This window comes from Euprymna scolopes, chromosome 2 (genome assembly GCF_053919585.1).
Source record: "Euprymna scolopes isolate OS-2025 chromosome 2, ASM5391958v1, whole genome shotgun sequence".
Lineage (NCBI taxonomy): Eukaryota > Metazoa > Mollusca > Cephalopoda > Sepiida > Sepiolidae > Euprymna > Euprymna scolopes.
In genome coordinates, this window is record NC_136483.1 from 4,125,274 (window position 1) to 4,197,362 (window position 72,089).

At 32.1% G+C, this 72,089-nt stretch overlaps 1 protein-coding gene and 1 pseudogene across 1 annotated transcript; one reads left to right on the forward strand and one right to left on the reverse strand.

Annotated features, from left to right (window-relative positions):
- Positions 1-38,544: 38,544 nt before the first annotated feature.
- LOC145288295 (ATP-dependent DNA helicase Pif1-like) lies at positions 38,545-52,230 on the reverse strand. Its single transcript, XM_080136319.1, has 2 exons — positions 51,157-52,230; positions 38,545-48,953 (listed from the first exon to the last, which is right to left on the reverse strand). Exon 2 carries the CDS (start codon positions 40,928-40,930, stop codon positions 39,503-39,505), a length of 1,428 nt encoding a protein of 475 aa, XP_079992445.1. The 5' UTR covers positions 40,931-48,953; positions 51,157-52,230; the 3' UTR covers positions 38,545-39,502.
- Positions 52,231-59,055: 6,825 nt separating this feature from the next.
- LOC145242779 (U2 spliceosomal RNA) lies at positions 59,056-59,189 on the forward strand (annotated as a pseudogene).
- The last annotated feature ends 12,900 nt before the right edge of the window (positions 59,190-72,089 follow it).

Sequence of the window (72,089 nt, forward strand, 5' to 3'; positions counted from 1 at the left end):
AGAGAAAGTTGTTCCATCCTCTTTCCCCAATTTGAATACTGTGCACGTTTGAACTCTCATGGTCGAGTTGATGCTCGAGTTGCCTATTGGCCTTGATAAGTGCTAATATAGAGAGAAGAGAAACAGGGTGAGAGAGAGAAGATAAAGAGTGTGAGAGAGAGAAAGAAGAGAAAGTTGTTCCATCCTCTTTCCCGAATTTGAATACTGTGCACGTTTGAACTCTCATCGTCGAGTTGATGCTCGAGTTGCCTATTGGCCTTGATAAGTACTAATATAGAGAGAAGAGAAACAGGGTGAGAGAGAGAGAGAAGATAAAGAGTGTGAGAGAGAGGCAGAAGAGAAAGTTGTTCCATCCTCTTTCCCAAATTTGAATACTGTGCACGTTTGAACTCTCATCGTCGAGTTGATGCTCGAGTTGCCTATTGGCCTTGATAAGTGCTAATATAGAGAGAAGAGAAACAGGGCGAGAGAGGGAGAAGATAAAGAGTGTGAGAGAGAAGCAGAAGAGAAAGTTGTTCCATCCTCTTTCCCAAATTTGAATACTGTGCACGTTTGAACTCTCATCGTCGAGTTGATGCTCGAGTTGCCTATTGGCCTTGATAAGTGCTAATATAGAGAGAAGAGAAACAGGGTGAGAGAGAGAGAGAAGATAAAGAGTGTGAGAGAGAGGCAGAAGAGAAAGTTGTTCCATCCTCTTTCCCAAATTTGAATACTGTGCACGTTTGAACTCTCATCGTCGAGTTGATGCTCGAGTTGCCTATTGGCCTTGATAAGTGCTAATATAGAGAGAAGAGAAACAGGGTGAGAGAGAGAGAGAAGAGAGTGAGAGAGAGAGAGAAATATGGTGATAGAGAGAGAGTTAGGAAAGAGGACACAAGCGGTTCTAATAAAATGTGCATCTATAGGAGATAATGCCTGGGAATGGGTGCACTGTTTTTGTTGGTTTTGAAGCTGCCTCTCCCCCCCCCACAGTTTAACAGTGGTGTGACGTCAAGAGAAAGAGGGGTGAGAGAGAGGGAAGAGTAAGTGGGTTAGAGAGAGAGAGAGAAAAAAGAGAAAGGCGGTGTTGGTTTTGTGAAAAACGTTGTTATTTACAATTGTTCGCCATTAGTGGATGTTGACGTCACGTCACGTGACATGACTAAGCGTTTTTTTTTTACGTATGAATAACATTTTTTGTTTTAATTATAAAGTCTACACTTAATTTTATAGAAAATAATGTATATACAATAGAAAAAAAAATTTACTGGTTTTGTTGGATTCAAGTGGATCCCCCCCTCCAGTTTAAGAGGTAGGAGGTCACGTGGTAATATACAAAATGGCTAGTGTAAATATAAAGATCGGTTTTATTATCGACGAATATATTGAAAGCTGAATTTTTTTATTCCTGTACATTTTTTTCTGACATTTTTCGTTAAAACTCTTGTATAAATACTTTTTTTAACCAGTTAATCACGTTGGAGACATTGTCATGAAGTTTAATAATATATAGAACGAAGGAGAAGAGAAATTACAAAAGTATCGGTAAAAGAAAGTTGTTATTTACATTTGTTCGCCATTACTGGATGTTGACGTCACGTCACGTGACATGACTAAGCGTTTTTGGATCATTCAAGAATTACGTAATAACAACATTAAAATGACAGGTTTTTTGAGGGCCCCCCTGGGAGAAAAACGATAAGTTCACCCCTTTCTACTGGTCCGTTTGACGTGAAATTTCGATATTTGTCATCCGGGATATGGGGCTTCGATATGATACCAAATTTATCAAGTCTGGTTGTGTCTGTCAAAAGTTTTAGCGTTACATACAAACATACAAACTCACAGATTTTTGCCTTTTATATATATAGAAGACTAGCAGGGCTACCCGGCGTTGCTCGGGACCGTATAAACAATGAAAAAACAAAAGCAGATATTGAACATATGTTTTATTCTTAGGGGAGAGGAATCTTTCATCTCTATGTATTATTTGTTTTATCTACCCCCGGACTGGTATTGTTCATGTTTTATCCCTAGCATAGGTAATTTACAGCATGTATATGAAATTGTTTTACCTTAGGGAGAAGAGAACAGGTAATATACAACATAATGTGTCTATATTACATCCCTGGCAACGCCTAGAAACCAGCTAGAACATGTATTTCAGTCAATGTTTATTACATCCTGGGCTATGCCGGGAAACCAGCTAATCTCTATTTAGTGACTTGACCACCAAAATACCTTCCTAAGTGTGTCCTTTCTTTTGAACTTATTAGATATAGGTATCTAGAAATGTGTGTGAAATTTTGTTGAATGCATTGTTCACTATGATTTTCTTATTGTTCTACACAATATCAACTGCAGCGAAATAAAACAGTAAACTTAGTGTAGTGTTAGAATAAAGAGCAAAGGAAAAAATTAGAATCATATTCTGTAATTGCAAATCTAAATTTGCTAGCGTGTACCAGTATTTGCCAGGTTGTGGAAATTTGGAATTTATAACGTATGTAGTGGCCTTTTCCTAGATACCTATTGCTAAAAATTATACTTTCATTTTGTTAGAAAAATCTCTCTTCGGATGCCCTGCATCATCCAAAATAAAAACAAATATTTTTATAATTGTTTCAGTACATTGCTACACATTGTGAAATTTGTTGACGTTTGTAAAAAAAAATCATGAATGTGCTTATATTCCAAAAAAGAAAATATCAGTGCACAGTATTGAAAGTGTTCGAGATTCAAAAGTCTGTAACATTTCTACTAACTTCATAAGATGTCATGTGAGAAACTGAATTGAATATCAAGACATTATCTGAAGCGTTTTTATTTTGGTATAACGTATGTGTTTACAGTGAACCGTAACTTTTAATAAACAGCTTGGTATGCAATGACATAGGCTAAGAATCTTAGACAAAATATATATAAATTGGAAAAATGTGTGAACAAATGAAAAAAAAAAATGATCCGCTCCACTTGATGACATCAAGCACAGTAATATTTTAGTGAAGAAAATATGAAATTGATGTTCAGTGATTAGTTTGGATGAATGAGAAAATGTAATTGTTTGATGCATAAAAAATAACTCATTTGCTGTATTTGATATTAAGCAGCAAAATATAGTGATTTGAATATTAAGGACAACATCAAATCAGATTATGTAAAAAAAAAAGATGAAATTAGAAAATATATATTTTCTGTTTATGAGTTTTGCCAATCAAAATTTTGTGGCAGAAATTGGGTGATTACCATGCAATTTTATTTTGATAAAATTCTTAAATTATTTCAATGTTTATTATAATTTCTTGGTAGTGACTTGTTATCATCAAAATCCGCCCCAAAGAGTGTCCTTTCTTTTATTAGGTATCAGAATAGGTATCCAGATTTCTACTTCTATACAAATGTGATATTTCGGATCTGTAGATAAACAATTTGTTGCATATATAAGCTGAGAATTGTTCTCTCTCATTCTCTCTCTCACACACCCACACATTCTCACTTTTATAGATATAATAGATAAATTATGCTAGATATATTTCCATATGTCTGAATAATCTATATACAAATTTTCAAATCTGTAGATAAAAAATTTGTTGAGTATATAGGTTGAGAATTGTTCTCTCTCTCTCTCTCTCCTCTCACACATGCTCACTTTTATAGATATAATAGATAGATTATGCTAGATATATTTCCATATGTCTGAATACACTATATAAAAATTTTCTAATCTGTAGATAAAAATTTGTTGAATATAAAGGGTGAGAATTGTTCTTACTCTCTCTCTCTCTCTCACACACAGACATATTCTCACTTTTATAGACATAATAGATAGATTATGCTAGATATATTTCCATATGTCTGAATACCTTATATACCAATTTTCAAATCTGTAGATAAAAAATTTGTTGAATATATAGGTTGAGAATTGTTCTCTCGCTCTGTCTCTCTCTCTCTTGCTACCTCACACACACACACACGCAAACATTCTCACTTTTATAGATATAATAGATAGATTATGCTAGATATATTTCCATATGTCTGAATACCCTATATACAAATTATCTAATCTGTAGATAAAAAATTTGTTGAGTATATAGGTTGAGAATTGCTCTCTCTCTCACAGACACACACATTTTCACTTTTGTAGATATAATAGATTATGCTAGATATATTTCCATATGTATGAATACCCTTTATAACAAATTTAAAATCTGTAGATAAAAAATTTGTTGAATATATAGGTTAAGAATTGTTCTCTCTCTCTCTCTCTCTACCTCACACACACCCACACACACAAACATTCTGACTTTTATAGATATAATAGATAGATTATGCTAGATATATTCCATATGTCTGGATACCCTATATACAAATTTTCTAATCTGTAGATAAAAAATTTGTTGAATATTTTCAACCCTTATCCTCGAGTTGCGTCTGGGCCTTGATAAGTAGTAATGCGTATTTAGCAAAATATAAATATATATATATATAACAAATTTACTGAATTTCCATTACTAACGATTACTGTATTGTCCAATTGACTACTGCGCTTTTCAACCCTTATCCTCGAGTGGCCTCTGGGCCTTGAGAAGTAGTAATTACTAACGATTACTATATTGACCAATTGACTACTGCACTTTTTAACCCTTATCCTCGGGTGGCCTCTGGGCCTTATTGTCCAATTGACTACTGTGGACTTTTTAACTCTTATGCTCGAGTGGCCTCTGGGCCTTGATAAGTGGAAATGACTAAGTAACAAAAAATAGGTATATAACAAATTTACTGAATTTCCATTACTAACGATTACTATATTGTCCAATTGACTACTGTGCACTTTTCAATCCTTATCCTCGAGTGGCCTCTGGGCCTTGATAAATGGTAATGCGTATGTAACAAAATATACATATATATAACAAATTTACTGAATTTCCATTACTAACGATTACTATATTGTCCAATTGACTACTGCACTTTTAAACGCTTATCCTCGAGTGGCCTCTGGGCCTTGATAAGTGGTAATACCATCGAGTGGCCTCTGGGCCTTAATAAGTGGTTGTGCCTAAGTAACAAAAAATAGGTATATTACAAATATCCCGCATTTCCATTACAACCGACTACTACGGTGCACTTTTCAATCCTTATCCTCGAGTGGCCTGTGGGCTTTGATAAGTGGTAATGCGTATTTAACAAAATATTAATATATATATAACAAATTTACTGAATTTCCATTACTAACAATTACTATATTTTGTCCAATTGACTACTGCACTTTTCAACACTTATCCTCTAGTGGCCTCTGGGCCTTGATAAGTGGTAATGCCTATATAAACAAAATATAAATATATATATAACAAATTTCCCGACTTTCCATTACTAAGTATTACTATGTTGTCCAATTAACTACTACCATTTTCAACCCTTATCCTCGGGTGGCCTCTGGGCCTTATTGTCCAATTGACTACTGTGCACATTTAACTCTTATCCTCGAGATGTATCTGGGCCTTGATAAGTGGAAATGCCTAAGTAACAAAAAATAGATATATAACAAATTTCCCGAATTTGACTACTGTGCACTTTTCAACTCTTATCCTCGAGTGGCCTCTGGGCCTTGATAAGTGGTCATATATATTTTTTACAAAATAACAAAATAGGTTGGAGTCGCTGAATAACTCATCCTCCCGTTAAAGCGGTTCCATCCTCTTTCCCCAATTTGACTACTGTGCACTTTTCAACTCTCGTCCTCGAGTGGACTATGGGCCTTGATAAGTGGTAATACATATTTTATGAAAAATATATCTATATATATATATATATATATATATATATATATATATATATATATAACAAAATAGGTTGGAGTTGCTGAATAACTCATCCTCCTGTTAAAGCGGTTCCATCCTCTTTCCCAAATTTGACTACTGTGGACTTTTTAACTCTCATCCTCGAGTGGCCTATGGGCCTTGATAAGTGGTAATACATATTTTTTTATAAATATATATATATATATACCAAAACAGGTGTGAGTCGCTGAATAATTCATCCTCCTATTAAAGCGATTAAATCCTCTTTCCCAAATTTGACTACTGTGCACTTTTAAACTCTCATCCTCGTGTGGCCTCTGGGCCTTGATAAGTGGTAATATATAGTTTGTACAAAAAAATATATATATATATATATATATATATATATATATATATATAACAAAATAGGTTGGAGTGGCTGAATAACTCATCCTCCCGTTAAAGAGGTTCCATCCTCTTTCCCGAATTTGACTACTGTCCACTTTTCAACTCTCATCCTCGAGTAGCCTATGGGCCTTGATAAGTGGTAATATATATTTTTTAGTAAATATAGATATAAATATATATATAACAAAATAGGTTGGAGTCGCTGAATAACTCATCCTCCCGTTAAAACTGTTCCATCCTCTTTCCCGAATTTGATTACTGTGCACTTTTCAACTCTTATCCTCGAGTAGCCTATGGGCCTTGATAAGTGGTAATATATTTTTGTTATAAATATAGATATATATATATATATAAAAAAAATAGGTTGGAGTCGCTGAATAACTCATCCTCCCGTTAAAGCGGTTCCATCCTCTTTCCCGAATTTTACTACTATGCACTTTTCAACTCTCATCCTCGAGTGGCCTATTGTCCTTGATAAGTGGTAATATATATTTTTTAATAAAAGTATATATATATATATATATAACAAAATAGGTTGGAGTCGCTGAATAACTCATCCTCTCGTTAAAGCGGTTCCATCCTCTTTACCGTATTTTTTATACAGTGCACTATTCAACTCTCATCCTCGAGTGGCCTATTGTCCTTGATAAGTGGTAATATATATTTTTTAATAAATATAGATATAAATATATATATAAAAAAATAGGTTGGAGTCGCTGAATAACTCATCCTCCCGTGAAAGCGGTTCCATCCTCTTTCCCGAATTTGACTACTGTGCACTTTTCAACTCTAATCCTCGAGTGTCCTATGGGCCTTGATAAGTAGTAATATATATTTTTTACAAAATATATACATACATATATGTAACAAAATAGGTTGGAGTCACTGAATAATTCATCCTCCTCTTAAAGCGGTTCCATCATCTTTGCCGAATTTGACTACTGTGCATTTTTAAACTCTCATCCTCGAGTGGCCTATAGGCCTTGATAAGTGGTAATATATAGTTTGTACAATATATATATATATATATATATATATATATATATATATATTACAAAATAGGTTGGTGTCGCTGAATAACTCATGCTCCCGTTAAAGTTGTTCCATCCTCTTTCCCAAATTTGACTACTGTGACCTTTTGAACTGTCATCCTCGAGTTGCCTATTGGCCTTGATAAGTGCTAATATAGAGAGAAGAGAAACGGGGTGAGAGAGAGAGAAGATAAAGAGGGCGAGAGAGAGACAGAAGAGAATGAGGGGAGAGAGAGAGAGAAGAGAAAGACGGTGTGAGAGAGAGAAGAGAAAGGGGGTGAGAGAGAGAGAAGAGAAAGAGGTAGACAGGGAGAGAGAAGAGGGTAAGAGTGAGTTGAGAATGAGGGTGAAAGAGAGAGAGAGAAGAGAAAGAGGGTGAGAGAGAGAGAAAAGAAAGACGGCGAGAGAGAGAGAAAAGAGAAGAGAAGAGAAAGAGGGTAAGAGAGAGAGAAGAGGGTGAGAGAGAGAAGAGAAAGAGGTAGAGAGAGAAGAGGGTGAGAGAGAGCAGAGAAGAGGGTGAGAGAGAGCAGAGAAAGAGGGTGAGAGAGAAAGAGGGTGAGAGAAGTGAAAGAGGTAGAGAGAGAAGAGGGTAAGAGAGAAAGAGGGTGAGAGAGAGAAGAGGGTGAGAGAGAGAGAGGTAGTGAGAGAGAGAGATAAGAGAAAGAGGTAGAGAGAGAGAGAAGAGGGTAAGACAGAGAGAGAGAGAGGGGTAGTGAGAGAGAGAGATAAGAGAAAGAGGTAGAGAGAGAGAGAGAGAGAGAAGAGGGTGAGGGAGAAAGAAGAGGGTGAGAGAGAGCAGAGGGAGAGAGAGAGAGAAGAGAAATAGGTAGAGAGAGAGAGATGAAGGTGAGAGAGAGCAGGGAAAGAGGGTGATAGAGAAGAGAAAGAGGTAGAGAGAGAGAGAGAGAGAGAGAAGGGTGAGAGAGAGCAGAAAAAGAGGGTGAGAGAGAGAGAAAGAGGGTCAGAGAGAGAGAGAAGAGAAAAAGGTGTACACAGAGAGTGAGAGAGAGAAGAGGGTAAGAGAGAGAGAGAGAAGAGGTTGAGAGAGAGAGAGAGATAAGAGAAAGAGGTAGAGAGAGAGAAGCCGGTGAGAGAGAGAGAAGAGGGTGCGAGAGAGAAGAGAAAGAGGTAGAGAGAGAGAAGCGGGTGAGAGAGAGAGAAGAGGGTGCGAGAGAGAAGAGAAAAAGGTAGAGAGAGAGAAGAGGGTGAGAGAGAGAGAAAGAGGATGAGAGAGAGAAGAGAAAGAGAGAGAGAGAAGAGGGTGATAGAGAAAGAGAGTGAGAGAGAGAAGAGAAAGAGAGAGAGAGAGAAAGAGGGTGAGAGAAGAGGGTAAATGTGCATCTTTTTTTATAGTAGGTAATGCTTGGGAGACTGTGCACATTGCCTCCTCCCCCCTCCCCCCTACAAAAGCGGTTCCATTCATAAGAAAACAAACTCGTATAAAAGTAATTTTCGTGTATTTAAGCGGCCTCATACTGATAGCCACCCCCCCTTCCAGAGAGAGAGAAATATGGTGATAGAGAGAGTTAGGAAAGGTGTAGAGATAGAAGAGAGTGAGAGAGAGAGAGAAAGACGGCGAGAGAGAGAGAGAAAGACGGCGAGAGAGAGAGAGAAAGACGGCGAGAGAGAGAGAGAGAGAGAGAGAGAAGGGAAAGAGGGTGAGAGAGAGAGTAGATAAAGAGGGTGAGAGAGAGAAAGAGAAGAGAAAAAGGTCTAGAGAGAGAGAGAGAAGAGAGTGAGAGAGAGAAATATGGTGAGTCGAGTTGATCCTCTCTCTCTCACTCTCTTCTCTCTCTCTCTCTCTCTCTAGACCTTTTTCTCTTCTCTTTCTCTCTCTCACCCTCTTTATCTACTCTCTCTCTCACCCTCTTTCCCTTCTCTCTCTCTCTCTCTCTCGCCGTCTTTAGAGAGAAGAGAAACAGGGCGAGAGAGAGAGAGAAGATAAGAGAAGGGAAAGAGGGTGAGAGAGAGAGTAGATAAAGAGGGTGAGAGTGAGAAAGAGAAGAGAAAGAGGTCTAGAGAGAGAGAGAGAGAAGAGAGTGAGAGAGAGAGAGAAATATGGTGATAGAGAGTTAGGAAAGGTGTAGAGATAGAAGAGAGTGAGAGAGAGAGAGAAAGACGGCGAGAGAGAGAGAGAAAGACGGCGAGAGAGAGAGAGAGAGAGAGAGAGAGAGAAAGACGGCGAAAGAGAGAGAGAGAGAGAGAGAAAGACGGCGAGAGAGAGAGAGAGAAAGTGGAAAATGTGCAAGCGACCTAATTTTCGTTTACATAAGCGGCCTGATACTGATACCCCCCCTCCCCCTTCAAGTTAACAGAGTTAGAATGTATAAACAAAATGGCTAATCTTTGTTTACATGTAAATTACAAAGAGCAAAGTCATCTTCGCCGGCAAAAAACTTCGAGCAAAAATAAAAACATTTTCCCTACGTCAATTTTCGTGTAATTTTGGTTTTTTTTTTATTTTTGGAGTGCGATAATTACGTTGGTAATAACGGTTCGAGTCGAAAACTAATATTTAACTGTGTTATAGTATCAATTTCTCCTCCGAAGGCAGTTTTAACGTACCTCAGCTGCAGCCGACATTTTACTGAGCTGACGTCACGTCACGTGACACTTAATGAATAACGTTATAATGACAGGATTTTTGGGGCCCCCCCTGGGAGAAAAATGATAAGTTCACCCCCTTGTAATTGTCCGTTTGACGTGAAATTTTGATATTTGTCATGCGGGTGATCAAGGTGCAATATGATACATAATTTGTCAACTTTGGTTGTGTCTGTCAAAAGTTTGAGCTGACGTCACGTCATGTGACACGTATTGAATAACATTGGATCATTCAAGAATTACGTAATAAAAAGCATTACAATGACAGTTTTTTTTGGGCCCCCCTTGGAGATAACTGATACGTTTACCCCTTTCTCCTCGTCCGTTTGACGTGAAATTTCGATATTTGTCATCCGGGATAGGGGGCTTCGATATGATACCAAATTTATCAAGTCTAGTTGTGTCTTTCAAAAGTTTTAGCGTTACAAACAAACATACAAACTCACAGACGTTTGCCTTTTATATATATAGAAGACTAGCAGGGCTACCCGGCGTTGCTCGGGACCGTATAAACAATGAAAAAACAAAAGCAGATATTGAATATATGTTTTATTCTTAGGGGAGAGGAATCTTTCATCTCTATGTATTATTTGTTTTATCTACCCTAGGACTGGTATTGTTCATGTTTTATCCCTAGTGTAGGTAATTTACAGCATGTACATGAAATTGTTTTACCTTAGGGAGAAGAGAACAGGTAATATACAACATAATGTGTCTATATTACATCCCTGGCAACGCCTAGAAACCAGCTAGAACATGTATTTCAGTCAATCTTTATTACATCTTGGGCTATGCCGGGAAACCAGCTAATCTCTATTTAGTGACTTGACCACCAAAATACCTCCCTAAGTGTGTCCTTTCTTTTGAACTTATTAGATATAGGTATCTAGAAATGTGTGTGAAATTTTGTTGAATGCATTGTTCACTATGATTTTCTTATTGTTCTACACAATATCAACTGTAGCGAAATAAAACAGTAAACTTAGTGTAGTGTTAGAATAAAGAGCAAAGGAAAAAATTAGAATCATATTCTGTAATTACAAATCTAAATTTGCTAGCGTGTACCAGTATTTGCCAGGTTGTGGAAATTTGGAATTTATAACATATGTAGTGGCCTTTTCCTAGATACCTATTTTTATAATTGTTTCAGTACATTGCTACAAAATGTGACATTTGTTGGCGTTTGTAAAAAAAATCATGAATGTGCTTATATTCCAAAAAAGAAAATATCAGTGCACAGTATTGAAAGTGTTTGAGATTCAAAAGTCTGTAACATTTCTACTAACTTCATAAGATGTCATGTGAGAAACTTAATTGAATATCAAGACATTATCTGAAGCGTTTTTATTTTGGTGTAACGTATGTGTTTACAGTGAACCTTAACTTTTAATAAACAGATTGGTATGCAATGACATAGGCTAGGAATCTTAGACAAAATATATATAAATTGGAAAAATGTGTGAACAAATGAAAAAAAAATGATCCGCTCTACTTGATGACATCAAGCACAGTAATATTTTAGTGAAGAAAATATGAAATTGATGTTCAGTGATTAGTTTGGATGAATGAGAAAATGTAATTGTTTGATGCATAAAAAATAACTCATTTGCTGTATTTGATATTAAGCAGCAAAAAAATAGTGATTTGAATATTTAGGAAAACATCAAATCAGATTATGTAAAAAAAAAAGATGAAATTAGAAAATATATATTTTCTGTTTATGAGTTTTGCCAATCAAAATTTTGTGGCAGAAATTGGGTGATTACCATGCAATTTTATTTTGGTAAAATTCTTAAATTATTTCAATGTTTATTATAATTTCTTATTAGTGACTTGTTATCATCAAAATCCGCCCCAAAGAGTGTCCTTTCTTTTATTAGGTATCAGAATAGGTATCCAGATTTCTACTTCTATACAAATATGATATTGTAGTACAGTAAATGTCAAATTGTTTTTCAAGTATTAGTTTGTAACGTTTGTACTGACTTCATCAGATGTCATGTAAGAAACTGAATTCTATGTAAGAAGACTTTATCTGAAGTGTTTTTATTTTGGTATATCATGTGTGATTACACTGTAGTAATTGCGCTGAAAGCATGTTAATTACAAATGACAAAAGTTAAATCAATTTCTGATTCAGCTACACAATATAAACTAAAGGAAATCAAATTTGCAAAATAAAAGCAATATGTAGTTATGGGTTAGTTTGGAGTTAGAATAAAAAGCCAACAAAACAGTTAGTTTGTATTGTGTAGATTGGTCATTTCTGATAGTATTGAGAGTTGTCAATGAAAATCTTAATTTCCGACAAAATACTGAATGTTTCTTGGATACCCATTCGTAAAAAGTACCTTTTTTGGAAAAAAAAAACAAAAAAAACTCCCCGGATCACCTTCACCACCTTAAAAAAAAAAAACTTTATTCTTCAAAAAATGTGCACATTGTTAGTGTAAAAAACAGATTCGCACCACTTGATGAAATCAAGCATAGTAATATTTTAGTAAAGAAAATATGAAATTGATTTTCAATAATTAGTTTGAATGAATATCAGAAAATGTAATTGTTTGATGCATAAGAAAGAACTCATCTGCTGAATTTGATATTAAGCAGCAAAATATTTCAAAACATAAAAATGTGAAACATAACATGAATACTCTCCGTTGTCACTTGAAAACATTGACCTTGGTAGGAAGTTTATTAGATACTGAAATTGTGGTCTTGGTATGGTGTGCTTAATATTATTGTATGCAAAATTTAAAAACACAAAAGAGGGTACAATCAATATTGAAAAAGTAACATCTGTCACAGAAAATAGTAATTTATAAATGTCAAAAGAAATATTATTCTGTACTTAAAATGTTAAACTTACTGTTAACAATAATTTAAAATGGTGATCAGGATGAGTCCAACAACTTAGTCCTTGAGCTTTCTTATTGGTCATAGTAAAAAGAAATTGTAGTCTTTCAAGTTTGTTGGTCGCATTGGGATTCTTGGAATGTATCAACAGATTCCTGCATATGAATCTTTGTTAATTCCACACAATACAAAATATATATACAAAACAAAGTAAAGCAAAGTATAGGGTTAGTTGTGTCCTCTAATTATCAACCAAGTATATGTATTGATAAAAAGATAAAAGCAATGGAAATGTTTATTACAATGTATCAATATTAAATTTTTATCATGAACAACAAATCGAAATAATGATAGATATTTTGTGCTTATACGAAACTGGAATCAAGGATTGTCACCTGTGATTTTATATATGTCAATAGTGCATGCCACTACAAATGATATTAGCCAAATTAAGTTTTGTTTATTTCACCCATTATAAAATATATACACAAAATGCAGTAAACAAAGTTTAGGTTTAGTTAATGATAAGTTTAGGTTCGAGAAATAAGCAAAGAAAAGAAAAAAAGATACATTTGTTTATAGTGTGTAAATTGTAAGTTTGTAAATATTTAAAACTATCCACACTGGTATGTGGAAATTCTAGATACCTATTGTTATAAAGTTCCAATTCATGTTTGATATATCACTCTACATGTTCCCTGTTGCACCCCAAAGATGTAAATGATTATCGAGAAAGTGAAATGAAACAGTATTTGAAATAAAATAGAAACAAATGCTGATGTTTACTATATAAAACACTGTGTTCAATGGAATTGAGCCTTATACAATATTGGTGGAATAAAAAAATCCATTTTTTTAATTCAATTTAAGAAATGAGCAAAAAATTGATATTTAAAATATTTGGCATGAAGAAAAAGAAATATAAGATAAAAGGTGATAAAGCAGTAAGAATCATATGCTGAATTCAATTAAAAACAAATATGATTGTCAAAGAAATATCATGAAAATTTTGTAAGTGAAAAAAATTATTTTTTGATATATTTGGTTTCGAAGTATTAAGAAACATGTACAACTTCATTTTAAAGACAAAACGAAAACTGTACTAATGATAATGACAATGGTGAAAGGAAATTGGAAAAAAATGTATCAGAGGTAAAATGTTGGTCACATATACGTTTGTGTGGTATGCATGAAACACGTGTAGAAAATTATATTTTCTGATGCTGAAAGTAAGAAGAGAAACATTGTTAAAAAATGATCTAAAAGGCAATAGTAAAATCCTCATTTTTAGTGTGGGATATGTTGTTTGTTTCAATTGAGAAAGGAAACTTTAATTTATACAATTTGATGTTATAGATCACAAGTTTTATTACAATAAACATTGTGTTCTTTAATTATCAACCAAGTATATTTATTGATAAAAAGAGAATGTAATGGACATGTTTATTATAATTTATCAATATTAAATTGTTATCATGAAAAACCAATGGAAAGCGTGAATGTTATTTGGTGTTTTTAAAAAACAGCTACCAATGATTGTAACCAGTGATATTTGTGTATGCTAACAGTGCAAATGTGGTGGTGAAATGAATTTTTGTTTATTCTTCACAATATAAAATATATACACAAAACTAAAACATAATTTACGGTTAGTTAATGATAAGTTTAGGTTAGAGAATTAAGCAAAATTATAGATACCTATTGTTATAAAGCACCAATTCATGTTTGGTATATCAATCTACATGTTCCTTGTAGCACCCCAGAGGGGTAAATGAGTGTCAACAAAATGAAATAAAACATAGTATTTGAAATAAAATGAAAAAGTGCTTGAAAAGTGAAATATGCTGATGTTTACTATCTAAAACATTGCGTTCAATGCAATTGAAACTTATACTATATTGGTGGACTAAGAATTAAAGAAATAAAATTTAAGAAATTAGCAAAAAATTGATATATAAAATATTTGGCATGAAGAAAAACAAATATAAGACAAAAGGGGAAAAAGCAGTAACAATCATGTGCTGAAGTTCATTGAAAATAAATCGTTTGTGAAAGAAATATAATGAAAATTCTCAGAGTGAAAAAAAAAATGGGATTTTTACAAATCTGGTTTCCAAGTAATAGGAAACATGTACAGCTTCATTTTAACGACAAAATGTAAACTGTAGTAATGGTAATGAGAATGTTGAAGGAAATTGGCAAAAAATTGTTAGTCAAATGTTGATCAAATATTATAAGTTTGTGTGATATGCATGAAACGTTTAGAATATGATCTGCTCTCATGCTGAAAGCAAGTAGAGAAACATTGTGAAAAAATGATGTAAAGCTAAGCTAAGCAAACGACCAGTGAATGGAAATGTTTATTATAATGTATCAAGATGAACATATTATCATGAAAAAGCAAATCGAAATAGTGATAGTTATTTGGTGCTTATACGAAACAGGTATCAAGTATTGTCACCAGTGATTTTATTGATGTTAACAGTGCATGTCACTAAAAATAATGATGGTAGCGAAATTAAGTTTTGTTAATTCTACCCAATATAAAATATATACGCAAAACAAAGTAAACAAAGTTACGGGTTAGTTAATGATAAGTTTAGGTTCGAGAAATAAGCAAAGGAAAAGAAAAAAAAGGTACATGTGTTTATATTGTGTAAAATGTTAGTCTGTAAATATTTCAAACTATCAACACTGGTATGTGTAAATCCTAGATACCTATTGTCATAAAGTACCACTTCTTGTTTGATATATCACTCTACATGTTCCCTGCAGCATCCCAGAGAGTTAAATGAGTGTCCACAAAATGAAATAAAACATAGTACTGGAAATAAAATAAAATAAGAATATGTCTGAAAAGAAATAAATGCTGTTTACTATATAAAAAGTTGTTTTCAAGTGTCAAATGGAATTGAATCTTATACAATGTTGGTGGATTATGAAATTGCATGAATGAAATAACATTGGAGAAATAAGAAAAAAGTTTATATATACAATATTTACAAATGTAAGATAAAAGGTGAAGAAGGGCCAAATCCGAGATCTATAAATCGTAAATTTTCAAAGTGAAAACAGATATTTTTTTTTTTTTTTAGATCTGCTTTCCAAGTAATAGTAACCATGTACAGCTTCATTTTAAATGAAAACTGTACTAATGATAATGTTCATGGTGAAAGGAAATTGGAAAAAAATTAAAAATGTCAGAGGTAAAATGTTTGTGTGGTATGCATGAAACACGTGTAGAAAATGATCTCATGCTGAAAGTAAGAGAAACATAGCTAAAAAATTATGTAAACGCAATAGTAAAATCCTCATTTTTAGGAACATAGTGTGGGGTATGTTGTTTGTTTCAATTGAGAAAGGAAAGTTTAATTTTTAGAATTGGATGTTATAGATCACAAGTTTTATTACAATAAACATTGTGTTCTCTAATTATCAACCAAGTATATTTATTGATAAAAAAAGAAAAGTAATGGACATGTTTATTATAATTTATCAATATTAAATTGTTATCATGAAAAACCAATGGAAAGCGTGTTGGTTATTTCGTGTTCATAAGAAAAAACATCATGGGTTGTCACCAGTGATTTTATGTATGCTAACATTTCGCTGCAAATGTGGTAGCTAAATGTCTTTTTGGTTATTCTACACAAAATAAAATATATACACAAAACAAAGTAAAAGAAATGTCAGGGTTAGTTAATGATAAGCTTAGTACCAAGAAATAAGCACAGAATAAGGAAAAGAAAGATACATTTGTTGATATTGTGTCGATTGGTGAATTTGTTGGTTCATTTTGTTTTATGACATATCAACACTATATCATGCCCAATCTAGTGACATTTTTTTTTCCTAGAATATATTTGTTTATTTAATGTTGGTTTCTATTTAACTCATAATTGGGACCCTAACAGGTACTACTACTCCAGATCAGAGTGGACCTGGTAGCAATAGCAATTAAATGGTGGCTTCACACTTCACAAAGCCCCATGTTTGGATACAGTTTATGGTCATATCCAGGACCTGGTGAATTTGTAAATAATTGAAACGATCAACACTGGCGAGTTAGAATTCTACATACCTATTGTTATAAAGTACCAATTTATGTTTTACATATCACTCCACAACGTTGCTGCAGAATCCAGACAGTTGAAAGAGTCTCAAGAAACTGAAAAGCTATTTAGTACTCTTAAATAAAATAACATGCATAAAGAAATCCTAATATAAGACAATAGATGAAAAAGCAATAAAAATTTTGTGTGGAATCAAGTGAAAACAGTTTCTTTGTCAAAGAAATTGCATGAAGATTCTCAGAGACTTTTCCTTCCTCGTTCCCTTCCCTTTTGGTGGAAGGAAACTTTCACAGTGGCTCAGAAGGTGGGCTGAGCACACTTCCTACAAAGGTGGGATGGGTAAATTTCTTTTTCATTTGGTTGCCTGGAGGACAGGCTTAGGCCCCCCCCCCAAAAAAAAAAACGTTGGAGCCAGGGAACTTCTCCTCCCAGAAGGGGGAGGGGGGCCCGGGAAGGCTTCTCTTCCCATATTTTTTGTTTTGTGTAAGGTTGATCTCTTTCCAAAGGGAGTAAGAGGATATCCCTCTCTTAGGAGGAGAGCGAAGGCTCCCTGGGCCTCCCATCCTCCTTCTGAGAGAAGTTCCCCGGCTTCCACATTCATTGCTCAGCCCGCCGTCCAGGCAATCAGAGTCTGATTGTCTGCCGTATATAAAAAGGCGATTTTAGCTTGTCAGGCGGTATGCTCTGCGTAGACCATTTTTCTTCCACCTGTTGACCTTCCCTCCCTGTCATACAATACGCTTAAACAGGATATTTTAATTTATGCAGATTCCATATAGACTTTTAGTTTCCCAGGGTGTATACCCTCCGTTGACCATTTATGTTTAAGAGTTTTCCTTGCCCCTTCTCTGCCCCAGAATGGGAAGGGAGCTCTTTCCCACTGTATGGGGGGGGGGCGGCTTTCTTTTATGGTTATGTGGGGAGCCTTACCTTTACCCCCCTTAAGGTGGTAGGTTTTTTTTGTAAAATTGTTAGTCAAATGTTGATCAAATATTATAAGTTTTTGTGATATGCATGAAACATGTGCAGAATATGATCTGCTCTCATGCTGAAAGCAAGTAGAGAAACATTGTGAAAAAATGATGTAAACCTAAGCTAAGCAAACGACCAGTCAATGGAAATGTTTATTATAATGTATCAACAATAACACATTATCATAGTTATTTGGTGCTTATACGAAACAGGTATCAGGGATTGTCACCAGTGATTTTATTTATGTTAACAGTGCATGTCACTACAAATAATGATGGTAGCGAAATTAAGTTTTGTTTATTCTACCTAATATAAAGTATATACACAAAACAAAGTAAACATCTGCTGAATTTGATATTAAGCAGCAAAATATTTCAAAACATAAAAATGTGAAACATAACATGAATACTCTCCATTGTCACTTGAAAACATTGGTCTTGGTAGGCAGTTTATTAGATGCTCAAATAGTGTTCTTGGTATGGTGTGCTTAATATTATTGTATGCAAAATGTAAAAACACAAAAGAGGGTACAATCAATATTGAAAAAGTAACATCTGTCACAGAAAATAGTAATTTATAAATATCAAAAGGAATATTATTCTGTACTTAAAATGTTAAACTTACTGTTAACAATAATTTAAAATGGTGATCAGGATGAGTCCAACAACTTAGTCCTTGAGCTTTCTTATTGGTCATAGTAAAAAGAAATTGTAGTCTTTCAAGTTTGTTGGTCGCATTGGGATTCTTGGAATGTATCAACAGATTCCTGCATATGAATCTTTGTTAATTTCACACAATACAAAATATATATACAAAACAAAGTAAAGCATAGTATAGGGTTAGTTGTGTCCTCTAATTATCAACCAACTATTGCTAAAAAGAGAAAAGCACTGGAAATGTTTCTTATAATGTATCAATATTGAATTGTTCTCATGAAACACAAATCGAAATAGTGATAGTTATTTGGCGCTTATAAGAAACAGGTATCAGGGATTTTGGTGTATCAGATGTTTTTACAGTGAACTTAACTTTCAAGAAACAAATTGGTATGCAATGACATACGCTAAGAATCTTAGACAAAATATATTCAAATGAAAAAAAATGTTGAACACTTATAACTTTGTATGGACTCTCAAAAACATTTGTAAAAAATGTGTAAACAAATGTAAAAAAAAATGATCCGCTCTACTTGATGACATCAAGCACAGTAATATTTTAGTGAAGACAATATGAAATTGATGTTCAGTGATTAGTTTGGATGAATGAGAAAATGTAATTGTTTGATGCATAAAAATAACTCATTTGCTGTATTTAATATTAAGCAGCAAAATATAGTGATTTGAATATTTAGGAAAACATCAAACCAGATTATGTAAAAAAAAAAAGATGAAATTAGAAAATATATATTTTATGCTTATGAGTTTTGCCAAATAAAATTTTGTGGCAGAAATTGGGTGATTACCAAGTAATTTTATTTTGGTAAAATTCTTAAATTATTTCAATGTTTATTATAATTTCTAATTAGTGACTTGTTATCATCAAAATCCGCCCCAAAGAGTGTCCTTTCTTTTATTAGGTATCAGAATAGGTATCCAGATTTCTACTTCTATACAAATGTGATATTGTAGTACAGTAAATGTCAAATTGTTTTTCAAGTATTAGTTTGTAACGTTTGTACTGACTTCATCAGATGTCATGTAAGGAACTGAATTCTATTTAAGACTTTATCTGAAGTGTTTTTATTTTGGTAGATCATGTGTGATTACACTGTAGTAATTGCGCTGATAGCATGTTAACTACAAATGACAAAAGATAAATCAATTTCTGATTCAGCTACACAATATAAACTAAAGGAAATCAAATTTGCAAAATAAAAGAAAAATGTAGTTATGGGTTAGTTTGGAGTTAGAATAAAAAGCCAACAAAACAGTTAGTTTATATTGTGTAGACTGTTTAATTAACTTTGTTCATTTCTGATAGTATTGAGAGTGGTCAATGAAAATCTTAATTTCTGACAAAATACTGTAATTTTCTTGGATACCCATTCGTAAAAAGTACCTTTTTTGTGAAAAAAAAAAACACTCCCCAGATCACCTTCACCACCTAAAACACAAAAACAAAAATATCTTTATTCTTCAAATATTGTGGTTGACTGGAGGACGGGCTGAGCACTCCCAAAAAGGTAGGAGCCGGGGAACTTCTCCTCCCAGAAAGGGGGCCCGGGAAGGCTTCCCTGTCCCCATATTTTTTTTTTTTTTTGTGTAAGGTTGATCTCTTTCGGAATGGAGTAAGCAGAACCGACAGGGGGGGGGGGTCAATCAACCATACAAAAGGATATCTATCTCTTAGTTGAAAGAGGGAAGGTCTCCCTGTCCTCCCATACCCCTTCTGAGAGAAGTTTCCCCAGCTCTCAGCTTTGGGGGGGGGGGTAGGAGGGCTTAGCCCGCCCTCAAGGCAAATAGTCTGACTGTCTGCCTTATATAAAAAGGCGATTTTAGCTGGTCAGGTGGTATGACCTGCATTGACTATTTTTCCTCCACCTGTTGACCTTCCTTAATATTTATTTTTAATAATAAACACATTTTATTTTAATATTAATATTTATTTGTAATAATAAACACATTATATTATTTTAAATATTAATATTTATTTTTAATAATAAACACATATTATTTTAAATATTAATATTTATTTATAATAATAAACACATTTTATTCTACTTTAAATATTAATATTTATTTTTAATAATAAAAACAATTTTATTTGAATATTAATATGTATTTTTAATAATAAACTCATTTTTATTTTAATAATTATTTTTAATACTAACTCATTTTATTATTGTAAATGTTAATATTTATTTTTAATAATTATTGTTATTTAATAATAATATCTTCTATTTTTTTACTGTTTATGTCTAACTTTTATCGACTTTTTCTTTTTTAATAGCATATTCTTTAAATGAATAGAAAAATATAGAAAAATAATTTCCCAAATTTTAGACCCCGGTTATTTGGCTGATAGTCGATAAAAATGATTAAAAGAGAGATTCATGAACATTAACGTTGTCATATAAAAAGAAAATGCTAATAAGAAGTGTTTTTAATCAATGTAACATATTTATTCAACTCTGTCATATTCATATATTTGTTTGATGACAACTTTTTCGAATCTGTGTACAGTAAAAACGATATACTTACATAGGATTTTGAAAGCATTTAAACTGTCGAAGAGTTTTATTATAAATAAAAGAGTTTAGTTTGTTGAACTTAATGGACTTTTTTGTTGTATCTATTAACTGTTTATTCTTTTTATCAAACAAAAAGAGAATTTTTATATTGACATGTGATGGACTGTTTTTCTAACATCGAAATTTTAAAATTAGTTTTATTTAAAAAAAAAAAAAAACTCGCCATTAGTGGACGGTCAAAAGACAAATATATAACAAATAAATGTTAGGAAAGGCAAGATAAGTTACTTTTCTATCCAACTGGATATATTTTTTGTGTTTTTAATCACTGTAACATATTTATTCAGCTCGAAAAACATACAGTGTTTACCGATGTATTCGAAAAATGCCACCAGTTGTTTACATAGCCATTTGCCGGAAGTGACGGTTTTTTTTTATATAAGTTTTATTCAAACAGGCTTTAAGTTCAAATTAATGGACTTTTTTTTATACTTCCAAAATAAACTATTACAGTCGTTTAAAACATAATAGAAGTATTATTTTTTATTTTTTAAAAACAATGTTTACAAAATGTCTATGCGCGTTTCTTCCGGCCGGCTGCGAATAGCATAAATAAATAACTGTTGCCAGAATTTATCGCATTTTTATTTTTTAATAGCATTTTCTTAAAACGAATAGAAAAATAATTTCCCATGAAAAAAAAAAAAAGAAAATGCTATTAAATATAATAAAAATTACTGAGATAAAAATATAAAAAAATACGTACGTAACAACAAAAACACACCGAAGAAAGTGTGTGTGTGTGTGTGTGTGTGTGTGTGTGAGAGAGAGAGAGAGAGAGAGAGAGGGAGGGAGGGAAGAGGAAGCGGTGTATGTTGAATTTTGTTCCTTTTCGAAGCAGCACAAAAAGTAAGTGTTTCCATAGTAACCAAACCGTGACGTCACGTCACGTGACATGACTAAGCGTTTTTAAACGAATAGAAAAATAGAAAGAGGGTGATAGAGAAAGTGAGAGAGAGAGAGAGAAAGTGAGAGAGAGAGAGAGAGTAAGTGTGAGAGAGAGAGACGGTGTTGGTTTTACTCCCCCCCCTTCCAGCTTAAGAGGTATGAGGTCACGTGGTAATATACAAAATGGCTAATTATTTTACATTACATAAATATTACGATATTTTTATAATCGTCTAATATTTTGAAAGGTGAATTTTTTTATTCCCGTACATTTTTTCCTGACATTTTTCGTTAAAACTCTTGTATAAATAATATGTTTAACCAGGTAATAACGATGGAAACATTGGCATAAAGTAAAAAAAAAGATATAACTGAGCCGAAGAGAAAAATGCAAAAGTATCGGAGAAAGATTTTTTTATTAACAATTGTTCGCCATTAGTGGACGTTGACGTCACGTCACGTGACATGACTAAGCTTTTTTTTTTTTACGTATTAATTACATTGGATCATTCAAGAATTACGTAATAAAAAGCATTACAATGACATTTTTTTTTGGGACCCCCTTGGAGATAACTGATACGTTTACCCCTATCTCCTCGTCCTTTTGACGTTAAATTTCGATATTTGTCATCCGGGACACGGGGCTTCGATATGATACCAAATTTATCAAGTCTGGTTGTGTCTTTCAAAAGTTTTAGCGTTACATACAAACATACAAACTCACAGACATTTGGGATTTATATATATAGACTAGCAGGGCTACCCGGCGTTGCTCGGGACCGTATAAACAATGAAAAAAACAAAAGCAGATATTGAATATATGTTTTATTCTTAGGGGAGAGGAATCTTTCATCTCTATGTATTATTTGTTTTATCTACCCTAGGACTGGTATTGTTCATGTTTTATCCCTAGCGTAGGTAATTTACAGCATGTATATGAAATTGTTTTACCTTAGGGAGAAGAGAACAGGTAATATACAACATAATGTGTCTATATTACATCCCTGGCAACGCCTAGAAACCAGCTAGAACATGTATTTCAGTCAATCTTTATTACATCCTGGGCTATGCCGGGAAACCAGCTAATCTCTATTTAGTGACTTGACCACCAAAATACCTCCCTAAGTGTGTCCTTTCTTTTGAACTTATTAGATATAGGTATCTAGAAATGTGTGTGTAATTTTGTTGAATGCATTGTTCACTATGATTTTCTTATTGTTCTACACAATATCAACTGTAGCGAAATAAAACAGTAAACTTAGTGTAGTGTTAGAATAAAGAGCAAAGGAAAAAATTAGAATCATATTCTGTAATTGCAAATCTAAATTTGCTAGCGTGTACCAGTATTTGCCAGGTTGTGGAAATTTGGAATTTATAACATATGTAGTGGCCTTTTCCTAGATACCTATTTTTATAATTGTTTCAGTACATTGCTACAAAATGTGACATTTGTTGGCGTTTGTAAAAAAAATCATGAATGTGCTTATATTCCAAAAAAGAAAATATCAGTGCACAGTATTGAAAGTGTTTGAGATTCAAAAGTCTGTAACATTTCTACTAACTTCATAAGATGTCATGTGAGAAACTTAATTGAATATCAAGACATTATCTGAAGCGTTTTTATTTTGGTGTAACGTATGTGTTTACAGTGAACCTTAACTTTTAATAAACAGATTGGTATGCAATGACATAGGCTAGGAATCTTAGACAAAATATATATAAATTGGAAAAATGTGTGAACAAATGAAAAAAAAATGATCCGCTCTACTTGATGACATCAAGCACAGTAATATTTTAGTGAAGAAAATATGAAATTGATGTTCAGTGATTAGTTTGGATGAATGAGAAAATGTAATTGTTTGATGCGTAAAAATAACTCATTTGCTGTATTTAATATTAAGCAGCAAAATATAGTGATTTGAATATTTAGGAAAACATCAACCCAGATTATGTAAAAAAAAAGAGATGAAATTAGAAAATATATATTTTATGCTTATGAGTTTTGCCAATTAAAATTTTGTGGCAGAAATTGGGTGATTACCATGCAATTTTATTTTGGTAAAATTCTTAAATTATTTCAATGTTTATTATAATTTCTTATTAGTGACTTGTTATCATCAAAATCCGCCCCAAAGAGTGTCCTTTCTTTTATTAGGTATCAGAATAGGTATCCAGATTTCTACTTCTATACAAATGTGATATTGTAGTACAGTAAATGTCAAATTGTTTTTCAAGTATTAGTTTGTAACGTTTGTACTGACTTCATCAGATGTCATGTAAGGAACTGAATTCTATTTAAGACTTTATCTGAAGTGTTTTTATTTTGGTAGATCATGTGTGAGTACACTGTAGTAATTGCGCTGATAGCATGTTAACTACAAATGACAAAAGATAAATCAATTTCTGATTCAGCTACACAATATAAACTAAAGGAAATCAAATTTGCAAAATAAAAGAAAAATGTAGTTATGGGTTAGTTTGGAGTTAGAATAAAAAGCCAACAAAACAGTTAGTTTATATTGTGTAGACTGTTTAATTAACTTTGTTCATTTCTGATAGTATTGAGAGTGGTCAATGAAAACCTTAATTTCTGACAAAATACTGTAATTTTCTTGGATACCCATTCGTAAAAAGTACCTTTTTTGTGAAAAAAAAAAAAACACTCCCCAGATCACCTTCACCACCTAAAACACAAAAACAAAAATATCTTTATTCTTCAAATATTGTGGTTGACTGGAGGGCGGGCTGAGCACTCCCAAAAAGGTAGGAGCCAGGGAACTTCTCCTCCCAGAAAGGGGGCCCGGGAAGGCTTCCCTGTCCCCATATTTTTTTTTTTTTTTGTGTGTAAGGTTGATCTCTTTCCGAATGGAGTAAGCGGAACCGACAGGGGGGGGGGTCAATCAACCATACAAAAGGATATCTATCTCTTAGTTGAAAGAGGGAAGGTCTCCCTGTCCTCCCATACCCCTTCTGAGAGAAGTTTCCCCAGCTCTCAGCTTTGGGGGGGGGTAGGAGGGCTTAGCCCGCCCTCAAGGCAAATAGTCTGACTGTCTGCCTTATATAAAAAGGCGATTTTAGCTGGTCAGGTGGTATGACCTGCATTGACTATTTTTCCTCCACCTGTTGACCTTCCTTAATATTTATTTTTATTAATAAACACATTTTATTTTAATATTAATATTTATTTGTAATAATAAACACATTATATTATTTTAAATATTAATATTTATTTTTAATAATAAACACATATTATTTTAAATATTAATATTTATTTATAATAATAAACACATTTTATTCTACTTTAAATATTAATATTTATTTTTAATAATAAAAACAATTTTATTTGAATATTAATATGTATTTTTAATAATAAACACATTTTTATTTTAATATTAATATTTATTTTTAATAATGAACACATTTTATTATTTTAAATATTATTATTTATTTTTAATAATAAACACATTTTATGTTATTTTTAATATTAATACTTATTGTTAATAATAAACACCTTTTATTATTGTAAATGTTAATATTAATTTTTAATAATAAACACATGTTATTTTATTTTAAATATTAATATTTACTTTTAATAATAAACACATGTTATTATTTTAAATATTAATATTTATTGTTAATAATAAGCACATTTTATAATTTTAAATAGTAATATTTATATTCATTAATAAACACATTTTATTTTATATTAAATATTAATATTTATTGTTATTAATGAACACATATTTTAAATATTAATAATTATTTGTAATACTAACTCATTTTATTATTGTAAATGTTAATATTTATTTTTAATAATTATTGTTATTTAATAATAATATCTTCTTTTTTTTTACTGTTTATGTCTAACTTTTATCGACTTTTTCTTTTTTAATAGCATATTCTTTAAATGAATAGAAAAATTATTTCCCAACTTTTAGACCCCGGTTATTTGGATGATAGTCGATAAAAGTGATTAAAAGAGAGATTCATGAACATTAACGTTGTCATATAAAAAGAAAATGCTAATAAGAAGTGTTTTTAATCAATGTAACATATTTATTCAACTCTGTCATATATTTGTTTGATGACAACTTTTTCGAATCTGTGTACAGTAAAAACGATATACTTACATAGGATTTTGAAAGCATTTAAACTGTCGAAGAGTTTTATTATAAATAAAAGAGTTTAGCTTGTTGAAATTAATGGACTTTTTTGTTGTATTTATTAACTGTTTTATTCTTTTTATCAAACAAAAATAGAATTTTTATAATGACATATTATGGACTGTTTTTCGAACATCGAAATTTTAAAATTAGTTTTATTTAAAAAAAAAAAAAAGACTCGCCATTAGTGGACGGTCAAAAGACAAATATATAACAAATAAATGTTATCAAAGGCAAGATAAGCTACTTTTCTATCCAACTGGATATATTTTTTGTGTTTTTATTCAATGTAACATATTTATTCAGCTCGAAAAACATACAGTGTTTAGCGATGTATTCGAAAAATGTACATGGGGGGGGTTCGTGAATTTAAAAAAAAAACGATAGTCTAAAATATTATTTTCGATTTATTGGAAAGAACATAAAATTTCACATTGACCCTGAAAATATCGTAAAAATAGAATCAATAGAAAAATTTTGATAGATTTTAAAATGTAAAAAATTGTAAAATATTGAGTTCGGAAAATTCATTACTTTTTTAAAAAAAAAATATTTGGGTTTGTATTATTGTACACGTAGATTCAAAAAAGTTGTCAAAAGACAAATATATAACAAATAAATGTTATCAAAGGCAAGATAAGCTACTTTTCTATCCAACTGGATATAATTTTTGTGTTTTTATTCAATGTAACATATTTATTCAGCTCGAAAAACATACAGTGTTTAGCGATGTATTCGAAAAATGTACATGGGGGGGGGGTTCGTGAATTAAAAAAAAAACGGTAGTCTTAAATATTATTTTCGATTTATTGGAAAGGACATAAAATTTCACATTGACCCTGAAAATATCGTAAAAATTGAATTAATAGAAAAATTTTGATAGATTTTAAAATTTTAAAAATTGTAAAATATTGAGTTCGGAAAATTCATTACTGTTTAAAAAAAAAAATATTTGGGTTTGTATTATTGTACACGTAGATTCAAAAAAGTTGTCAAAAGACAAATATATAACAAATAAATGTTATCAAAGGCATCTGGATATATTTTTTGTGTTTTTATTCAATGTAACATGTTTATTCAGCTCGAAAAACATACAGTGTTTACCGATGTATTCGAAAAATGCCACCCGTTGTTTACAAAGGAAGTGACGGTTTCTTTTTAAAAACAATGTTTACAAAATGTCTAAGCCCGTTTATCTCGACAACTTCCGGTTTTGCCGCCGGCCGGCTGCGAATAGCATAAATAAATAACTGTTGCCAGAATTTAACGAATTTTTATTTTTTAATAGCATTTTCTTAAAACGAATAGAAAAATAATTTCCCATGAAAAAAAAAAAAGAAAATGCTATTTAATATAATAAAAATTACTGAGATAAAAATATAAAAAATACGTACGTAACATCAGAAACACACCGACTTGTTTTAAAGAGAAAGTGTGTGTGCGAGAGAGAGAGAGAGAGAGAGAGAGAGAGAGGGAAGAGAAAGCGGTGTATAGTGAATTTTGTTCCTTTTCGAAGCAGCACAAAAATTAAGTGTTTCCATAGTAACCAAACCGGTGCATAGTGAAGTTGGGAATTAGATTCGCCACTAGTGGACGTTGACGTCACGTCACGTGACATGACTAAGCGTTTTTAAACGAATAGAAAAATAGAAAGAGGGTGATAGAGAAAGTGACCGTATAAACAATGAAAAAACAAAAGCAGATATTGAATATATGTTTTATTCTTAGGGGAGAGGAATCTTTCATCTCTATGTGATTATTTGTTTTATCTACCCTAGGACTGGTATTGTTCATGTTTTATCCCTAGCGTAGGTAATTTACAGCATGTATATGAAATTGTTTTACCTTAGGGAGAAGAGAACAGGTAATATACAACATAATGTGTCTATATTACATCCCTGGCAACGCCTAGAAACCAGCTAGAACATGTATTTCAGTCAATCTTTATTACATCCTGGGCTATGCCGGGAAACCAGCTAATCTCTATTTAGTGACTTGACCACCAAAATACCTCCCTAAGTGTGTCCTTTCTTTTGAACTTATTAGATATAGGTATCTAGAAATGTGTGTGTAATTTTGTTGAATGCATTGTTCACTATGATTTTCTTATTGTTCTACACAATATCAACTGTAGCGAAATAAAACAGTAAACTTAGTGTAGTGTTAGAATAAAGAGCAAAGGAAAAAATTAGAATCATATTCTGTAATTGCAAATCTTAATTTGCTAGCGTGTACCAGTATTTGCCAGGTTGTGGAAATTTGGAATTTATAACATATGTAGTAGCCTTTTCCTAGATACCTATTTTTATAATTGTTTCAGTACATTGCTACAAAATGTGACATTTGTTGGCGTTTGTAAAAAAAATCATGAATGTGCTTATATTCCAAAAAAGAAAATATCAGTGCACAGTATTGAAAGTGTTTGAGATTCAAAAGTCTGTAACATTTCTACTAACTTCATAAGATGTCATGTGAGAAACTTAATTGAATATCAAGACATTATCTGAAGCGTTTTTATTTTGGTGTAACGTATGTGTTTACAGTGAACCTTAACTTTTAATAAACAGATTGGTATGCAATGACATAGGCTAGGAATCTTAGACAAAATATATATAAATTGGAAAAATGTGTGAACAAATGAAAAAAAAATGATCCGCTCTACTTGATGACATCAAGCACAGTAATATTTTAGTGAAGAAAATATGAAATTGATGTTCAGTGATTAGTTTGGATGAATGAGAAAATGTAATTGTTTGATGCATAAAAATAACTCATTTGCTGTATTTAATATTAAGCAGCAAAATATAGTGATTTGAATATTTAGGAAAACATCAAACCAGATTATGTAAAAAAAAAAAGATGAAATTAGAAAATATATATTTTATGCTTATGAGTTTTGCCAATTGAAACTTTGTGGCAGAAATTGGGTGATTACCAAGTAAATTATTTCAATGTTTATTATAATTTCTAATTAGTGACTTGTTATCATCAAAATCCGCCCCAAAGAGTGTCCTTTCTTTTATTAGGTATCAGAATAGGTATCCAGATTTCTACTTCTATACAAATGTGATATTGTAGTACAGTAAATGTCAAATTGTTTTTCAAGTATTAGTTTGTAACGTTTGTACTGACTTCATCAGATGTCATGTAAGGAACTGAATTCTATTTAAGACTTTATCTGAAGTGTTTTTATTTTGGTAGATCATGTGTGATTACGCTGTAGTAATTGCGCTGATAGCATGTTAACTACAGATGACAAAAGATAAATCAATTTCTGATTCAGCTACACAATATAAACTAAAGGAAATCAAATTTGCAAAATAAATGAAAAATGTAGTTATGGGTTAGTTTGGAGTTAGAATAAAAAGCCAACAAAACAGTTAGTTTATATTGTGTAGACTGTTTAATTAACTTTGTTCATTTCTGATAGTATTGAGAGTGGTCAATGAAAACCTTAATTTCTGACAAAATACTGTAATTTTCTTGGATACCCATTCGTAAAAAGTACCTTTTTTGTGAAAAAAAAAACACTCCCCAGATCACCTTCACCACCTAAAACACAAAAACAAAAATATCTTTATTCTTCAAATATTGTGGTTGACTGGAGGACGGGCTGAGCACTCCCAAAAAGGTAGGAGCCAGGGAACTTCTCCTCCCAGAAAGGGGGCCCGGGAAGGCTTCCCTGTCCCCATATTTTTTTTTTTTGTATGTAATAATAAACACATTTTATTCTACTTTAAATATTAATATTTATTTTTAATAATAAAAACAATTTTATTTGAATATTAATATGTATTTTTAATAATAAACTCATTTTTATTTTAATAATTATTTTTAATATTAACTCATTTTATTATTGTAAATGTTAATATTTATTTTTAATAATTATTGTTATTTAATAATAATATCTTCTATTTTTTTACTGTTTATGTATAACTTTTATCGACTTTTTCTTTTTTAATAGCATATTCTTTAAATGAATAGAAAAATAATTTCCCAAATTTTAGACCCCGGTTATTTGGATGATAGTCGATAAAAGTGATTAAAAGAGAGATTCATGAACATTAACGTTGTCATATAAAAAGAAAATGCTAATAAGAAGTGTTTTTAATCAATGTAACATATTTATTCAACTCTGTCATATATTTGTTTGATAACTTTTTCGAATCTGTGTACAGTATAAACGATATACTTACATAGGATTTTGAAAGCATTTAAACTGTCGAAGAGTTTTATTATAAATAAAAGAGTTTAGTTTGTTGAACTTAATGGACTTTTTTGTTGTATGTATTAACTGTTTATTATTTTTATCAAACAAAAAATAGAATTTTTAATATATAACAAATAAATGTTATCAAAGGCAAGATAAGCTACTTTTCTATCCAACTGGATATATTTTTTGTGTTTTTATTCAATGTAACATATTTATTCAGCTCGAAAAACATACAGTGTTTAGCGATGTATTCGAAAAATGTACATGGGGGGGGGTTTCGTGAATTAAAAAAAAAACGGTAGTCTAAAATATTATTTTCGATTTATTGGAAAGAACATAAAATTTCACATTGACCCTGAAAATATCGTAAAAATTGAATCAATAGAAAAATTTTAATAGATTTTAAAATTTAAAAAATTGTATAATATTGAGTTCGGAAAATTCATTACTGTTTTAAAAAAAAGAATATTTGGGTTTGTATTATTGTACACATAGATTCAAAAAAGTTGTCAAAAGACAAAGATATAACAAATATTTTTAATAATTATTGTTATTTAATAATAATATCTTCTATTTTTTTACTGTTTATGTCTAACTTTTATCGACTTTTTCTTTTTTAATAGCATATTCTTTAAATGAATAGAAAAATAATTTCCCAAATTTTAGACCCCGGTTATTTGGCTGATAGTCGATAAAAGTGATTAAAAGAGAGATTCATGAACATTAACGTTGTCATATAAAAAGAAAATGCTAATAAGAAGTGTTTTTAATCAATGTAACATATTTATTCAACTCTGTCATATATTTGTTTGATAACTTTTTCGAATCTGTGTACAGTATAAACGATATACTTACATAGGATTTTGAAAGCATTTAAACTGTCGAAGAGTTTTATTATAAATAAAAGAGTTTAGTTTGTTGAACTTAATGGACTTTTTTGTTGTATTTATTAACTGTTTATTATTTTTATCAAACAAAAAATAGAATTTTTATATTTACATGGACTGTTTTTCTAACATCGAAATTTTAAAATTAGGTTTATTTAAAAAAAAAAAAAAGACTCGCCATTAGTGGACGGTCAAAAGACAAATATATAACAAATAAATGTTATCAAAGGCAAGATAAGCTACTTTTCTATCCAACTGGATATATTTTTTGTGTTTTTATTCAATGTAACATATTTATTCAGCTCGAAAAACATACAGTGTTTAGCGATGTATTCGAAAAATGTACATGGGGGGGGGGTTCGTGAATTAAAAAAAAAAAACGGTAGTCTAAAATATTATTTTCGATTTATTGGAAAGAACATAAAATTTCACATTGACCCTGAAAATATCGTAAAAATTGAATCAATAGAAAAATTTTGATAGATTTTAAAATTTAAAAAATTGTAAAATATTGAGTTCGGAAAATTCATTACTGTTTTAAAAGAAAGAATATTTGGGTTTGTATTATAGTAAACATAGATTCAAAAAAGTTGTCAAAAGACAAATATATAACAAATAAATGTTATCAAAGGCAAGATAAGCTACTTTTCTATCCAACTGGATATATTTTTTGTGTTTTTAATCAATGTAACATGTTTATTCAGCTCGAAAAACATACAGTGTTTACCGATGTATTCGAAAAATGCCAGCCGTTGTTATTTCAGCTAGAGCCGTGTTGCCAAGGTACATTCATGTGCCTATCAGGGTTGCCAGCTTGGCTTTTTTTTTCAATTCTGATAATTTTATATAAATATTTATTAAATATAGATTATTAAAGAAAAAGTTACAATAAAGTATTTGTTGTATATGTTGTAAGATACGATGTTGTAAGATACGAAACGACGGCTTAAATTAAATACATGTCATATCTCGGTGCTGGTCGGCCATTTTGGCACTCTCGTCTAGGTCGACCGAAAATGCTATTAAATATACTAAAAATTACTGAGATAAAAGTATAATAAATACGTACGTGACAAACTGTGTGTGAGAGAGAGAGAGAGAGAAAGAGAGAGAGAGGGAGGGAGGGAAGAGAAAGCGGTGTATATTGAATTTTGTTCCTTTTCGAAGCAGCACAAAACCGGTGCATATTGAAGTTAGCAATTAGATTCGCCACTAGTGGACGTTGACGTCACGTCACGTGACATGACTAAGCGTTTTTAAACGAATAGAAAAATAGAAAGAGGGTGATAGAGAAAGTGAGAGAGAGAGAGAGAGTGAGAGAGAGAGACGGTGTTGGTTTTACTCCTCCCCCCCTTCCAGCTTAAGAGGTATGAGGTCACGTGGTAATATACAAAATGGCTAAGTATTTTACATTACATAAATATTACGATATTTTTTATTATCGTCTAATATTTTGAAAGGTGAATTTTTTTATTCTCGTACATTTTTTCCTGACATTTTTCGTTAAAACTCTTGTATAAATAATATTTTTAACCAGGTAATCACGATGGAATCATTGGCATAAAGTTTTAAAAACGATATAACTGAGACGAAGAGAAAAATGCAAAACTATCGGAGAAAGAACTTTTTATTAACAATTGTTCGCCATTAGTGGACGTTGACGTCACGTCACGTGACATGACTAAGCTTTTTTTTTTTACGTATTAATTACATTGGATCATTCAAGAATTACGTAATAAAAAGCATTACAATGACAGTTTTTTTTGGGACCCCCTTGGAGATAACTGATACGTTTACCCCTTTCTCCTCGTCCGTTTGACGTGAAATTTCGATATTTGTCATCCGGGACACGGGGCTTCGATATGATACCAAATTTATCAAGTCTGGTTGTGTGTTTCAAAAGTTTTAGCGTTACATACAAACATACAAACTCACAGACATTTGGGATTTATATATATAGAAGACTAGCAGGGCTACCCGGCGTTGCTCGGGACCGTATAAACAATGAAAAAACAAAAGCAGATATTGAATATATGTTTTATTCTTAGGGGAGAGGAATCTTTCATCTCTATGTATTATTTGTTTTATCTACCCTAGGACTGGTATTGTTCATGTTTTATCCCTAGCGTAGGTAATTTACAGCATGTATATGAAATTGTTTTACCTTAGGGAGAAGAGAACAGGTAATATACAACATAATGTGTCTATATTACATCCCTGGCAACGCCTAGAAACCAGCTAGAACATGTATTTCAGTCAATCTTTATTACATCCTGGGCTATGCCGGGAAACCAGCTAATCTCTATTTAGTGACTTGACCACCAAAATACCTCCCTAAGTGTGTCCTTTCTTTTGAACTTATTAGATATAGGTATCTAGAAATGTGTATGAAATTTTGTTGAATGCATTGTTCACTATGATTTTCTTATTGTTCTACACAATATCAACTGTAGCGAAATAAAACAGTAAACTTAGTGTAGTGTTAGAATAAAGAGCAAAGGAAAAAATTAGAATCATATTCTGTAATTGCAAATCTAAATTTGCTAGCGTGTACCAGTATTTGCCAGGTTGTGGAAATTTGGAATTTATAACATATGTAGTGGCCTTTTCCTAGATACCTATTGCTAAAAATTATACTTTCATTTTGTTAGAAACATCTCTCTCCGGATGCCCTGCATCATCCAAAATAAAAACAAATATTTTTATAATTGTTTCAGTACATTGCTACACAATGTGAAATTTGTTGACGTTTGTAAAAAAAAAAATCATGAATGTGCTTATATTCCAAAAAAGAAAATATCAGTGCTCAGTATTGAAAATGTTTGAGATTCAAAAGTCTGTAACATTTCTACTAACTTCATAAGATGTCATGTGAGAAACTGAATTGAATATCAAGACATTATCTGAAGCGTTTTTATTTTGGTGTAACATATGTGTTTACAGTGAACCTTAACTTTTAATAAACAGCTTGGTATGCAATGACATAGGCTAAGAATCTTAGACAAAATATATATAAATTGGAAAAATGTGTGAACAAATGAAAAAAAAAATGATCTGCTCCACTTGATGACATCAAGCACAGTAATATTTTAGCGAAGAAACTATGAAATTGATGTTCAGTGATTAGTTTGGATGAATGAGAAAATGTAATTGTTTGATGCATAAAAAATAACTCATTTGCTGTATTTGATATTAAGCAGCAAAATATAGTGATTTGAATATTTAGGAAAACATCAAACCAGATTATGTAAAAAAAAAAAAAAAAAAAAAAAAGATGAAATTAGAAAATATATATTTTCTGTTTATGAGTTTTGCCAATCAAAATTTTGTGGCAGAAATTGGGTGATTACCATGTAATTTTATTTTTGTTAAAATTCTTAAATTATTTGAATGTTTATTATAATTTCTAATTAGTGACTTGTTATCATCAAAATCCGCCCCAAAGAGTGTCCTTTCTTTTATTAGGTATCAGAATAGGTATTTCTATCTATATTAGCACTTATCAAGGCTAATAGGCAACTCGAGGATGAGAGTTCAAACGCGCACAGTAGTCAAATTTGGGAAAGAGGATAGAACAACTTTCTCTTCTGCCTCTCTCTCACCCTGTTTCTCTTCTCTCTATATTAGCACTTATCAAGTCCATTGAAAACAAATCGTTGGTCAAAGAAATATAATGAAAATTCTCAGAGTGAAAAAAAAAATGGGATTTTTACAAATCTGGTTTCCAAGTAATAGGAAACATGTACAGCTTCATTTTAACGACAAAATGTAAACTGTACTAATTGTAATGAGAATGTTGAAGGAAATTGGCAAAAAATTGTTAGTCAAATGTTGATCAAATATTATAAGTTTGTGTGATATGCATGAAACGTTTAGAATATGATCTGCTCTCATGCTGAAAGCAAGTAGAGAAACATTGTGAAAAAATGATGTAAAGCTAAGCTAAGCAAACGACCAGTGAATGGAAATGTTTATTATAATGTATCAAGATGAACATATTATCATGAAAAAGCAAATCGAAATAGTGATAGTTATTTGGTGCTTATACGAAACAGGTATCAAGTATTGTCACCAGTGATTTTATTGATGTTAACAGTGCATGTCACTAAAAAATAATGATGGTAGCGAAATTAAGTTTTGTTAATTCTACCCAATATAAAATATATACGCAAAACAAAGTAAACAAAGTTACGGGTTAGTTAATGATAAGTTTAGGTTCGAGAAATAAGCAAAGGAAAAGAAAAAAAAAAGGTACATGTGTTTATATTGTGTAAAATGTTAGTCTGTAAATATTTCAAACTATCAACACTGGTATGTGTAAATCCTAGATACCTATTGTCATAAAGTACCACTTCTTGTTTGATATATCACTCTACATGTTCCCTGCAGCATCCCAGAGAGGTAAATGAGTGTCCACAAAATGAAATAAAACATAGTACTGGAAATAAAATAAAATAAGAATATGTCTGAAAAGAAATAAATGCTGTTTACTATATAAAAAGTTGTTTTCAAGTGTCAAATGGAATTGAATCTTATACAATGTTGGTGGATTATGAAATTGCATGAATGAAATAACATTGGAGAAATAAGAAAAAAGTTTATATATACAATATTTACAAATGTAAGATAAAAGGTGAAGAAGGGCCAAATCCGAGATCTATAAATCGTAAATTTTCAAAGTGAAAACAGTTATTTTTTTTTTTTTTTAGATCTGCTTTCCAAGTAATAGTAACCATGTACAGCTTCATTTTAAATGAAAACTGTACTAATGATAATGTTCATGGTGAAAGGAAATTGGAAAAAAATTAAAAATGTCAGAGGTAAAATGTTTGTGTGGTATGCATGAAACACGTGTAGAAAATGATCTCATGCTGAAAGTAAGAGAAACATAGCTAAAAAATTATGTAAACGCAATAGTAAAATCCTCATTTTTAGGAACATAGTGTGGGGTATGTTGTTTGTTTCAATTGAGAAAGGAAAGTTTAATTTTTAGAATTGGATGTTATAGATCACAAGTTTTATTACAATAAACATTGTGTTCTCTAATTATCAACCAAGTATATTTATTGATAAAAAAAGAAAAGTAATGGACATGTTTATTATAATTTATCAATATTAAATTGTTATCATGAAAAACCAATGGAAAGCGTGTTGGTTATTTCGTGTTCATAAGAAAAAACATCATGGGTTGTCACCAGTGATTTTATGTATGCTAACATTTCGCTGCAAATGTGGTAGCTAAATGTCTTTTTGGTTATTCTACACAAAATAAAATATATACACAAAACAAAGTAAAAGAAATGTCAGGGTTAGTTAATGATAAGCTTAGTACCAAGAAATAAGCACAGAATAAGGAAAAGAAAGATACATTTGTTGATATTGTGTCGATTGGTGAATTTGTTGGTTCATTTTGTTTTATGACATATCAACACTATATCAGGTTATTTCATGCCCAATCTAGTGACATTTTTTTTTCCTAGAATATATTTGTTTATTTAATGTTGGTTTCTATTTAACTCATAATTGGGACCCTAACAGGTACTACTACTCCAGATCAGAGTGGACCTGGTAGCAATAGCAATTAAATGGTGGCTTCACACTTCACAAAGCCCCACGTTTGGATACAGTTTATGGTCATATCTAGGACCTGGTGAATTTGTAAATAATTGAAACGATCAACACTGGCGAGTTAGAATTCTACATACCTATTGTTATATAGTACCAATTTATGTTTTACATATCACTCCACAACGTTGCTGCAGAATCCAGACAGGTGAAAGAGTCTCAAGAAACTGAAAAGCTATTTAGTACTCTTAAATAAAATAACATGCATAAAGAAATCCTAATATAAGACAATAGATGAAAAAGCAATAAAAATTTTGTGTGGAATCAAGTGAAAACAGTTTCTTTGTCAAAGAAATTGCATGAAGATTCTCAGAGACTTTTCCTTCCTCGTTCCCTTCCCTTTTGGTGGAAGGAAACTTTCACAGTGGCTCAGAAGGTGGGCTGAGCACACTTCCTACAAAGGTGGGATGGGTAAATTTCTTTTTCATTTGGTTGCCTGGAGGACAGGCTTAGCCCCCCCCCAAAGAAAAGGTTGGAGCCGGGGAACTTCTCCTCCCCGAAGGGGGAGGGGGCCCGGGAAGGCTTCTCTTCCCATATTTTTTGTTTTGTGTAAGGTTGATCTCTTTCCCAAGGGAGTAAGAGGATATCCCTCTCTTAGGAGGAGAGCAAAGGCTCCCTGGGCCTCCCATCCTCCTTCTGAGAGAAGTTCCCCGGCTTCCACATTCATTGCTCAGCCCGCCGTCCAGGCAATCAGAGTCTGATTGTCTGTCGTATATAAAAAGGCGATTTTAGCTTGTCAGGCGGTATGCTCTGCGTTGACTATTTTTCTTCCACCTGTTGACCTTCCCTCCCTGCTACGCAGATTAGGGAAGGGCTGAAGGGGTGATTTGCTTTTATTTTTTACCCCTCGGTATAGGGAGGTGACTGATCATCCAACCAACTAAGGGGATGGGGCAGGAAGTCTACCCTCTCCTGCCTTAGGGAGGGAGTATTTTTTTTTTTTAAGTTTGCCCGGAGGGGAGATGGGCAACCAACTGGGGGGGGGGAGTCAGGACCTTATTCGCACGGAGGAAATGCAGGCCTGAAGTGAAATGCAATCTGAAGGAGGTGAGTGGTATACCCTGCGTTGTAAAGTTAATTTTAAGACTCCCTCGCACATGTATGTAACACAAAGGGTTTTTCCGTGGCGCATTTCGCATTGTTTTCCTTCTGGGAAACGTTTTGTAATCCTGTTGTTTATATACTTTTCCTTCTGGGAAAAGTTTATTCTTATAATCTGTGGAACAAAGAATCAATCAGACTGTCTGTGTGTGTCGGTATATATAAGAAGGTGATTTTAGATCCCCAGGGGCTATACCATGTGTTGACCATGTATTTTTAAATATTTTTTCTTTCTACTTCCCTTCCCTTCTGGTGGAAGGAACCTTTTGTTTTATGGTGGCTCAGAAGGTGGACTGAGCACTCTCCCCACAAAGGTGGGATGGGTAAATTTTTTATTTATTTGGTTGACTGGAGTGCAGGCTGCGCACTCCCCAAAAGGTGGGAGCCGGGGAACTTCTCCCAGAAGGGGGCTCTGGAAGGCTTCCCTCTACCCATATTTTTTTTTTTTTGTTTTTGTGTAAGGTTGATCTCTTTCCGGAGGGAGTAAGCGGTACCAACAGGGGGCGGGGGGGAGACCAACCATACAAAAGGATATCCCTCTTTTAGGGGAAAAAGAAGGTTCCCTGGCCTCCTCTCCCGCTTCTGAGAGGAGAAGTTTCCCCGGCTCCCACTTTGGGGGTGAGGGAGTGCTTAGCCCGCCCCCAAGGCAAATAGTCTTACTGTCTGCCGTATATAAAAATACGATTTTAGCTTGTCAGGCGGTATGCCCTGCGTTGACTATTTTTCCTCCACCTGTTGACCTTCCCTCCCTGAAGGAGGGAGCCGTGCTACTCAGATTAGGGAAGGACTGAAGGGGTGATTTGCTTTTTTTTTTTATCCCTCGCTCTAGGGAGGTGACAGTCATCCGACCAACGAAGGAGATGGGGCAGGGAGCCTTCTCTCTCCTGCCTTAGGGAGGGGGTAGTTTTCTTTTTAAGTGTACCCAGAGGGGAGTTGGGCAACTTTCCTGCACTTGGGGGGGAATCAGGACCTTATTCGCATGGAGGAAATGCAGACCTGAAGTGAATTTCGGTGTAGTGTACACCTGTGTTTATGAGACCAGCTGGCTATAGCTATTGATCTCTTTATCTTTTTAAGTTTCGCTGTGTGTTGATGCGTATAAAAAGACTCTTCTAGCTCCCAAGGGTGTATACCCTTCGTTGACAATTTATGTTTAAGAGTTTTCCTTGCTCCTTCCCTGCCCCAGAATGGTAGGGGAGCTCCTGTCTCCTGTAGGGCGGGGGGGGGGGGCTTTCTTTTTTGGTTATGTGGGGGAGCCTTACCTCTACTCCACTTTAGGTGGTAGTTCTTTTTTGTAAGTTTGACATACTTTCAGATATTTCTTGAGTTTTTAACATTAAATTAATCTTGTCCAATGTATTCATTGCCATGGCATGATGGATACTGTACCAGATTTTTAAACTTTAGTTTGTGGGTTCGATTCATTTTTGTCCAATCCAATCTGAAGGAGGATGGTGGTATACCTTGCTTTGTACAGTTAGCTTTAAGACTCCCTCGCACATGTATGTAACGCAAAGGGTTTTTCCATGGCACATTTCGCATTCTTTTCCTTCTGGGCAAAGTTTCGTAATCATCTTTATATATTTTTCCTTCAGGGAAAAGTTTCGTAATCATGTTGTTTATATATTTTTTGCTTCAGGGAAAAGTTTCGTAATCATGTTTATATATTTATGCTTCATCTTAATGCTTCAGAATATACAATATTTTTGGTTTTTTTATCTGGTGCCAGAATGAAGAGTCCATCAGGGTGTCCAACTCTTGATAGGCCAACATATAGCTGTCCATGAGAAAATACTGGTTTTGACAGGTTGAGCCCAACAACTTTTAGTGACTGTCCTTGTGATTTGTTTATTGTCATTGCAAAACTTAGCTTGACAGGAAATTGCAGCCTTTCAAACTCAAATGGCAATTCTTGTGGTCTCATTGGGATTCTGGGAATGAAGCAGTGTACTCCTGCATACTTACCTGACATAATTGTTGCTTCCAGTACATGAGGCATCATATTCTTTATGGTGAGCCTTGTGCCATTGCAGAGTTTTGGTGGATCAAGATTGCGAAGTAACATTATTGGTGCTCCAAGTTTTAGAAACAGACTATGTGGAGGCGTTCCTGGTGGTTCAAGACTATTAAGAAACTCAGTCGGATAATTTGTTACTTCGTCCTGTGAACAGATTGTATCAACTGAATTGTATAATATGATTTCTCCAGGTAATCTATTCAACAACCTGCTATTTATTTCATTTACAGATTCATTCTTTGCTGCTAAAATTGCACGGCTACTTAGCCAATTGATATCCGTATGCAAATTATGAAGATCTGGAAAAACTCTCATTATAAATTCCTCTTCTGTTTGAATTGTTGTAAAAGGCAACTGAATCTGGTTATAGGAGTCCTTGTCCAGAAGTCCATTACCCACTTGCAAAAGTTTAATGGCAAAGTCACCAACAGCATCATCAGCATGTAAATGTACTCGCATGTTTAGTGTTAAACTCATTGTTTTAATATGATGCCATAAATAGGAGTTTTTGAGACATGCATTCATTTGATCAGCTCTGGTTCCTCGAGGAACAATTGGAAGGGTTTGTCTGAAATCACCAGCAAAAACCAAAGTCACTCCACCCATTATTTGTGTGTTATCTTTTAGGTCCTGTAGTGTAGAATCTACTGCTTCCATAGCTTTTTTGTGACTCATTGTTGCTTCATCCCAGATTATTAATTTACAGTTTTGCAGTAGTTTAGCCTTTGCTGAATCTTTTTTAATATTACACAATGGTTTTTCCTGTCTAGTAAGGTCCAATGGGAGAGAAAACATAGAGTGAGCAGTTCTACCACCATCCAAAAGTGTTGCTGCAATTCCACTGGATGCCACTGCAAGGGCAATATTGTTTGTGAGACGAACTTTTGCAAGGAGCAGATTTAACAGGAAAGTTTTGCCAGTTCCACCTGGGGCATCAATAAAGAATGTCGATCCGTGATCATGATGAACTTCTCCTCCCAGAAAGGCTTTCCTCTCCACATATTTTTTTTTGTTTTGTGTAAGCTTGATCTCTTTCCGAAGGGAGTAAGTGGAACCGACAGAGACGGGGGGGAGGAGATCAACCATACAAAAGGATATCCGTCTCTTAGTTGAAAGAGGGAAGGCTCCCTGGCCTCCCCTCCCGCTTCTGAGAGGAGAAGTTTCCCTGGCTCTCAACTTTGGGGGGGGGGAAAGAGGGCTTAGCCCGCCCTCAAGGCAAATAGGACCTTAATCGCACGGAGGAAATAGGGGTCTGAATTTGATATTAAGCAGCAAAATATTTAAAAACATAAAAATGTGAAACAACATGAATACTCTCCATTGTCACTTGAAAACATTGGTCTTGGTAGGAAGTTTATTAGATGCTGAAATAGTGGGCTTGGTATTGTGTGCTTAATATTATTTTATGCAAAATGTAAAAACACAAAAGAGCGTACAATCAATATTGAAAAAGTAACATCTGTCACAGAAAATAGTAATTTGTAAAAATCAAAACATAATATTGTTCTGTACTTAAAATGTTAAACTTACTGTTAACAATACTGTAAAATGGTGATCAGGATGAGTCCAACAACTTAGTTTTTGAGTTTTCTTATTGGTCATAGTAAAAAGAAATTGTAATCTTTCAAGTTTGTTGGTCGCATTGGGATTCTTGGAATGAATCAACAGATTTCTGCATATGAATTTTTGTTAATTCCACACAATACAAAATATATATACAAAACAAAGTAAAGCAAATTATAGGGTTAGTTAAGTCCTCTGATTAGCAACCAACTATATGTATTGCTAAAAAGAGAAAAGCACTGGAAATGTTTCTTATAATGTATCAATATTGAATTGTTCTCATGAAACACAAATCGAAATAGTGATAGTTATTTGGCGCTTATAAGAAACAGGTATCAGGGATTTTGGTGTATCAGATGTTTTTACAGTGAACTTAACTTTCAAGAAACAAATTGGTATGCAATGATATAGGCTAAGAATCTTAGGCAAAATATATTCAAATGAAAAAAAAAATGTTGAACACTTATAACATTGTATGGACTCTCAAAAACATTTGTAAAAAATGTGTAAACAAATGAAAAAAAAAAAAGAAAAAAAAAAAAGAAAGAAAATGATCCGCTCCACTTGATGACATCAAGCACAGTGATATTTTAATGAAGAAAATATGAAAATAATGATTTTCAGTTTGGATGAATATGAGAAAATGTAATTGTTTAATGCATAAAAAAGAACTCATCTGCTGCATTTGATATTAAGCAGCAAAATACAGTGATTTGAATCTTTAGGAAAACATCAAATCAGATTATGTAAAAAGTAAAAAAGATGAAATTAGAAAATATATATTTTATGTTTATGAGTTTTGCCAATCAGAATTTTGTGGCAGAAATTGGGTGATTACCACGTAATTTTATTTTGGTAAAATTCTTAAATTATTTGAATGTTTATTATAATGTTTAATTAGTGACTTGTTATCATCAAAATCCGCCCCAAAGAGTGTCCTTTCTTTTATTAGGTATCAGAATAGGTATCCAGATTTCTACTTCTTTACAAATGTGTTATTGTAGTACAGTAAATGTCAAATTGTTTTTCAAGTATTAGTTTGTAATGTTTCTACTGACTTCATCAGATGTCATGTAAGGAACTGAATTCTATTTAAGACTTTATCTGAAGTGTTTTTATTTTGGTAGATCATGTGTGATTACACTGTAGTAATTGCGCTGAAAGCATGTTAACTACAAATGACAAAAGTTCAATCAATTTCTGATTCAGCTACACAATATAAACTAAAGGAAATCAAATTTGCAAAATAAAAGAAAAATGTAGTTATGGGTTAGTTTGGAGTTATAATAAAAAGGCAACAAAACCGTTAGTTTGTATTGTGTAGATTGTTCATTTCTGATAGTATTGATAGTGGTCAAAGAAAATCTTAATTTATGACAAAATACTGAACGTTTCTTGGATACCCATTCGTAAAAAGTACCTTTTTTGAAAAAAAAAAAAAAAAAAAAAAAAAAAAAAAACACTCCCCGGATCACCTTCACCACCTTAAAAATAAAAACAAAAAATAACTTTATTCTTCAAAAAATGTGCACATTGTTAGTGTAAAAACAGATCTGCACCACTTGATGAAATCAAGCACAGTATTATTTTAGTAAAGAAAATATGTAATTGATTTTCAGTAATTAGCTTGAATGAATATCAGAAAATGTAATTGTTTGATGCATAAGAAAGAACTCATCTGCTGAATTTGATATTAAGCAGCAAAATATATCAAAACATAAAAATGTGAAACATAACATGAATACTCTCCATTGTCACTTGAAAACATTGATCTTGGTAGGCAGTTTATTAGATGCTGAAACAGTGGGCTTGGTATGGTGTGCTTAATATTATTTGTATTTATAAAAAGAGAAAAGCAACGGAAATGTTTCTTATAATGTATCAATATTGAATTGTTATCATGAAAAACAATTCGAAATTGTGATAGATATTTGGTGCTTATAAGAAACAGCTATCAATGATTGTAACCAGTGATTTTTGTGTATGCTAACATTGTAAATGTGGTAGTGAAATTGATTTTTGTGTATTCTTCAATATAAAATAGATATATAAAACTAAAACAAAGTTTATGGTTAGTTAATGATATGTTTAGGTTAGAGAAATAAGCAAAGGAAAAGAAAAAAAAAGATACATTTCTTTATATTATGAGATTTTAAGTGTATACATGTTGAAAACTATCCACATTGCTATCTGAAAATGCTAGATACCTATTGTTATAAAGTACCAATTCATGTTTGATATATCACTCTACATGTTCCTTGTAGCACCCCAGAGAGGTAAATGAGTGTCAACAAAATGAAATAAAACATAGTATTTGAAATAAAATAAAAAAATACTTGAAAAGTGAAATATGCTGATGTTTACTATATAAAACATTGTGTTCAATGGAATTGAAACTAATACTATATTGGCGGACTATGAATTAAAGAAATAAAATGTAAGAAATGAGAAAAAATTTGATATATAAAATCTTTGGCATGAAGAAAAAAAATATAAGACAAAAGGGGAAGAAGCAATAACAATCATGTGCTGAAGTCAATTGAAAAAAATAGTTTGTCAAAGAAATAAAAAGAAAATTCTCAGAGTGAAAAAAAAAAAAATGAAATTTTTACAAATCTGATTTTAGTCCTCTAATTATCAACCAAGCATATTTATTGATAAAAAGAGAAAATGAATGGACATGTTTATTATAAATTATAAATATTAAATTGTTATTATGAAAAACCAATGGAAAGCGTGAATGTTATTTGGTGTTTTTGGAAAAATATCAGAGGTAAAATGTTGGTCACATATACGTTTGTGTGTTATGCATGAAACACATGTAGAAAATTATATTTTCTCATGCTGAAAGTAAGAGAAACATAGCTAAAAAATTATGTAAACGCAATAGTAAAATCCTCATTTTTAGGAACATAGTGTGGGGTATGTTGTTTGTTTCAATTGAGAAAGGAAAGTTTAATTGTTAGAATTGGATGTTATAGATCACAAGTTTTATTACAATAAACATTGTGTCCTCTAATTATCAACCAAGTATATTTATTGATAAAAAGAGAAAAGTAATGGAAATGTTTATTATAATTTATCAATATTAAATTGTTATGAAAAACCAATGGAAAGCGTGTTGGTTAATTGGTGTTCATTAGAAAAAACATCATGGGTTGTCACCAGTGATTTTATTTATGCTAACATTTCGCTGCAAATGTGGTAGCGAAATGTAATTTTTTTTTTTTTTTTTTTTTAATTCTACACAAAATAAAATATATACACAAAACAAAGTAAAAGAAATGTCAGGGTTTGTTAATGATAAGCTTAGAACCAAGAAATAAGCATAGAAAAAGGAAAAGAAAGATACATTTGTTGATAATGTGTCGATTGGTGAATTTGTTGGTTCATTTTGTTTTATGACATATCAACACTATATCAGGTTATTTCATGCCAAATCCAGTGACATTTTTTTCCTTGAATATATTTGTTTATTTAATGTTGGTTTCTATTTAACTCATAATTGGGACCCTAACAGGTACTACCACTCTAGATCAGAGTGGACCTGGTAGCAATAGCAATTAAATGGTGGCTTCACACTTCACAAAGCCCCACGTTTGGATACAGTTTATGGTCATATCCAGGACCTGGTGAATTTGTAAATAATCGAAGCGATCAACACTGGCGAGTTAGAATTCTACATACCTATTGTTATAAAGTACCAATTTATGTTTTACATATCACTCCACAACGTTGCTGCAGAATCCAGACAGGTGAAAGAGTCTCAAGAAACTGAAAAGCTATTTAGTACTCTTAAATAAAATAACATGCATACAGAAATCCTTAGTACCAAGAAATAAGCAAAGAAAAGAAAGATACATATATATCCGTCTCTTAGTTGAAAGAGGGAAGGCTCCCTGGCCTCCCCTCCAGCTTCTGAGAGGAGAAGTTTCTCCGGCTCTCAAATTTGGGGGAGGGGCTTAGCCCGCCCTCAAGGCAAATAGAGTCTGACTGTCTGCCGTATATAAAAAGGCGATTTTAGCTTCTCAGGCGGTATGCCCTGCGTTGACTATTTTTCCTCCACCTATTGACCTTCCCTCCCTGAAGGAGGGAGCCGTGCTATGCAGGGAAGGGCTGAAGGGGTGATTTGCTTTTTTTTTTTACCCCTCGCTATGGGGAGGTGGCAGTCATCCAACCAAAGAAGGAGATCAAGCAGTGAGCATTCTCTCTCCTGCATTAGGGAGGGGGTAGTTTTCTTGTTAAGTGTGCCCGGAGTGGAGTCGGGCAAACTCCCCGCACTTGGGGAGGGGTCAGGACCTTATTCGCACGGAGGAAATAGAGGCCTCAACTGAACTTGGATGGAGTGTAAACCTGTGTTCATGAGACCGGCTGGCTATAGCTATTGATCTCTTTATCTTTTTAAGTTTTGCCATCAGATGAGCTGTATAAAAAGGCTCTTTTAGCTTCCCAGGGTGTATACCCTTCGTTGACCATTTATGTTTAAGAGTTTTCCTTACTCCTTCCCTACCCTGGAATGGGAGGGGAGCTCTTTCCCCCTGTAGGGGGGGGGGCGGCTTTCTTTTATGGTTATGTGGGGGAGCCTTACCTCTACTCCACTTAAGGTGGTAGTTCTTTTTTGTAAGGTTGACATATTTTCGGATATTTCTTGAGTTTTTAACAGTAATAATAATTAATAGCAATTAAATGGTGGCTTCACACTTCACAAAGCCCCATGTTTGGATACAGTTTATGGTCATATCTAGGACCTGGTGAATTTGTAAATAATTGAAACGATCAACACTGGCGAGTTAGAATTCTACATACCTATTGTTATATAGTACCAATTTATGTTTTACATATCACTCCACAACGTTGCTGCAGAATCCAGACAGTTGAAAGAGTCTCAAGAAACTGAAAAGCTATTTAGTACTCTTAAATAAAATAACATGCATAAAGAAATCCTAATATAAGACAATAGATGAAAAAGCAATAAAAATTTTGTGTGGAATCAAGTGAAAACAGTTTCTTTGTCAAAGAAATTGCATGAAGATTCTCAGAGACTTTTCCTTCCTCGTTCCCTTCCCTTTTGGTGGAAGGAAACTTTCACAGTGGCTCAGAAGGTGGGCTGAGCACACTTCCTACAAAGGTGGGATGGGTAAATTTCTTTTTCATTTGGTTGCCTGGAGGACAGGCTTAGGCCCCCCCCCCCCAAAAAAAACGTTGGAGCCAGGGAACTTCTCCTCCCAGAAGGGGGAGGGGGGCCCGGGAAGGCTTCTCTTCCCATATTTTTTGTTTTGTGTAAGGTTGATCTCTTTCCAAAGGGAGTAAGAGGATATCCCTCTCTTAGGAGGAGAGCGAAGGCTCCCTGGGCCTCCCATCCTCCTTCTGAGAGAAGTTCCCCGGCTTCCACATTCATTGCTCAGCCCGCCGTCCAGGCAATCAGAGTCTGATTGTCTGCCGTATATAAAAAGGCGATTTTAGCTTGTCAGGCGGTATGCTCTGCGTAGACCATTTTTCTTCCACCTGTTGACCTTCCCTCCCTGTCATACAATACGCTTAAACAGGATATTTTAATTTATGCAGATTCCATATAGACTTTTAGTTTCCCAGGGTGTATACCCTCCGTTGACCATTTATGTTTAAGAGTTTTCCTTGCCCCTTCTCTGCCCCAGAATGGGAAGGGAGCTCTTTCCCACTGTATGGGGGGGGCGGCTTTCTTTTATGGTTATGTGGGGAGCCTTACCTTTACCCCCCTTAAGGTGGTAGGTCTTTTTTGTAAAATTGTTAGTCAAATGTTGATCAAATATTATAAGTTTTTGTGATATGCATGAAACATGTGCAGAATATGATCTGCTCTCATGCTGAAAGCAAGTAGAGAAACATTGTGAAAAAATGATGTAAACCTAAGCTAAGCAAACGACCAGTCAATGGAAATGTTTATTATAATGTATCAACAATAACACATTATCATAGTTATTTGGTGCTTATACGAAACAGGTATCAGGGATTGTCACCATTGATTTTATTTATGTTAACAGTGCATGTCACTACAAATAATGATGGTAGCGAAATTAAGTTTTGTTTATTCTACCTAATATAAAGTATATACACAAAACAAAGTAAACATCTGCTGAATTTGATATTAAGCAGCAAAATATTTCAAAACATAAAAATGTGAAACATAACATGAATACTCTCCATTGTCACTTGAAAACATTGGTCTTGGTAGGCAGTTTATTAGATGCTCAAATAGTGGTCTTGGTATGGTGTGCTTAATATTATTGTATGCAAAATTTAAAAACACAAAAGAGGGTACAATCAATATTGAAAAAGTAACATCTGTCACAGAAAATAGTAATTTATAAATATCAAAAGGAATATTATTCTGTACTTAAAATGTTAAACTTACTGTTAACAATAATTTAAAATGGTGATCAGGATGAGTCCAACAACTTAGTCCTTGAGCTTTCTTATTGGTCATAGTAAAAAGAAATTGTAGTCTTTCAAGTTTGTTGGTCGCATTGGGATTCTTGGAATGTATCAACAGATTCCTGCATATGAATCTTTGTTAATTTCACACAATACAAAATATATATACAAAACAAAGTAAAGCATAGTATAGGGTTAGTTGTGTCCTCTAATTATCAACCAACTATTGCTAAAAAGAGAAAAGCACTGGAAATGTTTCTTATAATGTATCAATATTGAATTGTTCTCATGAAACACAAATCGAAATAGTGATAGTTATTTGGCGCTTATAAGAAACAGGTATCAGGGATTTTGGTGTATCAGATGTTTTTACAGTGAACTTAACTTTCAAGAAACAAATTGGTATGCAATGACATAGGCTAAGAATCTTAGACAAAATATATTCAAATGAAAAAAAATGTTGAACACTTATAACTCTGTATGGACTCTCAAAAACATTTGTAAAAAATGTGTAAACAAATGTAAAAAAAAATGATCCGCTCTACTTGATGACATCAAGCACAGTAATATTTTAGTGAAGACAATATGAAATTGATGTTCAGTGATTAGTTTGGATGAATGAGAAAATGTAATTGTTTGATGCATAAAAATAACTCATTTGCTGTATTTAATATTAAGCAGCAAAATATAGTGATTTGAATATTTAGGAAAACATCAAACCAGATTATGTAAAAAAAAAAAGATGAAATTAGAAAATATATATTTTATGCTTATGAGTTTTGCCAAATAAAATTTTGTGGCAGAAATTGGGTGATTACCAAGTAATTTTATTTTGGTGACAAAAGATAAATCAATTTCTGATTCAGCTACACAATATAAACTAAAGGAAATCAAATTTGCAAAATAAAAGAAAAATGTAGTTATGGGTTAGTTTGGAGTTAGAATAAAAAGCCAACAAAACAGTTAGTTTATATTGTGTAGACTGTTTAATTAACTTTGTTCATTTCTGATAGTATTGAGAGTGGTCAATGTAAACCTTAATTTCTGACAAAATACTGTAATTTTCTTGGATACCCATTCGTAAAAAGTACCTTTTTTGTGAAAAAAAAAACACTCCCCAGATCACCTTCACCACCTAAAACACAAAAACAAAAATATCTTTATTCTTCAAATATTGTTGTTGACTGGAGGGCGGGCTGAGCACTCCCAAAAAGGTAGGAGCCGGGGAACTTCTCCTCCCAGAAAGGGGGCCCGGGAAGGCTTCCCTGTCCCCATATTTTTTTTTTTTTTTATGTAAGGTTGATCTCTTTCTGAATGGAGTAAGCGGAACCGACAGGGGGGGGGGGGTCAATCAACCATACAAAAGGATATCTATCTCTTAGTTGAAAGAGGGAAGGTCTCCCTGTCCTCCCATACCCCTTCTGAGAGAAGTTTCCCCAGCTCTCAGCTTTGGGGGGGGGGGGGGTAGGAGGGCTTAGCCCGCCCTCAAGGCAAATAGTCTGACTGTCTGCCTTATATAAAAAGGCGATTTTAGCTGGTCAGGTGGTATGACCTGCATTGACTATTTTTCCTCCACCTGTTGACCTTCCTTAATATTTATTTTTAATAATAAACACATTTTATTTTAATATTAATATTTATTTGTAATAATAAACACATTATATCATTTTAAATATTAATATTTATTTTTAATAATAAACACATATTATTTTAAATATTAATATTTATTTATAATAATAAACACATTTTATTCTACTTTAAATATTAATATTTATTTTTAATAATAAAAACAATTTTATTTGAATATTAATATGTATTTTTAATAATAAACTCATTTTTATTTTAATAATTATTTTTAATACTAACTCATTTTATTATTGTAAATGTTAATATTTATTTTTAATAATTATTGTTATTTAATAATAATATCTTCTATTTTTTTACTGTTTATGTCTAACTTTTATCGACTTTTTCTTTTTTAATAGCATATTCTTTAAATGAATAGAAAAATAATTTCCCAAATTTTAGACCCCGGTTATTTGGCTGATAGTCGATAAAAATGATTAAAAGAGAGATTCATGAACATTAACGTTGTCATATAAAAAGAAAATGCTAATAAGAAGTGTTTTTAATCAATGTAACATATTTATTCAACTCTGTCATATTCATATATTTGTTTGATGACAACTTTTTCGAATCTGTGTACAGTAAAAACGATATACTTACATAGGATTTTGCAAGCATTTAAACTGTCGAAGAGTTTTATTATAAATAAAAGAGTTTAGTTTGTTGAACTTAATGGACTTTTTTGTTGTATCTATTAACTGTTTATTCTTTTTATCAAACAAAAAGAGAATTTTTATATTGACATGTGATGGACTGTTTTTCTAACATCGAAATTTTAAAATTAGTTTTATTTAAAAAAAAAAAAAAACTCGCCATTAGTGGACGGTCAAAAGACAAATATATAACAAATAAATGTTAGGAAAGGCAAGATAAGTTACTTTTCTATCCAACTGGATATATTTTTTGTGTTTTTATTCAATGTAACATATTTATTCAGCTGGAAAAACATACAGTGTTTACCGATGTATTCGAAAAATGCCACCAGTTGTTTACATAGCCATTTGCCGGAAGTGACGGTATTTTTTTATATAAGTTTTATTCAAACAGGCTTTAAGTTCAAATTAATGGACTTTTTTTTGTATTTAATAACTGTTTTATTCTTTATGGACTCTTTTTCGAACATCGAAATTTTAAAATTAGTTTTATTTAAAAAAAAAAAAAAAAGACGGTGTTGTTTTTTTAATTGAATTCTACACTTTTTCAACAAACTGTTACAGACATAATGGACTGTTTGTCAAACATCGAAATTTTAAAAATTAAGTTTTTAGTTTTATTTAAAAAAAAAAAAAAAGACGGTGTTGTTTTTTTAATTGAATTCTACACTTTTTCAACAAACTGTTACACTGGACTACCCCCAAAAAAAAAACTGCGAATAAAATATATAAAACTCGTAATTTCTGTTTTTAAAGTGGGTTGTTTATTTTCCTTATGAAATATACTTCCAAAATAAACTATTACAGTCGTTTAAAACATAATAGAAGTATTATTTTTTATTTTTTAAAAACAATGTTTACAAAATGTCTAAGCGCGTTTCTTCCGGCCGGCTGCGAATAGCATAAATAAATAACTGTTGCCAGAATTTATCGCATTTTTATTTTTTAATAGCATTTTCTTAAAACGAATAGAAAAATAATTTCCCATGAAAAAAAAAAAAAGAAAATGCTATTAAATATAATAAAAATTACTGAGATAAAAATATAAAAAATACGTACGTAACATCAAAAACACACCGAAGAAAGTGTGTGTGTGTGTGTGAGAGAGAGAGAGAGAGGGAGGGAAGAGGAAGCGGTGTATGTTGAATTTTGTTCCTTTTCGAAGCAGCACAAAAATTAAGTGTTTCCATAGTAACCAAACCGGTGCACACTGAACGTTGACGTCACGTCACGTGACATGACTAAGTGTTTTTAAACGAATAGAAAAATAGAAAGAGGGTGATAGAGAAAGTGAGAGAGAGAGAGAGAGTAAGTGTGAGAGAGAGAGACGGTGTTGGTTTTACTCCCCCCCCCTTCCAGCTTAAGAGGTATGAGGTCACGTGGTAATATACAAAATGGCTAATTATTTTACATTACATAAATATTACGATATTTTTATAATCGTCTAATATTTTGAAAGGTGAATTTTTTTATTCCCGTACATTTTTTCCTGACATTTTTCGTTAAAACTCTTGTATAAATAATATTTTTAACCAGGTAATAACGATGGAAACATTGGCATAAAGTAAAAAAAAAGATATAACTGAGCCGAAGAGAAAAATGCAAAAGTATCGGAGAAAGATTTTTTTATTAACAATTGTTCGCCATTAGTGGACGTTGACGTCACGTCACGTGACATGACTAAGATTTTTTTTTTTTACGTATTAATTACATTGGATCATTCAAGAATTACGTAATAAAAAGCATTACAATGACAGTTTTTTTTGGGACCCCCTTGGAGATAACTGATACGTTTACCCCTTTCTCCTCGTCCGTTTGACGTGAAATTTCGATATTTGTCATCCGGGACACGGGGCTTCGATATGATACCAAATTTATCAAGTCTGGTTGTGTCTTTCAAAAGTTTTAGCGTTACATACAAACATACAAACTCACAGACATTTGGGATTTATATATATAGAAGACTAGCAGGGCTACCCGGCGTTGCTCGGGACCGTATAAACAATGAAAAAACAAAAGCAGATATTGAACATATGTTTGATTCTTAGGGGAGAGGAATCTTTCATCTCTATGTATTATTTGTTTTATCTACCCTAGGACTGATATTGTTCATGTTTTATCCCTAGCATAGGTAATTTACAGCATGTATATGAAATTGTTTTACCTTAGGGAGAAGAGAACAGGTAATATACAACATAATGTGTCTATATTACATCCCTGGCAACGCCTAGAAACCAGCTAGAACATGTATTTCAGTCAATCTTTATTATATCCTGGGCTATGCCGGGAAACCAGCTAATCTCTTTTTAGTGACTTGACCACCAAAATACCTCCCTAAGTGTGTCCTTTCTTTTGAACTTATTAGATATAGGTATCTAGAAATGTGTGTGAAATTTGTTGAATGCATTGTTCACTATGATTTTCTTATTGTTCTACACAATATCAACTGTAGCGAAATAACACAGTAAACTTAGTGTAGTGTTAGAATAAAGAGCAAAGGAAAAAATTAGAATCATATTTTGTAATTGCAAATCTAAATTTGCTAGCATGTACCAGTATTTGCCAGGTTGTGGAAATTTGGAACTTATAACATATGTAGTGGCCTTTTCCTAGATACCTATTGCTAAAAATTATACTTTCATTTTGTTAGAAAAATCTCTCTTCAGATGCCCTGCATCATTCAAAATAAAAACAAATATTTTTATAATTGTTTCAGTATATTGCTACACAATGTGAAAGTTTTTAACGTTTGTAAAAAAAATCATGAATGTGCTTATATTGCAAAAAAGAAAATATCAGTGCACAGTATTGAAAGTGTTTGAGATTCAAAAGTCTGTAACATTTCTACTAACTTCATAAGATGTCATGTGAGAAACTGAATTGAATATCAAGACATTATCTGAAGCGTTTTTATTTTGGTGTAACATATGTGTTTACAGTGAACCTTAACTTTTAATAAACAGATTGGTATGCAATGACATAGGCTAAGAATCTTTAACAAAATATATATAAATTGGAAAAATGTGTGAACAAATGAAAAAAAAATGATCCGCTCCACTTGATGACATCAAGCACAGTAATATTTTAGTGAAGAAAATATGAAATTGATGTTCAGTGATTAGTTTGGATGAATGAGAAAATGTAATTGTTTGATGCATAAAAATAACTCAGTTGCTGTATTTGATATTAAGCAGCAAAATATGGTGATTTGAATATTTGGGAAAACATCAAACCAGATTATGTAAAAAGAAAAAAAAAGATGAAATTAGAAAATATATATTTTATGTTTATGAGTTCTGCCAATCAAAATTTTGTGGCAGAAATTGGGTGATTACCATGCAATTTTATTTTGGTAAAATTCTTAAATTATTTGAATGTTTATTATAATTTCTAATTAGTGACTTGTTATAATCAAAATCCGCCCTAAAGAGTGTCCTTTCTTTTATTAGGTATCAGAGTAGGTATCAAGATTTCTACTTCTATACAAATGGGATATTTCAGATCTTTACATAAAAAATTTGTTGAATATATAGGTTGAGAATTGTTCTGTGTCGCTCTCTCTCACACACACACGCATTCTCACTTTTATAGATATAATAGATAGATTACTCTAGATATATTTCCATATGTCTGAATACCCTATATACAAATTTTCAAATCTGTAGATAAAAAATTTGTTGAGTATATAGGTTGAAAATTGTTCTCTCTCTCTCACACACACATTCTCAATTTTAGAGATATAATAGATAGATTATGCTAGATATATTTCCATATGTCTGAATACCCTATATACAAATTTTCTAATCTGTAGATAAAAAATTTGTTGAGTATATAGGTTGAAAATTGTTCTTACTCTCTCTCTCTCTCTCTCTCTCTCTCTCTCTCGCTACCTCACACACACACATTCTAACTTTTATAGATATAATAGATAGATTATGCTAGATATATTTCCATATGTGTGAATACCCTATATACAAATTTTCTAATTTGTAGATAAAAAATTTGTAGAGTGCATAGGTTGAGAATTGTTCTCTCTATCTCTCACACACACACATTCTAACTTTTAAAGATATAATAGATTATGCTAGATATATTTCGATATTTCTGAATACCCTATATTCAAATTTTCAAATCTGTAGATAAAAAATTTGTTGAATGTATAGGTTGAGAACTGTTCTCTCTCTCTCTCTCTCTCTCTCTCTCTCTCTCTCTCTCTCTCGCTCACACACACACACACACTCACTTTTATAGATATAATAGAAATATTATGCTAGATATATTTCTATTTGTATGAATACTCTATATACAAATTTTAAAATCTGTAGATAAAGAATTTGTTGAGTATATGGGTTGAGAATTGTTCTCTCTCTCTCTCTCTCTCTCTCTCTCTCACACACACACACACAGACACACACACACATTCTCACTTTTATAGATATAATAGATTATGCTAGATATATTTCCATATGTCTGAATACCCTATATACAAATTTTCAAATCTGTAGATAAAAAATTTGGTGAGTATATAGGTTGATAATTGTTCTCTCTCTCTATCCCACACATTCTCACTTTTATAGATATAATAGACAGATTATGCCAGATATATTGAAATATGTCTGAATGCCCAATATACAAATTTTGAAATCTGTAGATAAAAAATTTGTTGTATACATAGGTTGAGAATTGTTCTCTCTCTCTCTCACACACACACACATTCTCACTTTTATACATATAATAGATAGATTATGCTAGATATATTTCTATATGTCTGAACACCCTATATACAAATGTTCAAATCTGTGGATAAAAAATTTGTTGAATGTATAGGTTGAGAATTTTTCTCTCTCTCTCTTTTTCTCTCTCTCTCTCTCTCGCTATCTCACACACACACATTCTCACTTTTATAGATAAAATAGATAGATTATGCTAGATATATTTCCATATGTCTGAATACCCTATATACAAATTTTCTAATCTGTAGATCAAATATTTGTTGAATATATAGGTTGAAAATTGTTCTTACTCTCTCTCTCTCTCTCTCTCTCTGGCTACCTCACACACACATTCTAACTTTTATAGATATAATAGATAGATTATGCTAGATATATTTCCATATGTGTGAATACCCTATATACAAATTTTCTAATTTGTAGATAAAAAATTTGTAGAGTGCATAGGTTGAGAATTGTTCTCTCTATCTCTCACACACACATTCTAACTTTTAAAGATATAATAGATTATGCTAGATATATTTCGATATTTCTGAATACCCTATATATAAAAATTTGTTGAATGTATAGGTTGAGAACTGTTCTCTCTCTCTCTCTCTCTCTCTCTCGCTCACACACACACACATTCTCACTTTTATAGATATAATAGAAAGATTATCCTAGATATATTTCTATTTGTATGAATACTCTATATACAAATTTTAAAATCTGTAGATAAAGAATTTGTTGAGTATATGGGTTGAGAATTGTTCTCTCTCTCTCTCTCTCTCTCTCTCTCTCACACACACACACATTCTCACTTTTATAGATATAATAGATTATGCTAGATATATTTCCATATGTCTGAATACCCTATATACAAATTTTCAAATCTGTAGATAAAAAATTTGTTGAGTATATAGGTTGAGAATTGTTCTCTCTCTCTCTATCACACACATTCTCACTTTTATAGATATAATAGACAGATTATGCCAGATATATTGAAATATGTCTGAATGCCCAATATACAAATTTTGAAATCTGTAGATAAAAAATTTGTTGTATACATAGGTTGACAATTGTCCTCTCTCTCACACACACACACATTCTCACTTTTATACATATAATAGATAGATTATGCTAGATATATTTCTATATGTCTGAACACCCTATATACAAATGTTCAAATCTGTGGATAAAAAATTTGTTGAATGTATAGGTTGAGAATTTTTATCTCTCTCTTTTTCTCTCTCTCTCTCTCGCTATCTCACACACACGCATTCTCACTTTTATAGATAAAATAGATAGATTATGCTAGATATATTTCCATATGTCTGAATACCCTATATACAAAGTTTCAAATCTGTAGATAAAAAATTTGTTGAATATATAGGTTTAGAATTGTTCTCTCTCTCTCTCTCACACACACATTCTAACTTTTGTAGTTATAATAGATAGATTATGCTAGATATATTTCCATATGTCTGAATACCCTATATACAAATTTTCTAAACTGTAGGTAAAAAATTTGTTGAGTATGTAGGTTAAGAATTGTTCTCTCTCTCTCTCACACACACACACACACACACAAGTTCTCACTTTTATAGATATAATAGATAGATTATGCTAGATATATTTCTATATGTCTGCCTACCCTATATACAAATTTCCAAATCTGTGCCCAAAAATGTGTGGAATATATAGGTTGAGAATTGTTCTCTCTCTCTCTCTCTCTCACACATATTCTCACTTTTATAGGTTATATAGGTTGAGAATTTTTTGCTCTTTCCATCACTCACATTCACACTTTTATAGATATAATACATAGATTATGCCAGATATATTTACATATGTCTGAATACCCAATATACACATTTTCAAATCTGTAGATAAAAAATTAGTTGAATATATAGGTTGAGAATTGTTCTCTCTCTCTCTCTTTCTCTCTCTCTCACACACACATTCTCACTTTTATAGATATAATAGATAGATTATGCTAGATATATTTCCATACGTCTGAATACCCTATATCCAAATTTTCTAATATGTAGATAAAAAATTTGTTGAATATATAGGGTGAGAATTTTCCTTCCTCTCTTTCTCTCTCTCTCTTTCTCACACACACACAAGCTGAAAATTGTTCTCTCTCTCTCTCTGACTCTCTCTCTCTCTCTCACACACACACACATGGTCATTTTATAGATATAATAGATAGGTTATGCTAGATATATTTCTATATGTCTGAATACCCTATATACAATTTTTTAAATCTGTAGATAAAAAATTTGTTGAGTATATAGGTTGAGAATTGTTCTTTCTCTCTCTCTCACACACACATTCTCACTTTTATAGATATAATAGATTATGCTAGATATATTTCCAAATGTCTGAATACCCTATATACAAATTTTCAAATCTGTAAAGATAGAATTTGTTGAATATATAGGTTGAGAATTGTTCTCTCTCTCTCTCTTTCACACACATTCTCACTTTTATAGATATAATAGATAGATTATGCTAGATATATTTCCTTATGTCTGAATACCCTATATACAAATTATCAAATCTGTAGATACAAAATTTGTTGAGTATATAGGTTGAGAATTGTTCTCTCTCTCTCTCTCACTCACTCACTCACTCACTCACTCACACACACACACACACATTCTACCTTTTATAGATATAATAGATTATGCTAGATATATTTCCATATGTCTGAATACCCTGTATACAAATTTTCAGATCTGTACATAAAAATTAGTTGAATATATAGGTTGAGAATTGTTCTCTCTCTCTCTCTTCTCTCTCTCTCTTTCACACACATTCTCACTTTTCTAGATATAATAGATAGATTATGCTAGATATATTTCCATATGTCTGAATACCCTATATACAAATTTTCTAATCGGTAGATAAAAAATTTGTTGAATATATAGGGTGAGAATTGTACTTACTCTCTCTCTCTCTCTCTCTCTCTCTCTCTCTCTCTCTCTCTCTCTCACGCACACATTCTCACTTTTATGGATATAATAGATAGATTATGCTGGATATATTTCCATATGTCTGAATACCCTATATACAAATGGTCAAATCTGTAGATAACAAATTTATTGAATAGATAGGTTGAGAATTGTTCTCTCTCTCTCTCTCGCAACCTTACACACACAACCACACGCAAACATTCTGACTTTTATAGATATAATAGATCGATTATGCTAGATATATTTCCATATGTCTGAATACCCAATATACAAATTTTCAAATCTGTAGGTAAAAAATTTGTTGAATATATAGGTTGAGAATTGTTCTCTCTCTCTCACACACTCACATTCTCACTTTTATAGATATAATGTATAGATTATGCTAGATATATTTCTATATGTCTGAATACCCTATATACAAAGTTTAAAATCCGTAGATAAAAATACGTTGAGTATATAGGTTGAGAATTGTTCTCTCTCTCTCTTACGCACACACACACACACACACACACACATTTTCACTTTTACAGATATAATAGATAGATTATGCTAGATATATTTCCATATGTCTGAATACCCTATATACAAATTTTCAAATCTGTAGATAAAAAATGTATTGAATATATAGGTTGAGAATTGTTGTCTCTCTCTCTCTCTCTCTCTCTCTCTCTCTCTCTGGCTACCTCACACACACACACACATTTTCACTTTTATAGATATAATAGATAGATTATGCTAGATATATTTCCATATGTCTGAATACCCTATATACAAACTTTCAAATCTGTAGATAAAAAATTTGTTGAGTATATAGGTTGAGAATTGTTCTCTCTCTCTCACACGAAACTGTGCGCTCGGCTTCTTCCCCCCCTTCCCACCCCAAATGCTTGGGAAACTGTGCACTGTTTTTGTTGGTTTTCAAGCTGCCTCTTCCCCCCCCCCACACACACACACAGTTTAACAGTAGTAGGAGGTCAAGAGAAAGAGGGTGAGAGAGAGAGAAGAGTAAGTTGGTGAGAGAGAGAGAAAAGAGAAAGAGGGTGTTGGTTTTATATTTTTATTATCGTCTAATATTTTGAAAGCTGAATTTCTAATAAAATGTGCATCTATAGGAGATAATGCCTGGGAATGTGTCCCCCCCCCACAGTTTAACAGTGGTGTGACGTCAAGAGAAAGAGGGTGAGAGAGAGGGAAGAGTAAGTGGGTGAGAGAGAGAAAAAAAAGAAAGACGGTGTTGGTTTTGTGAAAAAAGTTGTTATTTACAATTGTTCGCATTCTTGGCCTTTTGGTCAAGATCAAAGTGTAGTATCTGTTCTTCAGATGCTGCACTTCTATTTCTTGTTCTCTTTCGGTGGAGGAGAAATCCTCCACGACTGAGACAATTTTTATTTTTGTACCTTTTCTCCACGTTAAAAAACGACCCTGGTGTCTAACTCTGTCCCGTGGGGAGGCATAGTAAATAGGTACAATTGTTCGCCATTAGTGGATGTTGACGTCACGTCACGTGACATGACTAAGCGTTTTTTTTTTTTAGTATGAATAACATTTTTTGTTATAATTATAAAGTCTACACTTAATTTTATAGAAAATGATGTATATATAATAGAAAAAAAAAATTACTGGTTTTGTTGGATTCAAGTGGATCCCCCCCCCCTCCAGTTTAAGAGATAGCAGGTCACGTGGTAATATACAAAATGGCTAGCGTAAATATAAAGATCGGTTTTTTTATCGACGAATATTTTGAAAGCTGAATTTTTTTTTATTCCTGTACATTTTTTCCTGATATTTTTCGTTAAAACTCTTGTATAAATACTATTTTTAACCAGTTAATTACGTTGGAGACATTGTCATGGAGTTTAATAATCTCTAGAACAAAGCAGAAGAGAAATTACAAAAGTATCGGTAAAACAAAGTGTTTGTTTACATTTGTTCGCCATTACTGGATGTTGACGTCACGTCACGTGACATGACTAAGCGTTTTTGGATTATGTAATATTAACATTAAAATGACAGGTTTTTTGGGGGGCCCCCCTAGGAGAGAAATGATCAGTTCACCCCCTTTTAATGGTCCGTTTGGTGTGGAATTTCGATATTTGTCATGCGGGTGATCAAGGTTCAATATGATACATAATTTGTCAACTTTGGTTGTGTCTGTCAAAAGTTTGAGCTGACGTCACGTCACGTGACACGTATTGAATAACGTTAAAATGACAGGTTTTTGGGGGGGCCCCCCTAGGAGAAAAACGATCAGTTGACCCCTTTCTACTGGTCCGTTTGACGTGAAATTTCGATATTTGTCATCCGGGTGATCAAGGTGCAATATGATACCAAATTTGTCAACTCTGGTTCCGTCTTTCAAAAGTTTTAGCGTTACAAACAAACATACATACATACATACATACATACATACACACCGATTTTTGCCTTTTATATATATAGAAGACTAGCAGGGCTACCCGGCGTTGCTCGGGACCGTATAAACAATGAAAAAACAAAAGCAGATATTGAATATATGTTTTATTCTTAGGGGAGAGGAATCTTTCATCTCTATGTATTATTTGTTTTATCTACCCTAGGACTGGTATTGTTCATGTTTTATCCCTAGCGTAGGTAATTTACAGCATGTATATGAAATTGTTTTACCTTAGGGAGAAGAGAACAGGTAATATACAACATAATGTGTCTATATTACATCCCTGGCAACGCCTAGAAACCAGCTAGAACATGTATTTCAGTCAATCTTTATTACATCCTGGGCTATGCCGGGAAACCAGCTAATCTCTATTTAGTGTGTCCTTTCTTTTATTAGGTATCAGAATAGGTATCCAGATTTCTACTTCTATACAAATATGATATTGTAGTACAGTAAATGTCAAATTGTTTTTCAAGTATTAGTTTGTAACGTTTGTACTGACTTCATCAGATGTCATGTAAGAAACTGAATTCTATGTAAGAAGACTTTATCTGAAGTGTTTTTATTTTGGTATATCATGTGTGATTACACTATAGTAATTGCGCTGAAAGCATGTTAATTACAAATGACAAAAGTTAAATCAATTTCTGATTCAGCTACACAATATAAACTAAAGGAAATCAAATTTGCAAAATAAAAGCAATATGTAGTTATGGGTTAGTTTGGAGTTAGAATAAAAAGCCAACAAAACAGTTAGTTTGTATTGTGTAGATTGGTCATTTCTGATAGTATTGAGAGTCGTCAATGAAAATCTTAATTTCTGACAAAATACTGAATGTTTCTTGGATACCCATTCGTAAAAAGTACCTTTTTTGGAAAAAAAAAAAAAAAACACTCCCCGGATCACCTTCACCACCTTAAAAACAAAAAACTTTATTCTTCAAAAAATGTGCACATTGTTAGTGTAAAAAACAGATTCGCACCACTTGATGAAATCAAGCATAGTAATATTTTAGTAAAGAAAATATGAAATTGATTTTCAATAATTAGTTTGAATGAATATCAGAAAATGTAATTGTTTGATGCATAAGAAAGAACTCATTTGCTGAATTTGATATTAAGCAGCAAAATATTTCAAAACATAAAAATGTGAAACATAACATGAATACTCTCCGTTGTCACTTGAAAACATTGACCTTGGTAGGAAGTTTATTAGATACTGAAATTGTGGTCTTGGTATGGTGTGCTTAATATTATTGTATGCAAAATTTAAAAACACAAAAGAGGGTACAATCAATATTGAAAAAGTAACATCTGTCACAGAAAATAGTAATTTATAAATGTCAAAAGAAATATTATTCTGTACTTAAAATGTTAAACTTACTGTTAACAATAATTTAAAATGGTGATACGGATGAGTCCAACAACTTAGTCCTTGAGCTTTCTTATTGGTCATAGTAAAAAGAAATTGTAGTCTTTCAAGTTTGTTGGTCGCATTGGGATTCTTGGAATGTATCAACAGATTCCTGCATATGAATCTTTGTTAATTCCACACAATACAAAATATATATACAAAACAAAGTAAAGCAAAGTATAGGGTTAGTTGTGTCCTCTAATTATCAACCAAGTATATGTATTGATAAAAAGATAAAAGCAATGGAAATGTTTATTACAATGTATCAATATTAAATTTTTATCATGAACAACAAATCGAAATAATGATAGATATTTTGTGCTTATACGAAACTGGAATCAAGGATTGTCACCTGTGATTTTATATATGTCAATAGTGCATGCCACTACAAATGATATTAGCCAAATTAAGTTTTGTTTATTTCACCCATTATAAAATATATACACAAAATGCAGTAAACAAAGTTTAGGTTTAGTTAATGATAAGTTTAGGTTCGAGAAATAAGCAAAGAAAAGAAAAAAAGATACATTTGTTTATAGTGTGTAAATTGTAAGTTTGTAAATATTTCAAACTATCCACACTGGTATGTGGAAATTCTAGATACCTATTGTTATAAAGTTCCAATTCATGTTTGATATATCACTCTACATGTTCCCTGTTGCACCCCAAAGATGTAAATGATTATCGAGAAAGTGAAATGAAACAGTATTTGAAATAAAATAGAAACAAATGCTGATGTTTACTATATAAAACACTGTGTTCAATGGAATTGAGCCTTATACAATATTGGTGGAATAAAAAAATCCATTTTTTTAATTCAATTTAAGAAATGAGCAAAAATTTGATATTTAAAATATTTGGCATGAAGAAAAAGAAATATAAGATAAAAGGTGATAAAGCAGTAAGAATCATATGCTGAATTCAATTAAAAACAAATATGATTGTCAAAGAAATATCATGAAAATTTTGTAAGTGAAAAAAATTATTTTTTGATATATTTGGTTTCGAAGTATTAAGAAACATGTACAACTTCATTTTAAAGACAAAACGAAAACTGTACTAATGATAATGACAATGGTGAAAGGAAATTGGAAAAAAATGTATCAGAGGTAAAATGTTGGTCACATATACGTTTGTGTGGTATGCATGAAACACGTGTAGAAAATTATATTTTCTGATGCTGAAAGTAAGAAGAGAAACATTGTTAAAAAATGATCTAAAAGGCAATAGTAAAATCCTCATTTTTAGTGTGGGATATGTTGTTTGTTTTAATTGAGAAAGGAAACTTTAATTTATACAATTCGATGTTATAGATCACAAGTTTTATTACAATAAACATTGTGTTCTTTAATTATCAACCAAGTATATTTATTGATAAAAAGAGAATGTAATGGACATGTTTATTATAATTTATCAATATTAAATTGTTATCATGAAAAACCAATGGAAAGCGTGAATGTTATTTGGTGTTTTTAAAAAACAGCTACCAATGATTGTAACCAGTGATATTTGTGTATGATAACAGTGCAAATGTGGTGGTGAAATGAATTTTTGTTTATTCTTCACAATATAAAATATATACACAAAACTAAAACATAATTTACGGTTAGTTAATGATAAGTTTAGGTTAGAGAATTAAGCAAAATTATAGATACCTATTGTTATAAAGCACCAATTCATGTTTGGTATATCAATCTACATGTTCCTTGTAGCACCCCAGAGAGGTAAATGAGTGTCAACAAAATGAAATAAAACATAGTATTTGAAATAAAATGAAAAAGTGCTTGAAAAGTGAAATATGCTGATGTATACTATCTAAAACATTGCGTTCAATGCAATTGAAACTTATACTATATTGGTGGACTAAGAATTAAAGAAATAAAATTTAAGAAATTAGCAAAAAATTGATATATAAAATATTTGGCATGAAGAAAAACAAATATAAGACAAAAGGGGGAAAAGCAGTAACAATCATGTGCTGAAGTTCATTGAAAATAAATCGTTTGTCAAAGAAATATAATGAAAATTCTCAGAGTGAAAAAAAAATGGGATTTTTACAAATCTGGTTTCCAAGTAATAGGAAACATGTACAGCTTCATTTTAACGACAAAATGTAAACTGTAGTAATGGTAATGAGAATGTTGAAGGAAATTGGCAAAAAATTGTTAGTCAAATGTTGATCAAATATTATAAGTTTGTGTGATATGCATGAAACGTTTAGAATATAATCTGCTCTCATGCTGAAAGCAAGTAGAGAAACATTGTGAAAAAATGATGTAAACCTAAGCTAAGCAAACGACCAGTGAATGGAAATGTTTATTATAATGTATCAAGATGAACATATTATCATGAAAAAGCAAATCGAAATAGTGATAGTTATTTGGTGCTTATACGAAACAGGTATCAAGTATTGTCACCAGTGATTTTATTGATGTTAACAGTGCATGTCACTAAAAATAATGATGGTAGCGAAATTAAGTTTTGTTAATTCTACCCAATATAAAATATATACGCAAAACAAAGTAAACAAAGTTACGGGTTAGTTAATGATAAGTTTAGGTTCGAGAAATAAGCAAAGGAAAAGAAAAAAAAAAGGTACATGTGTTTATATTGTGTAAAATGTTAGTCTGTAAATATTTCAAACTATCAACACTGGTATGTGTAAATCCTAGATACCTATTGTCATAAAGTACCACTTCTTGTTTGATATATCACTCTACATGTTCCCTGCAGCATCCCAGAGAGTTAAATGAGTGTCCACAAAATGAAATAAAACATAGTACTGGAAATAAAATAAAATAAGAATATGTCTGAAAAGAAATAAATGCTGTTTACTATATAAAAAGTTGTTTTCAAGTGTCAAATGGAATTGAATCTTATACAATGTTGGTGGATTATGAAATTGCATGAATGAAATAACATTGGAGAAATAAGAAAAAAGTTTATATATACAATATTTACAAATGTAAGATAAAAGGTGAAGAAGGGCCAAATCCGAGATCTATAAATCGTAAATTTTCAAAGTGAAAACAGTTATTTTTTTTTTTTTTAGATCTGCTTTCCAAGTAATAGTAACCATGTACAGCTTCATTTTAAATGAAAACTGTACTAATGATAATGTTCATGGTGAAAGGAAATTGGAAAAAAATTAAAAATGTCAGAGGTAAAATGTTTGTGTGGTATGCATGAAACACGTGTAGAAAATGATCTCATGCTGAAAGTAAGAGAAACATAGCTAAAAAATTATGTAAACGCAATAGTAAAATCCTCATTTTTAGGAACATAGTGTGGGGTATGTTGTTTGTTTCAATTGAGAAAGGAAAGTTTAATTTTTAGAATTGGATGTTATAGATCACAAGTTTTATTACAATAAACATTGTGTTCTCTAATTATCAACCAAGTATATTTATTGATAAAAAAAGAAAAGTAATGGACATGTTTATTATAATTTATCAATATTAAATTGTTATCATGAAAAACCAATGGAAAGCGTGTTGGTTATTTCGTGTTCATAAGAAAAAACATCATGGGTTGTCACCAGTGATTTTATGTATGCTAACATTTCGCTGCAAATGTGGTAGCTAAATGTCTTTTTGGTTATTCTACACAAAATAAAATATATACACAAAACAAAGTAAAAGAAATGTCAGGGTTAGTTAATGATAAGCTTAGTACCAAGAAATAAGCACAGAATAAGGAAAAGAAAGATACATTTTGTTGATATTGTGTCGATTGGTGAATTTGTTGGTTCATTTTGTTTTATGACATATCAACACTATATCAGGTTATTTCATGCCCAATCTAGTGACATTTTTTTTTCCTAGAATATATTTGTTTATTTAATGTTGGTTTCTATTTAACTCATAATTGGGACCCTAACAGGTACTACTACTCCAGATCAGAGTGGACCTGGTAGCAATAGCAATTAAATGGTGGCTTCACACTTCACAAAGCCCCATGTTTGGATACAGTTTATGGTCATATCCAGGACCTGGTGAATTTGTAAATAATTGAAACGATCAACACTGGCGAGTTAGAATTCTACATACCTATTGTTATAAAGTACCAATTTATGTTTTACATATCACTCCACAACGTTGCTGCAGAATCCAGACAGTTGAAAGAGTCTCAAGAAACTGAAAAGCTATTTAGTACTCTTAAATAAAATAACATGCATAAAGAAATCCTAATATAAGACAATAGATGAAAAAGCAATAAAAATTTTGTGTGGAATCAAGTGAAAACAGTTTCTTTGTCAAAGAAATTGCATGAAGATTCTCAGAGACTTTTCCTTCCTCGTTCCCTTCCCTTTTGGTGGAAGGAAACTTTCACAGTGGCTCAGAAGGTGGACTGAGCACACTTCCTACAAAGGTGGGATGGGTAAATTTCTTTTTCATTTGGTTGCCTGGAGGACAGGCTTAGCCCCCCCCCCCCAAAAAAAAGTTTGGAGCCAGGGAACTTCTCCTCCCAGAAGGGGGAGGGGGGCCCGGGAAGGCTTCTCTTCCCATATTTTTTGTTTTGTCTAAGGTTGATCTCTTTCCAAAGGGAGTAAGAGGATATCCCTCTCTTAGGAGGAGAGCGAAGGCTCCCTGGGCCTCCCATCCTTCTTCTGAGAGAAGTTCCCCGGCTTCCACATTCATTGCTCAGCCCGCCGTCCAGGCAATCAGAGTCTGATTGTCTGCCGTATATAAAAAGGCGATTTTAGCTTGTCAGGCGGTATGCTCTGCGTAGACCATTTTTCTTCCACCTGTTGACCTTCCCTCCCTGTCATACAATACGCTTAAACAGGATATTTTAATTTATGCAGATTCCATATAGACTTTTAGTTTCCCAGGGTGTATACCCTCCGTTGACCATTTATGTTTAAGAGTTTTCCTTGCCCCTTCTCTGCCCCAGAATGGGAAGGGAGCTCTTTCCCACTGTATGGGGGGGGGCGGCTTTCTTTTATGGTTATGTGGGGAGCCTTACCTTTACCCCCCTTAAGGTGGTAGGTCTTTTTTGTAAAATTGTTAGTCAAATGTTGATCAAATATTATAAGTTTTTGTGATATGCATGAAACATGTGCAGAATATGATCTGCTCTCATGCTGAAAGCAAGTAGAGAAACATTGTGAAAAAATGATGTAAACCTAAGCTAAGCAAACGACCAGTCAATGGAAATGTTTATTATAATGTATCAACAATAACACATTATCATAGTTATTTGGTGCTTATACGAAACAGGTATCAGGGATTGTCACCATTGATTTTATTTATGTTAACAGTGCATGTCACTACAAATAATGATGGTAGCGAAATTAAGTTTTGTTTATTCTACCTAATATAAAGTATATACACAAAACAAAGTAAACATCTGCTGAATTTGATATTAAGCAGCAAAATATTTCAAAACATAAAAATGTGAAACATAACATTGTCACTTGAAAACATTGGTCTTGGTAGGCAGTTTATTAGATGCTCAAATAGTGGTCTTGGTATGGTGTGCTTAATATTATTGTATGCAAAATTTAAAAACACAAAAGAGGGTACAATCAATATTGAAAAAGTAACATCTGTCACAGAAAATAGTAATTTATAAATATCAAAAGGAATATTATTCTGTACTTAAAATGTTAAACTTACTGTTAACAATAATTTAAAATGGTGATCAGGATGAGTCCAACAACTTAGTCCTTGAGCTTTCTTATTGGTCATAGTAAAAAGAAATTGTAGTCTTTCAAGTTTGTTGGTCGCATTGGGATTCTTGGAATGTATCAACAGATTCCTGCATATGAATCTTTGTTAATTTCACACAATACAAAATATATATACAAAACAAAGTAAAGCATAGTATAGGGTTAGTTGTGTCCTCTAATTATCAACCAACTATTGCTAAAAAGAGAAAAGCACTGGAAATGTTTCTTATAATGTATCAATATTGAATTGTTCTCATGAAACACAAATCGAAATAGTGATAGTTATTTGGCGCTTATAAGAAACAGGTATCAGGGATTTTGGTGTATCAGATGTTTTTACAGTGAACTTAACTTTCAAGAAACAAATTGGTATGCAATGACATAGGCTAAGAATCTTAGACAAAATATATTCAAATGAAAAAAAATGTTGAACACTTATAACTTTGTATGGACTCTCAAAAACATTTGTAAAAAATGTGTAAACAAATGTAAAAAAAAATGATCCGCTCTACTTGATGACATCAAGCATAGTAATATTTTAGTGAAGAAAATATGAAATTGATGTTCAGTGATTAGTTTGGATGAATGAGAAAATGTAATTGTTTGATGCATAAAAATAACTCATTTGCTGTATTTAATATTAAGCAGCAAAATATAGTGATTTGAATATTTAGGAAAACATCAAACCAGATTATGTAAAAAAAAAAAGATGAAATTAGAAAATATATATTTTATGCTTATGAGTTTTGCCAATTAAAATTTTGTGGCAGAAATTGGGTGATTACCAAGTAATTTTATTTTGGTAAAATTCTTCAATTATTTCAATGTTTATTATAATTTCTAATTAGTGACTTGTTATCATCAAAATCCGCCCCAAAGAGTGTCCTTTCTTTTATTAGGTATCAGAATAGGTATCCAGATTTCTACTTCTATACAAATGTGATATTGTAGTACAGTAAATGTCAAATTGTTTTTCAAGTATTAGTTTGTAACGTTTGTACTGACTTCATCAGATGTCATGTAAGGAACTGAATTCTATTTAAGACTTTATCTGAAGTGTTTTTATTTTGGTAGATCATGTGTGATTACACTGTAGTAATTGCGCTGATAGCATGTTAACTACAAATGACAAAAGATAAATCAATTTCTGATTCAGCTACACAATATAAACTAAAGGAAATCAAATTTGCAAAATAAAAGAAAAATGTAGTTATGGGTTAGTTTGGAGTTAGAATAAAAAGCCAACAAAACAGTTAGTTTATATTGTGTAGACTGTTTAATTAACTTTGTTCATTTCTGATAGTATTGAGAGTGGTCAATGAAAACCTTAATTTCTGACAAAATACTGTAATTTTCTTGGATACCCATTCGTAAAAAGTACCTTTTTTGTGAAAAAAAAAACACTCCCCAGATCACCTTCACCACCTAAAACACAAAAACAAAAATATCTTTATTCTTCAAATATTGTGGTTGACTGGAGGACGGGCTGAGCACTCCCAAAAAGGTAGGAGCCGGGGAACTTCTCCTCCCAGAAAGGGGGCCCGGGAAGGCTTCCCTGTCCCCATATTTTTTTTTTTTTTGTGTAAGGTTGATCTCTTTCGGAATGGAGTAAGCAGAACCGACAGGGGGGGGGGGTCAATCAACCATACAAAAGGATATCTATCTCTTAGTTGAAAGAGGGAAGGTCTCCCTGTCCTCCCATACCCCTTCTGAGAGAAGTTTCCCCAGCTCTCAGCTTTGGGTTTGGGGGGGGGGTAGGAGGACTTAGCCCGCCCTCAAGGCAAATAGTCTGACTGTCTGCCTTATATAAAAAGGCGATTTTAGCTGGTCAGGTGGTATGACCTGCATTGACTATTTTTCCTCCACCTGTTGACCTTCCTTAATATTTATTTTTAATAATAAACACATTTTATTTTAATATTAATATTTATTTGTAATAATAAACACATTATATTATTTTAAATATTAATATTTATTTTTAATAATAAACACATATTATTTTAAATATTAATATTTATTTATAATAATAAACACATTTTATTCTACTTTAAATATTAATATTTATTTTTAATAATAAAAACAATTTTATTTGAATATTAATATGTATTTTTAATAATAAACTCATTTTTATTTTAATAATTATTTTTAATACTAACTCATTTTATTATTGTAAATGTTAATATTTATTTTTAATAATTATTGTTATTTAATAATAATATCTTCTATTTTTTTACTGTTTATGTCTAACTTTTATCGACTTTTTCTTTTTTAATAGCATATTCTTTAAATGAATAGAAAAATAATTTCCCAAATTTTAGACCCCGGTTATTTGGCTGATAGTCGATAAAAATGATTAAAAGAGAGATTCATGAACATTAACGTTGTCATATAAAAAGAAAATGCTAATAAGAAGTGTTTTTAATCAATGTAACATATTTATTCAACTCTGTCATATATTTGTTTGATGACAACTTTTTCGAATCTGTGTACAGTAAAAACGATATACTTACATAGGATTTTGAAAGCATTTAAACTGTCGAAGAGTTTTATTATAAATAAAAGAGTTTAGTTTGTTGAACTTAATGGACTTTTTTGTTGTATCTATTAACTGTTTATTCTTTTTATCAAACAAAAAGAGAATTTTTATATTGACATGTGATGGACTGTTTTTCTAACATCGAAATTTTAAAATTAGTTTTATTTAAAAAAAAAAAAAACTCGCCATTAGTGGACGGTCAAAAGACAAATATATAACAAATAAATGTTAGGAAAGGCAAGATAAGTTACTTTTCTATCCAACTGGATATATTTTTTGTGTTTTTATTCAATGTAACATATTTATTCAGCTCGAAAAACATACAGTGTTTACCGATGTATTCGAAAAATGCCACCAGTTGTTTACATAGCCATTTGCCGGAAGTGACGGTTTTTTTTTATATAAGTTTTATTCAAACAGGCTTTAAGTTCAAATTAATGGACTTTTTTTTGTATTTATTAACTGTTTTATTCTTTATGGACTCTTTTTCGAACATCGAAATTTTAAAATTAGTTTTATTTAAAAAAAAAAAAAAAGACGGTGTTGTTTTTTTAATTGAATTCTACACTTTTTCAACAAACTGTTACAGACATAATGGACTGTTTGTCAAACATCGAAATTTTAAAAATAAAGTTTTTAGTTTTATTTAAAAAAAAAAAAAAGACGGTGTTGTTTTTTTAATTGAATTCTACACTTTTTCAACAAACTGTTACAGACATAATGGACTACCCCCAAAAAAAAACTGCGAATAAAATATATAAAACTCGTAATTTCTGTTTTTAAAGTGGGTTGTTTATTTTCCTTATGAAATATACTTCCAAAATAAACTATTACAGTCGTTTAAAACATAATAGAAGTATTATTTTTTATTTTTTAAAAACAATGTTTACAAAATGTCTAAGCGCGTTTCTTCCGGCCGGCTGCGAATAGCATAAATAAATAACTGTTGCCAGAATTTATCGCATTTTTATTTTTTAATAGCATTTTCTTAAAACGAATAGAAAAATAATTTCCCATGAAAAAAAAAAAAAGAAAATGCTATTAAATATAATAAAAATTACTGAGATAAAAATATAAAAAATACGTACGTAACATCAAAAACACACCGACTGGTTTTAAAGAGAAAGTGGGTGTAGAGAGAGAGAGAGAGAGAGAGAGAGAGAGAGAGAGAGAGGGAGGGAGGGAAGAGAAAGCGGTGTATAATGAATTTTGTTCCTTTTCGAAGCAGCACAAAAATTAAGTGTTTCCATAGTAACCAAACCGGTGCACAGTGAAGTTATGAATTAGATTCGCCACTAGTGGACGTTGACGTCACGTCACGTGACATGACTAAGTGTTTTTAAACGAATAGAAAAATAGAAAGAGGGTGATAGAGAAAGTGAGAGAGAGAGAGAGAGAGTAAGTGTGAGAGAGAGAGACGGTGTTGGTTTTACTCCTCCCCCCCCCCCCAAATTTATCAAGTCTGGTTGTGTCTTTCAAAAGTTTTAGCGTTACATACAAACATACAAACTCACAGATTTTTGTCTTTTATATATATAGAAGATATATATATATATATATATATATATATATATATATATATAGAGAGAGAGAGAGAGAGAGAGAGAGAGAGATTTTTCTCGTTCATATTGTTTATTATATTTTCCAAGTTTTTAGCATAAATAGATTAGGCAATTCTATTTACTTTCAGCCAGTGACAGGGGAATCTTTCACAATACCCAACACACGCCAAATGGACTTTTAAGTACAATACTTAATATTTTATTTTATTTTTTATTTTTTTATTTAATGGAAAGAAGACAATGCATTGTGGATGCGTTATCGGCAGCTCCCGTTACTCCCGCTTCTCTTTATTTGTCCCTCAGTCCTCACATTTTAATGAGTGATTTTTCTGACAAAGGGTGAAGAAAAAGTTGTATTCTAGGTTGGCAGTATTTTGCGTGAACAGCCGCCAGAGATGTCGGAAATTTTTGTTTCTATGTCTATCCTTGTAGCCATGTCACTAGTAAGGGTGTGGGAGGTAAACATTTTATCTGTGTTGACGTTATCCACCTGATAGTCAGGAACCCGAACCTTGGATTAACCACTAAAGAGGCTGTCCTATCAGCAGGTGCAAAGTACTGGGGCTGCTGTATTGCAATTTGGTGAATGGATTCTGGACCATGCAGTAGCTCTGGTGGGGCCTCTCAATGCCATATTAGTAGGTAATTGTTATGGCTTTACCTTATCATGTGCTACAAAAAATATTCCTCATTTCTATTTCCC

What these genes read in the sequence shown, in the direction of transcription:
- LOC145288295 (XM_080136319.1), bottom strand. Translation starts at nt 40,930, where the DNA reads ATGGTTGATCTCCTCCCCCCCGTCTCTGTCGGTTCCACTTACTCCCTT.